General features: G+C 39.9%; 1 long non-coding RNA gene across 1 annotated transcript; it reads left to right on the top strand.

The window, feature by feature from the left end:
• The first annotated feature begins 13,999 nt into the window (after positions 1–13,999).
• Positions 14,000–61,446, top strand: LOC101138336 (uncharacterized). The gene is made up of 5 exons (XR_176717.4): positions 14,000–14,189; positions 27,552–27,727; positions 35,271–35,374; positions 59,128–59,283; positions 60,336–61,446. It is a non-coding gene; the product is annotated as an uncharacterized lncRNA (long non-coding RNA).
• Positions 61,447–72,089: the final 10,643 nt, after the last annotated feature.

Genomic DNA, 72,089 nt, shown 5'->3' with positions numbered 1-72,089 from the left:
AGCATTTGTACCCTTTAAATTTATGCAAATAAAACTAACAAAATAGACTTCTCTTTTCTACCAGTGTCCCCCATCTTTAGAGCAGGCAAATTCACTGGGCACCAGATAGGAGGGAATGTGTTTATTCTTTATGTCATACCTGTGTGTATTTATGTTCTATATTATAAACATATATTCACTTACACTACCATATTTTAAAAACCAAAGTGGAAATCTATTAATGATGATTCTTTTTTCCCCTGGATCTCCACCTACCTTCACTCCCAGCTCCTCTGAGTTCTTCCAGAGGGGCTGTGGGCAGCCGTCAACAGAATCAACTTCAGGCTGAGGTTTCTATGACCAAGAATCAATTATAACCATTTGTCAAGTTCCTATTGTGTGCCGTGCAATGGCTAGGAAATTTGTGCATGAAACATTTGATATTCATTTAAATAATACATATATAGACTTGTTCCTTGTCTTCTGTAATTTCTCCTCAAATGAAATAATCCTTTTCAAACACTTTAGCTGTTTCTTCTGGCATTTCCCCCATTTTTCTAAATATTCTCCTTATACTGTGATTTGTTGACTTTTCAGCTTTATTCATTCGCTTTCATTTAGTTATTTTTTTACAGTGGATAATGAGGGTTTAGCTCTTCCTCCTCCACTCCCTCCACTCCATTCACTCCTCCCTTCACCTATATTCTCCTGGTATAGTAGTTATATCACCATTTCTAGTTGACAGAATAAGCAATGTTTATATTATTTATATGCATATAATATCATCTATACCTGAGCCACATAGCATATAATCATTTTACTTCTTTCTTTTGAAATGTTTTCCCCCTCTGGAGTTAATACTAACATGACTTGGTTTATTTTTCTATAGATTTATCACTAATTCATTTCTAATACAACAGTAAGTCTGCGCCCAATACATTACAGTGCAGAAGACAATATTATCGGTTTCCCTTTTTAAAAACATCAGAAGACATTCCTACCCATTATAGGAGGAAGCCCAACATCCTCCTGTAATCCAGATTGGCCATTCCTACCCTGATGCACAGCTACCAGCTTGAGACATCTTTTACCACCATCCTTCATCTTTCCTTCTGTATTAGAACCACTACGGTTGACCCTTGAACAACATGGGTTTGAACTACATGAGTCCACTTACACATGAATTTTCTTCCACTCCTGCCACCCTTGAGGCAGGAAGACCAGCCCCTTCTCTTCCTACTCCTCAGCTACCCAACATGAAGATGACAAAGATGAAGACTTTATGATCATTCACTTCCACTTAATGAATAGTCAGTATATTTTCTCTTCTTTATGATGTTCTTAACAATGTTTCTTTTCTCTAGCTTACTTTATTGTAAGCATACAGCATATAGTACATATAACATTCAAAATATGTGTTAATCTACTGTTTATATTATTGGCAAAGCTTCCAGTTAATAGTAGGCTATTAGTAGTTAGGTTTTGGGGGAGTCAAAAGTTATATGTGAATTTTTAGCTGTATGAGGGATTCATGCCCCTAACTCTTGCAGTGTTCAAGGGTTAACTGTATTTCCGTCTTCATTTTTCTTTGCTTTCCCTACCATCTGTCTTTTGCTATTGTGGAAAGACATCCAGTGGCTAACTCAGAACAGGTTCATGGGAGTAATTTTTTGAGACCTTGAATGTCTGAAAATATTTTCATTCTACTCCTACACTTGAGTGATAGTTTGAATATGGAATTCTAGATTGAATGTGCCTTTCTCTTAGGCAATTTTGCTGGGGGACTCCTGAATCACTGTCTGTAGATTTTTTTTCCTTTGGCTGAGTTTCCCTGAGAGGAATCCTATAATCACTTTCTGGTGGTAAGAGCCTGGCCATTGAGGGACTGGGGGAGAAGGATTAGCGGAGTGTCACACTACAATACATAGACTTCCATTTATTCCTTCTAGTTTTAGCATGGTGCGGTATTCCCAAACTTGGTTCTTCCTGGTGTTCCAAGCCTAGAACATCATTGGTCAGGCTCTCTAGAGAAGAAACCTCCAGATTTCAGTTAGGGTATTGGAGGGCAGCAGCCTGGTGGCACAGACCGAGGAGGAAATCTTTGGTGATCTTTATAGACGTTCAATAAATCCTCCTTAAAGAAAAATTAAAGCCTCATCCATACTTTTGTCTTCAGAAATTCCAAGTACCTGCAATTTCTGAGCATTTCTGCAGGTCAGTGTAATGGGTCAATTTCTGCGCATTTCTGCAGGCTAGTGTAATGGGTCAGCTTGCTCATTATTGGTTTCCCCTCTTGCAGTCTGAGGTTTCAACCACTTACCTTCATTCCATGGGCTTTCCAACTTTCAAAGATGTTTAACCACTCTTCCCTGTTGTCATCTTTGTCCTTTTGAATTTATCACCTCTCCCATTTAAAAAAAAAAACCTGTTCACTATAATTATAACATTTTAGGAAGAAGTGGACTAAATGTATGTTTCAATATGCCATATTTAGCTGGACTTCGATCATCGTCACTTAACATAAAAGTATTAAAAACTTACATTAGACCGTGCGGCTCAGTATGTGGCCTGGCTAGAATTTCAACCCTCTGGGAAGGAAAGAAAAGAAAGATAAAAAGGAAATGAGGTCTGAGATTGTGCAGGGTGCCTGGTCAGAAAGTGATGAACAATGGAATGATGAGTTTGGTAATGGAAGGCATTTCCGGAAAATATGAAATGGAGTTGGGGGGGGCAGCAGAACATAATGTCCTTGAACAATGATTTCACCTGACTTCTCTCTTCTGTTCTTCTGTTTCTCTTTCCATCTTTTCTTTCTCATTCACTCTCTTCCATCCATAAGCAGGTTTGTAGCGACTTCCATGTTTTAAGCTCAGGGTTAGTCCTGAGAATACAATGGTACATAAGGCGGGTGTGCTCCCTGTCCTAACTTAATAGCATGAAACAGCCCTTCAGTGCAGCATGCTCAGGACATAGAGGAGGGGTAATGGATAATTAACCTAATTTTAGAGCGTCAAAGCAGCTGGCTCTTCCAGCCACTTCCAGAGCTTCTTGTTCTTTGACCCATTTCTCCTTAATGTCAACATCATCTTTATCATCACAATCATCATTATTAATACTATAACTACTTATAGAAATTCGATTTACCTGGTCCCATGGTAGACCTTGTATATAGCTTATTTAATTTAATCCTCATAACAATCCAGTAAGATGGATTTTATCAGCTTGAAAAAATTAAGTAACTCACCCAAAGTCACCAGTGGTTAGCAAAGCTTCCTGACTGCCACCTCCCTTTGACTTTTTAGATGTTCCTTTTCTGTGCCTCCCTACTAATGAATGTAGGTCCTTGTCATTGTGCTTAGCCATCAAGCATTTTTAAATCTTTGTGTGCTCACAGAAACTATTCCTCACTGATCTCCGTATCCCTGATGCCTAACACAGTATCTGGCACAGGATTAAAACTCATTAAATAAATAATTTTTTATGTAAGGCAAAGTCAGGATTTGAACCCAGATTTTTAAATTACAAAGCTCATGCCTTTCCATTGTATAGCATTGTTCTCCAGTTAAGACTTTTTCTCATTGATATTACCTTTCCTCTTGTACACAAGGTTCACCTTTGGCTCGCTCTGCCCCATGCCTGTTGGCCCCTGCTGACACCTGTCTTCCTCTCTCTGGGAAGACTTGTGATTAAACCAACAAGCACAGATACATCTTTTTCAAAAGCAAATAAATGTCTTTTGGAAAAAATCTCTCACTGCCTTCAAGTGCAGTCACAGCACAAATTTAAGCATCAAAACAAACTTTTTGTTGTAAATATTTACTCCATTGTGGACAGAGACTTAGGAGTCCATCTGTTCTATGGGATTTTCATTTTAGTAGAATTTTTTGAAACCAGATCAGCAAATCATTGTTACTATTGGCCACACACAGAAATATGTTGCTTAAACAGAACTCTATGTTCAAATGGCATCTGTTATGAGCCTTGAGCTTGTCTACACAGAGCTACAGAAGGCAGCAAAGATAAGCGGTGGTGGGAACCTGAGTCACTGACTGTCAATCAAGGGACTGCACCTCCTGGAATACTCCCTGCTGGTTCATAAGCTCTGGAAACTCAGGTGAAAACAGCAGATGGAACTGGTGTTGATATTAAGACACTGCTGCTTCCTTCCAATTCTTTGCCAATTTCTTTTTCTTTGCCAAATTTGTAAACGCTCACTTTTAGAGGCAGAATAGCAGAGGAACAAACCTGGTTATATTCTTTCTCGCTTTGCATTTGAAAACTGTGACCTTGGCAAGCTGAAGTGGCTGCATCCTAAATCTCTATTTCCTCACCTGTAAAATAAGCCTAACAGTATTGTTTGAAGACTAAATGAGAGAGCTCAGTGAAACACTAGCACCCTTCAAGGCCGATTGTGGTTGGACAATGACTCTTCATTTCCCTTGAAAGAAGATGAAAGAATCACACATTGAGGTGCCCATAAACCACCCCCAAGTACTCTGATTCAGTGTGAGGCCTGGGCAACTGTACATCTTCAGTGAAACTGAAGTGGAGAACCACTGCCATAAGTGAGGTATGGAACCAGTTTTCTCAATTGAGACAGAAGTTTTTGGCTTCCACTCTGGAATTAAAAATGAAATATCAAGTTCAGGATGTAGTAAGCCATTTCCCTGTCTATTTATAAAGCATTTTACAATGATTATGTTTATTCCTTCTGTATCCTTGAGAACAGGTTTGCCTTTATGAGCCATTCTTTCTCCTTGAGAACACAAAGATAAAAAGATTCATTCAGAATGTCAATGGCAGTAACAGGATTGAAATCCAGACTATTTATCATCTACAATAGCTCAATGCTACAGTCCTTGCTCAAGCAGGATACCTACTGACAATCTGAATAATTGACTGCTGCACTAAAAACTTTGTCAAATCAGGTTCATAAATTAGGCTTTAATAGAATATTATAAGTTGGCTGAGCTAAAAGGCAAATATCAATCTTATGATTTGTATTTAAGAATACACTGAAAATGTCATTCAACCACTTATGGAAATGATAGAGAACTAGTCCTCCAACATAGATTTTTAGCAGGAATAGAGTCAAACTCAGAGTTATGCACAAGGGAAAGAGAACAGTTTGTATTAAACAGAGGTTTCCAGGTACAACATAGAGAAATACTAATGAGAGATCTTGGGAAATTGCCAGAGTTTTTATTTAATAAGAAAGTTTAAGTGTGCTTCTAGGAATGGGTCGAGAAGTTATTCTCCCGAGCTGCTCATTTTAGATTGAATTCATGAGGGTTTTATATTTCATGTCTTGTTTTCACAACTGCTTTATGAAAAAAAAAAAAAACCCAAATTAGAAAAACAACAACAGACCAGTTATCTAGAAACTATCATCTGCTGGAAATTTTGTTTAAATGTAATTTGCTCCCTATTCTTCTGTTAAATAGATGGAAAGCATGGGGACAGTGGACAATATTGTAGAAAAATCATTCGCTAAAGGTTATAAAGAGGCTAACAGAATTCAAATGGTGAAACTATTCCTATAACAATTATCTTTCAAAGTTGTCTTTGAATCATTCTTTCCAATATAAAGGGACAAAGAATATAGTGTTCCTCACTCTAGGTGCTCCAGCTATCATTTCCGCAATAAAATATCATGAACTGTGCCATAATATAAGGCATTTAATTAGAGTCATTTAACATATTGTAACTCACCAATGATTTTTGCATTCAGCACATTTCAAACAGCTGAGTTTTAAAAATGTAGAGATTTGTTCACCACTAAATATCAATGGGCCTCTGCAGCTGCACAGCCCCTTAGATCTGGTTTGCATATGTGGCTTAATGAGTCCTCGGGAACAAGACAGAATCAAGGAAACAGCAGCAAAGAAAAACACCCAACTGGAGAGGAAGTTAACCCAGCCATGGAAGTGGCACTGGTCCACGGACCCTAGGCTGAAAGGCCTCAGAAGAAGTCTGAAGGAAAGCAGGCTGCAAGCCAAATGGAAAGTGACCCTGGGCCTCGGGTGAATGTCATGTGCCCTCTTAACTCTTTGGTCTTGAGATCTTGGAGAATCTCTGTAGGTTGAGGAACTCAATGGGTATTTTCTACAGAATAATACCTGACCAGTTACAAGCACATTACATAGTAAGGCCACAAGAAGGCTCAAATTGCCCAACTCTAATTCTCTTACCTGTCTGCTCCCATGGAAACCCCTCATCTCCTATCTAACATCGAACTCCCAATGTTAAGGTTACTCCCCTAGCATCAATATGACAGGGAAGCCCACTGTCAACAGACGGAAATGTTACCTGTGAGGAAAAGGAGGCTGGAAGGGACAAAATTTCCCTCTGTTTTTTCTTAAATATATTTCCCTCCTTACCACAAGAAACAAATTCTCAACAATTTAGAAACCATTAACTAAAAAGATGAAGATATAAAAACTCACACTAAATCCACAAACTGGATATAAGCACTGTTAACATTGAGAAGTACGTCCTCCCAGTCCTTATTCTGTATCAGAACACCCTTCTACCTATACCTCATCCATATCTATCATGGGTTCTGGCACTACCTCAAATCTTATGCACGTTCTAAGCCTTTTTGATAAATATTATGATATATAACATCAAAAATATTGTCCTCTAAAAAATGAATTATTTTGTATTTGTATCAGAAGAACATAAGAGTGACCATTTACTAACACATTCACTTATTGGGAATATTATATTTAGCTTGCCAATTTGAAAGGTGAAAGTCTTTTCACAGCTGTTTAAATTCACAGTACTTTCACATCCCCTTGAATTTTTAGCTCCCCAGTCATCCCCTGGGGGACTGGCCTTCAGGGGAGACTCACTGAACGCCCACCTTCTCTTTTTCCCTTGTCTTCTATAGCAGAGCTAGGGCAGGCCGACGTTTTCAAAAAGGATGTTACTGCAGAATGAAGTGGAAACAAGAGGAAATAATTATAGAAAATTAAAACAGCATAAAAATATTCATATGTCTGAGACTGAGCCGAGGAATACTTAAGATCAGAAAAGAACTTTCCAAAATTTTGCACCCCATCTTGCCTGGATTTTTTTTTCTTCCCACACTCTCAGGCTCCATGTGTTTCCTTCCCTATAGAAGCAGACCACCCGAGCACCTTCCTTTCACAGACAAATAACTGCTTAAAGCTAAGCCATGCCTCTGGTCTAAATTTCCCAAACTCCTAGAATTCTGTCCTCTCGATGATGTTTCTGTATTTTCCGTGTCTAAACTTTGAATACTTATTCTGATCGGGATTTAAAATGCAGGCCTTCATAGCTGCATTCATTAGTAAAACATTTATATTACACTTGGCTACATATTTAACAAATTGCCTCTGTTTAAGAAGAACAGAATTATATGTAATTTTGAAGAAATTCCAGACGTGTTGAAGGAAGTCCCATAAATTCCATTTCTTGAAGGAAAAGGCCATGAGCCAGTATTTGAATGTATTTCTTGCAAAATAAGAGACAATACCCTTGTAAGGCACAGTCTCTATGGTCAAAGTAAATCACTGATCTTATAAAGAGTTCGGGAAGGGTGGCATCCAAGGACTCGTGGACTTTCATTAACGGAAATGTGTATGAATTGATTGACCTGGCTGACGCTTGTGGAAGAAAGGCTACTGGAGTGAGGCTTTTGCTGATTGGTTGACTTTCGGATATGTGTGGCTGCCACGGATTGGCTGACTTTCATAAGTATTAATACATTCATGTAAATAAATTGTCCTTGATCAACAGGGATGAGCCTGAAGTTGATTCTGGTGAGCTCTTGTTCATGGCTTGGGATTACTGCCAAAGAAAGGTCTTTTTCTTTCTTGAATTTGAAGGACTGGAATATTTCATTCTGACTTGATTGCTGTATCTTTGAGAGACATATTTTTTTCACAAATGATACGCATTTCAGTAAAAATGGGCAAACTTGAGATGTAACTGGATGACATGAGTCTTTAAGGTCTGGTGTTTGAGCTCCAACTACTTCTAGAGCATTTTGAGATAACCTTCAGATTAATTTATTAGAATGGCATCATAGAGTAATGAAATTAGATATTCCTTGAAAACGATTTTTTAAGCCTCATTTTGTGACAGGTAGAAAAACTGAAACCTGAGAGGTGTTTTCACATTCCCTAAAAGATAAATCTTAACCTGGTTTCCTATGCACCTCTCAATACCAAGCTTTTCTGACATTGTTTGATGGGAATCTGGTCAACAAATAAGAGGAAAGACTATATCGATAAATTATTCATTGTGAGTAGTTATGTTATTTGATAAAATATAAAGTATGTTAAATGGAAAATACACTGTTTATATGTTATATATATATTTCTTGATCTTATATATACAAACTATTTTCTGTTTTCTCTTTATTCTCTAAGAGTAGAAAAGGAAAGTGTAGAAGAGAGGAAAAACAACGTGGAAGTGTTCTGATGGGACGGAAGAAGATCGGGCCAAGGAAAGAAGAATGTTGTGAAGATGCAAGCAGCCAATTTGTGCTCCATAAAAAGTAAAATGTTGGTATTATACATAAAGCCATTTGTTTCTTTTTCATGGGAAGGTAGAGAAATTAAAGGTGAAGGCAATGGGGATTGGCATAGGAATAATGGAAAACAAAGTTGATGGTTCACTTCTTCATCTGAGGAGGCTCACTTTGTGGTCCTGCAGCCAGCAATAAGGAAAACAATGGAAGAGCATAGTGGTGATTTACTAGTAAAAACATAGCTCCTGAGTTGGGTGTGGTGACTTACACCTGTAATCTCAGTACTTTGGGAGGCTGTGGAGGGAGAATTGCTTGAGGCCAGGCATTTGAGACTGCCCTGTGCAGCATAATGAGACCCTATATCTACAAAAATTAAAAATAAAAAAATTAGCCAAGAATGGTGGCACACACCTGTAGTCCCAGCTACTCTGGGAGGCTGAGGTGGGAGGATCATTGGAACCCAGGAGGTGGAGGCTACAGTGAGTCATGATCATGCCACTACCCTTTAGCCTGGACAACAGAACGAGACTGCCATCTCAAAAAATAGATAAATAAAAATAAAAATACAGCTCCCATCTGTCCACTACTCTCCATTTCCACCACACTCTTTCTCCTGGTCCATGTCCTTAGTCTCCACGTTGGTCTCCGTTTTGTTGGCTCTTGCCATCTTCCACACAGCAGCCAGTTATCTTTTAAAAATACGGCTCTGTTTCACTTACTCTCCTTCAAAGGCTTCCCATTGCTCTTAGCATAAAATCCAAATCTTTTAAATATCTGATGAGTAATGTGGACACATACTTTGTTATCTCAACAGAGGTACCTTGAGAGAGAAAGGGGGCATCATTGCTGGGACTCTCTGGGGCACATTGGGCTGGTTGGTCCCCCCAGGGCCTCCTGTGACCTTGCCCCATCTACCTTTCCACTTTCTTTTGCTTCTCCCCATACCAGCACCACTCATGATGCTCTGACAACATTGGCCTTCTTTCTGTTCCTCAAATGCCCAATTGTCTCTGACTGTAGAGCATCTGCACATACTGCTCTTCCTGCCTGGAACACTTGTGCTCCTCTCAGGCCAGCTTCTACTCAGCCTCAGGATGTGCTTCTGATCCACAGTGCAAACTTCCTGATAGCCCAATCTAACTTAAGTGTCCTGCTACAATCTCTCATGGAGCCCTTTATTTTCTTCTCTATAGTAGTTTCACAATTAGTAATTTTGCGTTTATTTGTAGTGTTGTCTGCTGAATGTCCATCTTCTCCTCTAGGTGGTGTGCTCCCCAAGGCAGATATTGTATCTTTGTGTTCAAACTTTATTCCTATGTCCTGGCAGTATGGAATGCACGTGGCAAGCACTCAAGACACAAGAAATATTTATTGAATGATGGATTGAATAAATATATACCTGGGTGGGTAAGAAGAGACAATACTTATCAAAATGCATAGGATGAGGGCAATACAAATGCTATAGACTTCTGCTGGACCTGTTCATAGGCTTCAGAATTTCCCCAGCAATAAGTATCTGTTAGCTTAGGCTGAGCAAACTACAGTAACAAACATCCTCAGACTCTCAGCAGCTGACACAATAATGGTTTATTTATTGCTCATGTTACATGCCTATTGTAAGTCAGCTGCATGTCTTCTTCATCTGAGACCCAGGCTGTTGTAAGGGTCCCCATTCCAACATTGCTTGTCTCTTTGCAGAGAGAATAAGAACATGGCCAAGGATGAGAGAGTTCTTGCTCTGCTCAGAAGGAGCACACCTCATTTCTGCTTCTATTTCATTGGTCAAAGCAAGTAACATGATATCAATAGGGCCGAGATGTGTGATCTTCTCACAGGGAGACATCCACGTAAAGATGCCTATGGGAAAGGGATCAATACTTTGAAATATCATAATACATAGGTGTTGCATGCTTTTGGTAGATGAACTAAAGGGAGTTTTCTTGCTTGCGTATTTTGGTAAGGTCTGGGAGTTAAACGGAAAATATGACTCTAATTTTATTCTTGGGAAAACCAGGGCTGTATGAGCTGAGGCAGTACCCTGAGACTAAAAAGCACTGTATCTGAGAGAGTGAGTCTCCAGACTAGTCTGCAGCTGCCCTGCTCCTCTGTGGGCTTTAATTCCCTTTTCACCCATGCCCAGCCCTTGGAGTCATCTTCTGATGTTTCATGATATTCTTCGATATCTTTTATACTTGCACGAATTTTCTTCTTACTAAAGTTAGGCTTTATCTATGTAAGAGAGAGATAAATGCAAATCAGAAGAAAACCCAGCCTTCTGTTTCTAGTGGAGAAGTTCTGTATTTAATGCCTTCTACAAACCATTAACATCCCATTTTTAAAAGAAAAAGGGAGGTTTTACTGGATGGGTTGATCATTCACTCTTCTGATTCCTGCCTTCATCAAGTTCTCCAAAATCAAGACTCTAATAAGAAATTTAACTCAGCCTTTTTTGGCAGGGGTGGGTGGGATAAACCTCATCCTTCCCTCATTTTAAAGTGAAATGGACAGAAAACCTGAAGAACTGAAAGGTAGGTGAGATCACACCACTTATACAATAATTCAGTTAACATCTGCTTTCTTAAAAGCAGATGTTAAAATTATACCTGCAGCTTTGAGGCATAATCGGAACTTCTCTTTGGAAATGGGATGATATTTGAAGAATAGAAGTGTGTGACCAGGAATGGAAGGGAGTGCAGCTGAGACAAAGCTGGGGGCATGTGACAAGGTAAAGAGCCTCTTTTAAAATGCCTGTGGTCAGCAAATGCACAAGAGACTTATTTTTCCTTTTGGAAATGAGGCTCTGATCTTCAATTGAATCCAAGTACCTGCAACCCCATTTGACTTACCTCTATTGTGCCAAAAAAATAAAATTAGAATTAAAACTAGATGAATGTAAGTGCAAAATAGACTGAAAAGGCAGGCATTGTGTAATGACAATTCAGCAAGCAGTGAAACTTCACAGTCATGATCACCAAGTGGAACATCAGAGTCATGAAATCCTGTCAATCTTTTTTTTTTTTTTTTTTTTTTTTTTTTGAGACGGAGTCTTGCTCTGTCACCCAAGCTGGAGTGCAGAGTGGTATGATCTCAGCTCACTGCAACCTCCGCCTCCAGGGTTCAATCAATTCTCCTGCCTCCACCTCCCGAGTAGCTAGGATCACAGGCGTGCACCACCACGCCTGCTAATTTTTGTATTTTTAGTAGAGATGGTGTGACACCATGTTGGCCAGGCTGGTCTCCAACTCCTGACCTCAAGTGATGCGCCCGCCTCAGCCTCCCAAAGTGTTGGGATTACAAGCGTGAGCCACTGTGCTGGGACCCTCTCAATCTTTTGGATAAGCCTGTGCCATGCCACGCACTACCTATGAAAATCTCAGCTATTTCTGAAGCTTTAGAGAAGAAGGGTAAAATATCTCCTTATTTTATTGAACTCTTCGTTTTCAGCTTTATCTCAATGTTGTGTTTACTATCAGAGAAATAAGTTGCATTTTCAAGAAATACCCACAGGTGGGTGGTTGTTTCTGTTTGGGACCAGTCCCACCCACCAGGGAACTGTGGTGCCAGACAGGACAGAATTTCGCGATTGCCATCCGGTTCTTATCATTAGCAAATGACTAAAGAAACGGGAGATCAAAGCGAATATTCATCCAGTGCTAAATGCTTTGAAGAAGACTCTTCCCTTGCTGAACCCCTTGGTATGAATTAGCTAAGTGATGAATAAATACAAAATGTCTACGCGGGAGCAAGAGTTAAAGAAATTGAACAAAGGAGGTGCAGATGGATGTCATGATGACTAACGTGCTTAAGTACTCAGCTTATCTGTGATGTCCCCTGAGGTTTCTTAGAACTCACAATGACTGTTTCATATTTGTACAACACCCTGGAGTCTCAGACAACACATGATCTCTACCTGCCACTTGCCTAATTCTGTTGACAGAAACTGCTTTCAATATGACTGTTGAAATTTAAAGGTGAAATTGGCTATTGAAACTCAAGATATTTAATTACATTTTTACTTTATTTGCATAAAAACATAATATTATAGTTACTTGTAGTAAGCACAGGTTATAAATATTTTATCCCGACTGTCCTTTTTCCCTCCAAATGCTGAATCTAGCTACCTATGTTTAGTCTTTACTTAGGCTGCTCTTGCTTCCACTGTTTAGGAAATTACACCAGCTGTATATCCAGAGAACCTTAAACCTCTCATCCTTTCCCTGCTTCCCACACTCATTCACCACCATTGTGTCCAGGAAAGACACAGTAACATTCTCCCATTTTCTCTATACCTCTTTACATATGTAGTTCTTACTTCGCCTTGCCCTTTAGAAGTCTGGGTATATAATACGTCTGTTTGTCTCCAAAGAGGCACTATGCTGTAATAGCTTATAGTACAGGTTGGAAATCATCTTCTGTAAACACCCAAATTGTAAAGATTTTAGACTTTTCAGGCTCTACTGGTAACTTCTCAATTCTGCAATTGTATTGTAAAATCAGCCATAGACAATATGGAATCAAATAGGCACAGTTGTGTTCCAGTAGAACTTTATTTACATACACAGCAGCTGGCCAGATTTGACCTACAGGTTGTAGTTGTGCTGACTCTTGGTGCAGAGCACGGACTTTGGAGCCACATGGCCTCACTTCCTGGCTTTGTGTATTTGGGCAAGTCACTAACCTCTCTGCCCATTAGTTTTCCCATCATCATGGGAAGAATAACACCTGCTTCACAGGGTTGTTTTGAAGGTGAAATTATCTGACACATGTAAAGTTGGTAAAGATTTCTCTCTGGAATAGTATGAAATCAACATAAATGCTTGCTATTGTTACAAGCAACTTGAGGGGAAAAATAATACGTATTATTTACTTTTCTCTTCCTTTGTGTTCCCACAGTCTCCTCACTCTCCACAGCACATAGTAGAGTCCAAGTTGCAGAGATACTCAATAATTATGTGTTGCATTGAATCATTCTGGCTTGCTTTGGCCTTACTTTTTTTGTTTTTTGTGTGTGGTTTTTTTTTTACAAAGAATAACTACTTAATTTCTCTTCTTTCCCTTCCATCTGATGAATATGTCCTGTATAGTTATTACTTTCTTGCTCTTAGAGAAAAATTATGTTCTAGGGAGTATCTATTCGGGGCAACTTGAATCTATGTTTCCCAGCTTAAATTTTTAAAAAGTATATATTTTGAGCTCCTGCAACCAATATGCTTTTTCCCTTCTTTATGGTTTAGACCTAAACTTTTTTTTTAACTAATCCTTTTCCTTCATGTGTAGACCTAAACTTTTAAAGGGGGTTTTCCTAAAGAGATCAGATATTTTGTCCTTTCTGAATATTTTCCTGGGGGACAGATCTAGGACAGCCCTCTGATTATCCTCCCTTGGTAGTATTCATACTATTGTATGATCCTTTTTCTGTGAGTATAGGTGGGACTTGTAAGTTGCTTCTAAACAGTAAATTATGGCAAAGATGATATGATGTCACTGTCATTATTATGTCACATAAGATTATGACTTCTATCTTGCTAGTAGACCCTCTCCATTAACTCTCTCTCTTTCTGATTGAGTGTAAGCTGCTATATGAAAGGATCCACAAGACGAATAATTAAGGGGGACCTCTGATCAACAGCCAGCAAGGAACTGAATCCCTCAGACCCACAACTCACAAGAAACTGAAGCTGAAGCAGATTCTTCCTCAGTCAAGCTTCAGGTGAGATTCTAGCCCTGCCCAACACCTTGGTTATAGCCATATGACAGACCCTGGAGCAGGCAACACAGCTAAGCTGTACCCAGATTCCTGACTCACAGAAACTGTGAAATAATAAATGTGAATTGTTTTAAGCTGCTAAAATTGTGGCAATACTGTTATGCAAAAATAGATAACTAACACAATATGAAACTACTGGATTATAACAGCAATTATTCAAAATAATTATAATGGTTTCTTATCAATGATTTGGTTTGTCGATCATCAAATGTATTTAAGAATTGATTTTTAATGTCATCATGCTTGGCAACTTGGTTCGCCACCAATACTATGGTAATTAATAATCTATAATAACACTTCCATAATCCAGCCTTCTGGAAAATTCAGTTCCCCAAAAGAATCCTAAATCTGGAAAACAGCGTCAGAGAATAAACAAATTCAAATTTTTGTGAAATAAAAAGCACAACTAAGAAAAACTGAAGATTACAATATTGCAACTGCTCTATTGCAATTGTGATTGGGTAGCTCATAGCTTAGAAGCAAGAAGTTAGTTGTGGTTCTAAAAGAGGAGAAATGGTGGCTGGGCTTGATGGGAGTATGCACCATTGCTCCTATTCCATCTAAACATGGCCTCATACATAACTATGGTCAGTGTTTGGGCAGGGGACATTGGCACAGCAATGATCCTCTGAATTAGTATACTGTGACCTAACAGCTTTAATATATCCTGACATTTTAAGCACTAACTTCCCAGTGTGCAGTGCATTGAACACTGTGGAAAATAGATCCTAGATAACTAAGTAACAATAAGTAATATTTTCTCTTTCCTGTTAATGAAAGTGGACGTGTGAAATCATGACTTGGATGGACAAAATCACTTTCTCATATGCTTGAGAGATGTAAACGGACCTTTCAGATCCAGAGACAGATCTATCAAAGTCATATTTCCGACACCTGCCACTGGTTTCCCTTGCTTTTATAACCCAACAGATAATGGGGCCATGTTTAAAAGGAATGGGGGTGATGGTATAGATTCAGGATCTAGGGGTTATTCGTTATAATATCTGTGTTAACCTGAGTGTTAGGAATGGGTCACCAGGGGAGTTTCTGATATAGCCTGAGAATGATGAAGATGCTGGAAAACTGGCCCCGTCACACACCAATGAAGCACGAATAGCTGTGCCCATCTCTCAGACAACTGACTGATGTCGGCAGCAGGAACTGAACTGAACAAACAGGGAGGAGAGTGACTTTGCTTCTCATCAAAGGTTACAGAATGAAGCCTGCAGCTCAGCTTTCCATGAAGTCATTTTTATGGATTTGGGGTTCTGTGTAACTGATTAGTAGCTTTAAATCCCCACTTGGCTTTGTCTTTGCAAGAAGAAAATACCTAATTGTGTCTCAGATTCACATTAACTTGGTCCATATCTAATTGGAAAAAAATTTTTGTTATTCCACAGAATCATTGACTGTGATAATCCATAGATTCACCGCATCTAGGCTATTAACACCCACTCTACCTAACTCGGACAGCATGACAATTGTAGTTGATTAATACTGTGGTGCCATTCTGAATAAGCTTCCAATCTTGTCCTAGTCAAATTCATTGCTTGCTACATGGCTTTCCCGGTTAATTCTGAATTCAGCAAAGAGCTCCACTGGGCTGATGTTGAGCAGAGGCCAGCGGCTGCCAGAACTGTCATATTTACTACTGTCTCCATGAGCCAGACTGGAAAGGTACACAGAGCTGAGAGCTCAGGTATACCCTGATCCCACTATCAGATCTAACTGGGCTCCCACCATCACCACCCTATTGCAGAAAGAAATCATGAGTGACCACTCAGCTCAAGGCTTCTCTGCTGATGCCATCCAGTGAGTTTCCTGGCAGCCATCTTTTTATGAAAGAATAGAGGTCAGCCTGACTGCACTTCCAGATGATTAGAGGTGAATCCGCAGGAAATTTATGGTAGACAGCTAATGGGAGGTGTTGATTGTGTGTGTGTGAGAACACAGGTTGTAAATTCTGGCTTTTCTTGCCTGCAGTTGGCTGTAACAGTGTAATTACATTAAACCAGTTCCTGGAACCATGGGACTGTGATGTGCCTTCATCTAACACATCTGCTTTATTGCTCTCACAACCAGCCCCACGAAAGAGTTGGGGTTTTGGTATAGCCCCCAACAAGCCACTCTCCTCTCTGCTCAAGTCAGTTACTTCTCTGACTCTGGGGTACCCATGTCACCCCAAAGGCAAATGCCTTTAAGCTCTAGGAAACTTTCTGCTTCTTCATCAGTGGAAAATGACCTTAAGCTACCTGAAAGCTCCCTGTCTCCTCAAATCTCATCTCCCCATTCCCCCACCATCCACTCTCTAGCTCATCTCTCACCTGGAAGTCTGCCTGACTAAACTTTCCACCCCACTAATAACCTGATGAAACAAGTGCAGTTCAAAGGAGCCCCTTTAACTGAGTTCCACAGCCCAGTCAACAGGAGCTCAACATTAAGAATGAGCAAAGCATGCAAGTTCTTTAGGGAAGTTTACCCAAACCTGCTGGGCAGCTCAATTATTCCTATCTCATATCCACTGGGAATTCCAGGGAGCTGGTCCTCAAAACACGCCAGGAGGTACACTAAGGTACACTTTTCTAATTATAATTAGAAAAGGGTTCTATTCACTGTTTGAATTAGGAAAGTAAATGAAAACACCTGCCCCCTGAATTATGTTCAAACAAAACACATTTCCTTTCCCACAGTAATGTAATAAACTTTTTTAACTCTTCCCTTTCTGCAGAGATCTGAGATCAAAAGAAATTCAGTCATGCTACCCTTGATGCTGGGACCTTTTCCCCCTTGGCCATTTCCTAGCTTATTTCCAAGTGCGTTGGACTGAAAGGCCTGAGTTCCAGTCTTAGGTTTATAGACTGAGTTCCAGTCACAGGTTTACATACTGTGATGTCTCACAGTAAGTAACGTGTGTGGATCCCTGGAAACTCCCAAACTGCTATTTTAAGGGGAAAGGCACTGAGGAAGGATGAAAGCTAGAGACTCTTTCCTTCATCCTCCCAATCTCTTATGCTGTAAGAAAGATGTGTTGGGTAAAGCTAGAAGAATATCTTGGGTACAGCCTCTTGTAGTGTTTCCTACCTATAGCATGATACTTTTGAAAGACCCCTTCCTGTCCTGCAGAACATCTTTAGTCCTCACAAGTTCTCCTGCTGCAGGGGACTTGTCTGACCTCTGCAGGCTGGGACTAGTTCCCCTTATATCCCTTAGAGCCTTTTTTTTTTCCTGTGGCTGCACCAGCATCATTGTGTCACCATGCTCTGCTCCTGGGCCTGTCACCTCCCATGGACTGTGAGCTCCTGGAAGCAGTTCATTTTTGTATCCTTGGCACCTGGCATAGAGCCTGGCATGCAGTGGACACTCAACAAATATCTTTGAATGAATTAGTGAGTGGATGACAGTAAAGAATACCAAAAGTAAAATGTTCTTCCAATGAAAGTAGATGTTGAGAATAAAGGTGCTCCTCTGAATCACCCCTGACATGCAAAGACCCTCTGTTTCCTAAGAAGGAAAGTGGATGAATTCCACTCATGGTTGCTCCAGAGCCAAACACAAGCAGACCTTCTGTGCACTTCACCTTGGACAGAGGCAGAAAGCCATTGAGCCTGATGCTGATGCCCGTCCTGGCTCCTACCCTAAAGCAAGCCCATCTTCACTTCCCATCTTGCAGATGGAGTTTCCAGTTTCCTGTGATCCCTGCCTCAATTTTTTGCTTATTCAATGGAGATAATAATACTTACCACTGATGAGTTCTGGGGAAATGAACAATACTACCTACCTTTCACCACTAAGTTTTGGGGAAGTGAATGAGGTTGCAAGGAAAAAATTGCACCTGTAAACTCAGCTATCTTCAATACGTGCCCAAGTTTTTATTTACATTGATGTCCACAATTTGAAGAGTTAAATAGTTCTAAAATACTTATTATTTTAAAAGCAGCTCTCCTCCTTCTCCACCATCTTCCCATACACTCATATCTTTTTACCCCATTCCTCACAATGTGATTCATTTAGTTTTTGATGAAATTCTCAATGTTTATATTTTTAGGAGCATGAAAAGTTACTTATAGTTTTGTATTTACTATGTCACAGTTACAATTCCTTTCTTTTATAACTCCTCTCATCTGGAGTTAATAATTGCCTGCTTGATTTTTTTGCGTGGTGCTCTATGTATCTATCACTATTGCCAAACCTGATGATAGATCTGTAAATCTCTTCTTGACACATTAGAACACGTTAAGAAACATATCCATTCTACCTACCTATCTATCCATCTGTCTTGGAGATATACCTTTGGAAGCCCTCTATTCTCTTCCCTACTTCTTTGCTCTAATTGTTTTCTAGGCCTGATGCACAGGTTTTATCCTGGGATCCTTCCTCACCATTCTCCCATAGGTTAATATTCTTTCTTTTTCTCTTCCTCTGGTGTTGGATCCCTCATTTCTTGAATAGCTTTTCCTTTTCCCTCTTTCTTTGTTTATTCTGATTAAACAAATCCTTCAGAAACTTTTGAGAAGCATTTGAGAGGTAAAATTTCTGATGCATTTTATTTCACACTCGATTGACAGCTTGATTGAGAATAGAATTCAAGGTTAGGAAGCCTTTTGCAAAATATTTCTTGTGTGTATGACAGGGTCCCACTCTCTTGCTCAGGCTGAAGTGCAATGGCACAATCACAGCTCACTGCAGCCTTTGCCTCTTGGCTCAAGTGAACCTCCCACCTCAGCCTGCTGAGTAGCTGGGACTACAGGGGAGCACCATCATACTGGCTAAATTTTGTATTTTTCTTTTCTTGGTAGAGATGGGGTTTCACCATGTTTGCCAGGCTGGTCTCAAACTCCTGGGCTTAAGGGATCTGCCTGCCTCAGCCTCCCAAAGTGCTGGGATTACAGGCATGAGCCACCCTGCCCAGTTAGCATGGAATTTTGAAAACATTGATTCATTGTCATCTATCTCCCAAGTTACTCTTAAGAAGCCTGGTACCATTCTAATTCTTCATATTTTGTACATAATCCATTTTTTCCTCTCAAATCTTTTAAAATATTCACTTGGCCTTCAGTGTTCTAAGTTTTTATGATGCTACTCTTTGTTGTGAGTTCATCTATCATGTTGTCCGATGGCTGGGCCCTTTCAATCTAGAAATACAGGAGCTGTCATTTTGGGAAATATCTTTGAATTATTGCATTGATGATACCCTTCACTACCTTTTCTCTGTTCTCTCTTTCTGGAACTCTTGTTATTTGTGTATCATACTTCCTAGATTTACTCTCTTAACTATTTTATAATTTCCTGTATTTTTCAATCATTTTGATTTTTTTATCTGTGTTCCGGAAAATCAACCTCACTCTTCTTTATATTCTTCCCATTAAGCTTTTACAAATATTTTAATTTAATTTTTAATTTCCAATGGTTTATTTTACTTCTCTGGATGCTTTTTTTTAAAGTACACTGTTCTAGTTTTATGGATGGAATATCTTCTCATTTCTCTGAGGATATTAGTAATAGTGGGTTTGTCGGTTGGTAGGTATTCTAGTAAAGAACTTATTTTGTTTTTCCCCGTGTTTCTCTATCCTGGTTATCGGTCTTGGTCTCTGTATTAGTCTGCTAGGGCTACCATAACAAAGTACCCCAAACTGGGTGGCTTAAAACACAGAAATTTATTGTCTCACAGTTTTGGAAGCTAGACGTCTGAAATCAAGATGTCAGCAGGGTTGGTTCCTTCTGAGGGCTATGAGGAAAAGATCTGTTTCGGGCCTCTCTCTCCTTGACTCATAGAGGCTCATCTCTGCCTCTGTGTGCATTTTCTTCCCTCTATGTGTGTCCCCTTCATATGGCATTCTTTTATTTTTTGAGACAGAGTCTCACTCTGCCGCCCAGGCTGGAATGCAGTGGCATGATCTCAGCTCACTGCAACCTCTGACTCCTGGGTTCAAGCAATTCTCCTGCCTCAGCCACCCTGGTAGCTGGGATTACAGGCATGCACCACCAAGCCTGGCTATTTTTTGTATTTTTAGTAGAGACGGGGTTCACCATGTTGGCTAGGCTTGTCTCAAACTCCTGAGCTCAAGTGATCTGCCTACTCGGCTTCCCAAAGTGCTGGGATTACAGGTGTGACCCACCACACCTGGCCCATATGGCATTCTTTTTTATAAGGACACATGTGTTGGATTAGGGCCCACCTTCCTCTAGTATAAACTTACCTTAACTAATTATATCTGTGACCCCCCCCCCACTTCCAAATAATGTCATATTCTCAGGTACTGGGGGTTAGGACTTCAATATATGAATTTTGTGGGCACACAATTCATGCTGTAACAGTCTCTGGCATCATGTCAGAGCTTTCCTCAAGTGTCTGGCATGTGACAGAGACCATTATCTTATGCGTAAGAGCAGGGCACTGAAAGCTGATATGGAAGCCCCATATGGGTGGGGCTGGATAGGAGCAGGTTTCACTGTGAGGAGTTTCACCTGGCCATTGTATTACCATGTTGGCATCTATAGGTCTTTTCTCTTGGGCTGATTAAAAAATAAATAAATAAAAATAAAAATAAAAAATTTCCATCTGCATGCCTGAGCACCAGCATTCTGGGTGCTAACTATAGGAAGAGGACTGAGGCTGAGGTTATTCCATTCATAAACCATTATTCATTTCCTCATTCCCATCTTTGCACCCTCATCTGTGCCCGTTGTCCTCCAGTGCAGAGATTCCAGTTTTACCTTCTTCAAAGAACAAATGCCATTTTCTGATTGGAGATGGCGAGGGGCAGCTACCTGGCTCTTCAGAGTCAGGGAGGGATTTTGAGGTCCAATTCCTACTTAACAGATTTAAGCCCATCTTTCTGTTTCAGCCCCACCTTTACCCCACTTCCAGAGTTACTTTGTGCCACCAATTCCTATGCCCTTTGGGACTTCCAGGGTGCAGACAAAATTGTATAATAGCTTTTCTTCCCTTTATCTGTCTATAGAAGGATTTCTGTTTCCTTAGGTCTGTCTTGTGAGTTAGATACCAGTAAACCTTTCTTTCCAGCTTCTTAATGTTTTTTGATCTTATCTCTTTTCCCATTTTTATTGTCTTGTGTGTTTCTGCCATTAAAAAGGTTCCTTACTGTCTTACTGCACATCTAGTGGAGTTTCAGTAGGGGTCACAGGTAAGCACTTTATTCAATTCACCCTGTGTTGCCAGAAACCCCTCCATCTCCTGTGCCTAGAACAGCCCAAATTGGATTCTGGTGGCAGTAAAAAGAATCCTGCCTGGTAGAAGAGGACAGATGGAGATGAGGAAGCAGGGATGGGAGCTAAAGCCACCACTGCCTGCCCACCATACACTTCAGCCAAGCTTTAGCCAAACCAGCTCCTGATGCCTACAGAGGTCAGGCTTTCTTTCCTCTGCACCTTTGTTTATACTTTCCTCTTTGTCTGGATAATCCCTTCTCCCACTGACTGCCTAGAAAACCGTCACCTTTCAAGAGTCAGTTCAAGGCTTACTGACCCCATTCTAATCCTTTTCCGAAGAATTGGCTCCTCTATCCCCCACTCTTCCTCCTCCCGCATAGTAGATTTTATTGTACTTGTCTGTTTACAAGTCTGTCCTCCTCTTGATTCTGTACTCTTTCAGGTAGAGATTGTGTTTTGTCTTTGTACCTCCATGCTTGACATATAGCAGATTTTTAATAATTTTCTGTTGTTCATATCCTAGATAGGTTCTTGTATGATTTCAGGATTTCATATTGGGAATATCACATGTGTGGCATGTTTCTATGCAATGCTACAGTTCCTGGGCACATATGGAATTCCATTTCCTTTTTAGCTCAAATTTTCCTTTGAAAGATGTTAAACTGCCTCAATTTCCCCAAATTGACCTCTCGCCAGAAGGTTAAGAGGAGAATGGCCAAAGAAGCACATCGTCTGCTGCTGATTTCTCTGTGGCTATGCAGATACACATTAACTGATCTGACTCAACTGGAAGAGCTTTGCGCTGTTGGGGAGCATATGATAGCACACGTTTTGCAACACTTTTGGAAGAGAAAATAGTGGTCATTTCATTTCTAGGGTTTCTGAATACTGATAAATTTTATTGGGCCAATTTCATTTCTTTTTGGGGGTCCTGGATCTTTCAAGGTCAGGGCCGCCATACTTCTCATAGACACATCCTGGATGAATGCTGTGGTACTGCAGAGAAGATGCTTGTGCACACAGGTTACCTCCATATATCAAAAACTTATGACAATGATGATGAGTTCACTAGCTAGTTCCAGCAGTGACCAATTCAGAGTGCCATCATATGTCATTAATTCACCCAAAATGTACCAAGCCCCCTGATAGTCATGATGCAAGCTGTTAAACACTGAGAAGATAAAATCATTAAAATTCCCAATAATTAGTAAGTGCTCACTGTGTACCAAGCTCTGCACTAAATGCTTTATGTGATACTTACCATTCGGGGGCAGGAAATAGAGGAGGAAGTAGAGATTTCCAGCAGTTAAGTAACTCAGCCCAAGTTATACAGGTGGGGAGAAGTCTACATTTCTGAATTTGAGGGCTTGGCCACCTGCTTAACCCTCTGCTGCATGCGCCGGGAGTGGGACATTGTCCTCAGCCACTGGAAACTGTTTCTCAGCTTTTCCTGAGTCACAGTTATACCCTGGCTGTCTCCTCCTCCCAGTAAGATTAGATTGAGAGAAGAAAATGATTCTCTTGAGACCAGAGAATTAAAAACAAGAGCTCAAGAGAAGCTCAGTCATTAAAGTATTAAGTTTCACATTGATCCATGGCTATTCTAATACAGCTATTTAGGACTCTTGGTAAACCCTGGTCTCAGCACCGCCCTCCTCTTGTTCGGAGGTCTCACCATACCCAGTGGAAATGTCATCCAGTTTTCCACCAGTTTCCATTTGAAAAATAGTCTAAGAGATATTTTTAAAATCCCTGACACTGAGAGATTTGTTGGTGTATTTTCGCTTTCAAGGCTAGCAACGGGGGATTCTCGGGATTATTTTTTTCACTTTCACAAATGGAAATGTATGCCTTGAGAATTGATTTGTCACTGTCTGGTTTTAAATTTCTGACTGGAAAATAACGATAATCATGTTACTCTCTTGATTTCAGCCACATCAGGAAGCAGTAAGTGGCAGGGCCATCTCAAGGAAGAACCACCAGTCTCCAGGGAGTTTAGGTCTTAGATGTGAAGCCTCAAGTAATTTGCAGAGATTGTCTTGCCTGTATAACACACCCTGTTGTTGCTTTTATACAGCCAAACTGACAGGGGTTTGTGAATCAGAATGATGGCTTTGCATTTTAGCTTAGGAAAGGTAAGGAATAAACAATTTTAATGGCTTTGGGATAAAATACAATCTGGGTACTTTAAAAAATGGAGTTTCAAATTTTTCTGTTATAAAATTGTGCAGGTGTGCAAAGTATTTTTACTTCTCTTACAAAAGGAAGGACTATATTACTCTGCAGTTTAAATGCACTGGTAAAGAAAGGAAACATAAATGGAAATAAAGGTGTAAAATGGCACCCAAGCTACTCTTAGCATAGTTCTTAAACAATTAACCACCTCCATAAGCACCTAACTGAACAAAATAAGAATAACAATGATAAAAAATGACATTTTCTGTGGAAGTCAAATGATATCAGTATGCTAGAAACCATTTAAAACACAAAGGTCTTCATCTCGGAAGTCTAGAAGCAATTCTTGAGTTCGGTTTAGGTATAAGAAAGATTAGGCTTTTGCAAAACTCTCTAACCTAGATTCAGGGATTCATGACACCCAATCCAGAATATACATTTGCTCCTACTCACACCTAGAGGGAGAATCATGGAACAAGTATCAGGAAAGAAATGTTGGTGTCATGTGGTCAAATATCAGTATTTAGACCTGTGTTTGTTTGTTTTTTAAGTCTCATTTGCTTTACACTCTCCGAAAGTGGATTTAAAATGGCTAACATTTTTATGTGGCTTTGTATTTTTAAAGATTTAACCAATGAGTAAAATGCAGTTCAGAGCATTCCAAAGCTACACAGCTGGTTACTAGCTGAGCCAGGACTACTCTCCCCCTTCCCAGCCTATATAGATTTTTGCAAATTAAGGCAACTCTTTTATTTCAAATGCTGTTTTCTTCAAAGATTGTTGCCATCCTTCCCATTGTTTTGAACAACATCACCACCTAACCTTTTCTGGAAGCCTTAAAACTGCAGCATGTTTAAACATGCAAACATTTTGTCATTTAACTTTTTAAAAAATCACTGGTAAATTACCAGGTATCCTTTCTGCTTGGCTTTGTCCCATATGTGGAGAGAAGCCGCTCCCTCCTGTTTTCTCCGGTAAGATCTAGGCAGCCTGGGATGTGCCTAGCAAGTCTGACTGCTCTCTGCAAGTGGAAAGAGAAAGCTCCGCATTGATTGGGCAGTCACTGGCAGCCCCTTGCCGGCTCCTTATCCATCTGCAATTCTCACAGCAATCCCACAGATAGATAATATTTTTAATGGCCAAGGAAATTGAGGTTCAGAGAGAGATTAAGTTACCTGCTCAACCATGTAGCTAAGAAATGTCAGATCTTGAATATGAACACAGGTTGGCCAGCCAGACACCAAAGTAGGTATACTTTGCACTGCACACTCCCCCTCCTTCAGAATATAGGTTATATGTTAAAGCGAGGCATAGATCTTTCAGGAGATTACAGTCCAAGAGGGATAAATGATGACAATAATAATGTATTATATCTGTATAAATTTTCCATCTCTGTGCAAGAGAGTGAGCCCAGCATAGTGTCTTAGCATGCTGTAGGGGCTCAGTAAACCTTCAGTAATTACAAAAAGGAAGGAAGGAAGAAATGCAATATGAAGGTGAACAGGGCATTGTTCATACCCTGGCAAGTCTTACAGTCTTGCCACGGAGACAGACGTGCCTCTAATTAACTCTACTCAAATTACAGCAATAGTTCTCAACCTTTGTTTTACATCAGAGTCCCTGAAGAGGGAGGAAGAGGGCAGTGGCAAAAGCTTTCTAAAAATGCCAATGCCAAGTGCCCATCCCAGGCCAGTTAAAGGAGAATCTCTGGGTGGGACTAGGTGGGTATTTTCAAAAGCACACCCTCCCCAGTGGTGCTAATGTTCTCCCAAGCCTGGAAACCACCAATGTGTACAGCATTGAGTCTGTTAAGAGGGACAGAGAGTGGAGGTGTCAGTGCAGCTGTGAGCACAGTGGGTCTTTCTTCAGGGATGTAGTGTATAGCAGGCTCTGTAAAGATGAGTCCAGTTCAACATGGTGACCATGACAAGAGATGGACTTTCACAGAGAAACCACAGAGGAGCTGGGGGTCACCTGGAGTCATTGGCTGGAAACACGAACTGAGATCCGAAGGCCAGGCTTGGGACCTCCAGAAGCCACTGTGATCCGGGGATGGCGGGTGTAGCAGGAACAGAATGCAGAGTCAGTCTGACTCTGCAGCTTGAAATGTCGATGACAGCTCCTGTAGGCAGCTAGGACTGGTCACTGGGAGTCTAACATAGACCGAGCACCTTTTTACAGGGAGGTGAAAAGAAAGCCGTACTCTGTTTGGGAGGTCTGGCTCCAGCCTTCTGGAATTCAAAGAGTGTCTCTGTAAAATAACGGGGTTGCCCCAGAAGAGCAGTTTTTAAATTATGCCCTTGGAGCAATGGGCAGTGATTCTGAAATTTTATGAATATGAGACTCAGTGGAGGATCTTGGTAAAATGAGGATTCCCAGGCTCCCACCTGAGAGTTTCATTCGGTGGGTTGCAGGCAGGGGCATGGGATGCAGAAGCTATGTCTGCTAACAAGAATGTGGGATGGAGAGCCTGACACCAGCCTACTTTGAGAAGCCCCGTTTAGGGTGTCACTGGGTTCCTTAGGGACTCTGTGTGGGTGTGGGAAAGGGCAACAGGCAGGGCGTGGGCCCTGACCCCCATTTCAAACACAGAAGCATTGTCTTTGGTTTATATATTGGACTCTACAGGACCTGCTTTGCAGAAAGGATCTCATTGAGAATAGTAAAAGGAAGTTGGGAACCATTACAGTAAGTGATCTCAATATCCCTTCTAAATTCCAACAGCCTATGAGCCTCTGTGCAGGAGATTACCAAGGAACAGGGAGCAGAGGGAGAGTGCAGAGAAGGAAAGATTAAATCGGAGACAATGCTTTTATTTAACGAGTGGGCAGAGGGGAACATTGTCAAGGGAAAACACATAAAAATTTTGAAAGCTTCAGTTTTCAAATACTTTTGGAACCCATATATCCTAGAGATAAACCAGAGAAACAGCAAACATCTGGCAAGGCAGCATTTTGCCTTATGTAAAGGAAGCCAGTGGGTAGCTGGTGGGAAATGAGAAATTGTCCCCCAGGATGGGGAAATAGCTCAGAGGAGCCATAACTGGAGAAGTTCTTCTCAAACTTACATCCGGCAAGGACTATAAAACCCTCCCTACTGAGTCACAGAGGTATTCCCAGGATGCATTTTGAAGGAGGCATTTGCAGAGAACATCCACAGAGTATTTTGCATTGGGAGAGAATTGAACCGCAGTTTCAGTGGCTCTGGGTTCCAGCATATACTTGTGAAATAGCAAACAGAGGAAGAAATTGAGAGGACAATAGAAATAGTATTAACATGTGGATTTTGAATCATTTCAGAAAAGTCAGCTGATCACTCTTTTCATAATGTATTATGATGATACAGAGAAACGGCCAGGCTGACCTGCACCCACGCGACCTGTGCATGCTCACAGTTCCACCAGCCTGCATGTCTCTGCATAATGTAATTGCCTTTCTCCCTAGATAGACTGTAAGCTCCCTTCAAGAAAACTGGGCTGCCTTCACTGTGGTATCCCAGTACTTAGCAAAGTGCCTACCAGATAATGGGCATATAATAAATATTGCTTGATTTTAATTCTCATGGACCTAATAGAATGCAGAAAAGAACTCACTATATATGACTTACCAGAAAAAGGATTTCAATGGAACCCACACTAGGATATTCTCTGATCACCCATGGCTAAGACTGTTCATACCAGAACCACATTGGTACTTAAAATACTATATTTACACATTATTTCTATCTTTACTTACAATTCTGATTAAGTAATGCGTGATTCAGTAAGACCCATTTCTTCACTCTTCACTGGGAGTTCAAGTTCAAGTGCAAGTTCTTTATTATCTATTTTAAGGCCATTATTATCTATTTTAAGGCCTTTATTATCTATTTTAAGTCCCAAGTCCAGGGATCCCTTCAGTTCTTGTATGTAAGAATTCCTGAATCGGGTTGATTCAACTAAAATTTGGGATTTCTCTCCAGGTGCCCAGCTGGATTGGTAGAGGAGACCAACCACACCCTCCGCAGCACAGCACCTGGAGAGGAACTGCTGCCATGACCATAGAGGACACCCTCTGGATACAATGCCAGACTTGATGTGGGACTGACCAACCTATGGACCCCAGGCACCACCACCCAGACCTGCTCAGCACCTGAAAGTAAGTCCTACCCTTCTGATGGAAACTCTAGGGTGGCAGCGTGAACTTCTCTGCCTCAGAGGACAATAGAGAAAATGATGTCCCCCAGGAAGCACAGAGCAGTACTGGGATGAGAGAACAGAGACGATCTACAAGGATGAGATCAGGTATGGTCAGCATCCCTCACCTCCCAAATCCTCTTCCAATTCATTCCTCTTGCACCCTTGTGTGAAAACCCTTCCTCCTTTGAGAGGCTATCAATCTGGCTCCATCACAGTGTCAGTCAAAATTCCCTTGGATGTAAACAACAGAAACTGGCTGGCTGATGTAGGCTGAAAATGAATGTATTCAAAAAATGCTCGAGAGCCACAGAATCATGGGGATGGTGCAATGGGATGGGGTGAGAGGCATGACTGAAGAACCAGGTTCCCAGGCTATGAAACCAGGAACAATGCCCAAACCAATCTGCAGATGTTGTCTGCTGAAAACCCACAGCCCACTTGGCACCAGGCACTCCTGGAGGCTGCTGTCTATGCCAGTGCCTCTGCAGGTGGTAATTGTGCATGCAGATTTGGCAGCGGTCCCTTTCCAGAGTGGCTCCTGCACAATGGGTACAAAGTTGAGCTTCCTGCTGCAAGTTAAGGGAGGCATGTCTGATTGGCAGAGCCTAGTCACATATCTGTATGCACCTGCCAGGGAGTCTGAGAATACGATCCCAATTTCATAATGAAAGGAAGTCTCCACCTCCTAAGATGGAGGATTCACCAGACAGATTCTGTCCTACCAGTCAGTTGCTACAATCACCCGCTACCTTTCTTTGTTACTTCTGTCTCCCAGTCTCCAGGTTACTCCTTCTCCTGTTTGTTAGGCGCTCCCCGACAGACTTTTCCTGTACCTTGTTCTGCTAGCATCACCAAGGATTTCTGTATCCTCATAAATGGTCCATCAGACATCTTCACCTCACAGTTCCTTGAGCGCCTCAAATCTAGAGACTTCTACCTCTATGTTACTCTTGTCACATATGCCCAGACTTCCACCGAGGAACCTACCATTGCCAAGAACTGCTCTAATTTAGAACACTTCACCTCTAATTTCCCATTCTCACGGCCTCATCACCACAACACCTGCTCTTCTGGAGACAGGTTGCTAGTGCTGCTGCTCTCCTGTTGGTCTCCATGAGGCCTCCCTTTCCTTCTAACACAATGTGGAGCTGAGCATGGCTTATGAGCATGCATAACTCCTTGGTTCATCTCTGTCCCAATACTTTCTGGAGGATGTCTTCTTTTGCATCTGTCCAACAAACCTATAATAAGGCATCCATTCCATAAATTATCTACTACCAGGCTGCTAGCCCTACTGGAGAAGGTTTCTCAACCTGCTGGTTGGCATCACTAAAGGTTCTTGATCTCCTGCCTTGGCTGGACCTTGAGTGCACAGAAACAATTTCCTTCTGTTTTGTCAGCTACCATTTTAATATTTTTCCACTTTCCTCAAGCATCCCTCACCCCCTTCAGTGTTCTCACCCTTAGCAAACTGCATGACTCCTATCTTATCGGGAAAATGAAAGCAATAGGGCATGAAGAATTTCAACTACACATCTATTGTTATTGCGACCCAAGCTTCATTCCTTTCTTTCATTTTCAGACAAAAGGCTGTCTTCTTTTCAGTTCAAGGTCAACCTCTCTTCCCAAACTTTGTTCTCCACTGCCTTCTCCAATAGTTTACTTCATCTGCTTTGTATTTTCAGCTTTTCTATCTCCTCTTCACTCTTAATGTAGACATATCTTCAAGTCATCTTCTCCAGGTGACACGAGCCTTAAGAGCATCTTTGTACCCATCAGGAATGAGTACACAGTGAGTGATATGCATTTGTTGAGTTGGATCTTTTATATTTCCACACACATTATCAACATACCTGAAATTTATATTCTAAAACTTACATCATTATCTATATTCTAAAAATGTGTATCTTAAAACTCATCTGTGGTGGGGTGGGGGGAGGGGGGAGGGATAGCATTGGGAGATATACCTAATGCTAGATGACGAGTCAGTGGGTGCAGCGCACCAGCATGGCACATGTATACGTATGTAACTAACCTGCACAATGTGCACATGTACTGTAAAACTTAAAGTATAATAAAAAAAAAAGAAGCAGTAATTAAAAAACAAAAACAAAAACAAAAACAAAAAAAACTCATCTTTAGTTAAGGACCCATTACCAGGGAAAGGCTTTTAGCAAATTTATTAATTAGGGTCAATCTATTGTTATTTATTTAGCTTCTTAGCTTAGTTGAAGTCTATCATTATTACTTTTAAGTAAAAGAGAAAGAGCTTGAATTTCATAGGTATATATCAACTGCATGTTAAATAATAATTGTTACTATTAAATTCTACCCATGGCTTTTATTCCTAGAACAGTCCCATGCTAACTAAGCTTTTTTTCATAAAGTAGTCATACTGTAAAAATTGCTAAGGGTAACTCCTGGTAAGAATCCCTTTCCACATGCATCATCAATGCACGTGATGGTGGGTGTGTTAAGGAGGAGGAGAGAATGAAAGGCCGAGCTTACAGTGTCTACTTGGACAGTACAAAAGTTTGTCAGAATTTTTTTTTTAAAAAGCTACTTCAAAGAGGTGAGTTTTGAATTGCAATTCAAAATGAGGGTGGCCAGGCACAGTGGCTCAAGCCTGTAATCCCAGTGCTTTGGGAGGTCAGGGCAGGAGGATCACTTGAAACCAAGAGTTCAAGACCAGCCTGGGCAACATAGCAAGCCCCTGTCTCTATAAAAAATTTAAAAACTAGCCCGGCATAGTAGTGCGTGCCTGTAGTCCCAGCTACTTAGAAGGCTAAGGTTGGGGGATCAATTGAGCCAGAAGTTTGAGGCTGCAGTGAGCCATGATCACGCCACTGCACTCCAACCTAATGACAGAGTGAGACTCTGCCATTTATTTAGGCATTTATTTATTTATTATAAATAAATAAATAATCAAATGAGGGTGACACTCAGAGCCACAAGAGCAAACCCCAGGTAAGAAGAGAAGGTGAGCATTCGAGTCTAAGAATAGTTAGTATATGCCATGCTCTCTAGGAAGGCCCCAGAACCCTTTACAAGATACGCTGGGGATGAAGAGAGATGAAGTTACAACAAACTATATCTGCTTCAAGGTCCTTTCTTACAGCTCTCTATATATGACCTTCAAGAAAAAGAAAGCCTGCTTTCTTTGATGCAGGGATTGTGTTGTGAAAACTCTAGTGCTATGGCTGCCGGTTTTTTCCCCTTTCATCCACAATAGTAATTTCTCCTCCAGCTGATGAGCTCAAAGTGTTATGGTTCCAAGAAGAAATGCTACTTGCAAACAAAAAAATCAGAGGAGTGTTTTTAAATCCAAATCCTTTTATCTTCTGGTTTGCATGTGAGGAAAGCCTATTTTTTAATATATGCAATGTCACGAGTGGCTCATTATTCCCAAGCGTGAATAGAAGGAGAAGGCTGAAGTTTGGGTAAGATATAAAAACAGATTATCTTTCATCAGCACCCAATAGTGGGAGACCATTTTTAAGTAGGTAATAAACAGACTTCTTTGCTAAGGATGTGCTCTTGACAAGAAGTGTTTCTTAAACTGAAGGTCGAAGTCTTTGCCGTGGGCCTCCAGTTGGGATGCAAATCTGCAGGTCTTCCACAGGTTTCTGAAATCTTACGTCTGGATTTCTGGGGTTACCTTCCATGTCTCCAAATGTTAACACATATGCGGGAAATGCAGGCTTGTAATGGTGGATGTCCCTACAATGGGCTTTTTTTTTGTGCTCTTGAGATTTCTGATCATGTTTTTATGTGATTCTTCGGTCCTTGCACCTACATTCCATACTTTGGAAAGCTGAATGACTGTTCTTGATCTCAGCTGGTTCTTCTCAATTTCAGTAATGATCTCAGGACATTCATTTACATAAAAAAAATCTGATTAACAGTGTGATGCTCATAGGCAGACCCAATTTTCTTACCTTTTAATAAATTCATTAGCGGATAAAAGTGGGCCTCAAAGAATAGTACAGAGAGATGTTTACCCTCAGTGGAACAAGTGTGCTCTTCTTCATAACTGACTGTAAATAAAACTAATATCTAATTAAGAGGTTGACTTGGCTTAAAATATACCTCCTAGGCTGGGCCTGGTGGCTTCTGCCTGAAATCAGCACTTTGGGACACTGAGATAGGAAAATCACTTGAGGGAAGAAGTTTGAGACCAGCCTGGGCCACATAGCAAGACCTCATCTCTACAAAAAAAATATAGAATAAAAGTTCAAAAAATAGACCTCATTGCTTAGGAATTGAATGCATTGAATCCTAGCAGAGCTCTGATTGGACACATTCCCATGTTCTGACCCAACCAATCAATGGTAGGATGTACTTTCCCTGTAATGGCTGAGACCTAGCAGTTCAGGATGGAAAGAAGTTGGGATGGACAAGTGGAAAACATTAAGAGAGTCTGGAAGCAAGTTATGGGCAGTGGCAGGGGGCTGGGGCTTCAGTGCCTAAGAGAACAGGTAGGGAGAAGAGGTAAGAAGACAGGTAGGAAAAAACCTCCACATGTTTCACAAAATATGATGAATACTATTGCTGGATAAACAAAAGCTTAGTCATATTGAAGGAAAGGGGAAAAAAATAAACACCTGGTTTTAGGAACTACAGAAGAAGGTCAAGGGCATAGTGGGCAGCACGTCCTCCACCACCACACCCAGCACAGAAGACACACTTGTCCAATCCGTGATCAAGCTGAGGGCACCTCCCACATCACATACCTTTAATCTGCCCATTTCTAACCCACCCTATGACCACAGCCCCAGTTCAAGCCACCCACACCCTTCACCTATATTACTAGAACACAGCCTCCTGATTCTCCCTCTAATTCGAGCCCCCCTCCAATCTATTCTCCTCGAGGCAGCCTGAGTGAGCTTTGAAAAGAGCAAACCTTACCAGTCAGTGTCCTGCTTCAGACCTTTCAATACCTCCCCATTGCCCTGAGCTACAAATGCAGCTCCTTGACCATACCTCTGGGTCCTGGGAACCCCTCTCTGCTCTCCCTTGGTATCTTCTTAAGTCAGAGGAAACTCTCACAAGCTAGCAAGCTTTGTGCTTTCATTTTTGCTCATAGGACTTTGCACACAGATATCATGACTTGGTGTGGACCGTCTTTTCCACTCACGACATTGGCATGAGGAAAGCTGGTGGAGACCAGCTTTCAACATAGCCTTCCTTTCCCCCCAGGGAGCCTTATCCGATTTCTCCATTCTGCAGTGGATTCTCCGGCTGTATCACCTTAGATCATCCTACAAACTCCCAGCCTTAGGACTATCATATCCTATTGTCATCCTCTGTTAACAGTTTCTTCCATCCAGCCTTATGGCCTTGCCACTCAAAGTGTGGTCCAGGGGCCAGCAGCACTGCCATCACCTGTTAGGACTGCAGCACCTCAGGCTCCAGCCCAGAGCTACTGAATCAGAATCTGCTTTTACCAGAATCCCTGGGTGATTCACACACACATTAAAGTCTGAAGAGCACAGTCCTCACTATAAACTCTATGAAGATAAGCGCTTTTCTTTCTTGTTCACTGTGGTCTTCCCAGGGCTAGATGATGGCCATGCAGTATGTCTTTCTTTCTTGAAGAGATCAAGAACATGGGTACCATGGAGAGGCATGAAGCTCAATTTCGCATGCATATGTTTCTCCTTTCATAAATATTCATGACTCCTCCTATAGCTCATTGAATATCTGTAGTTGGCCACCTCATTCAGCATAAATCCCCATCTTAGTCTTTCCACTGTCAAAGTGCCTGTTTCTGGCTTCTGGCAGGAGGCTGTGCAACCCTGGAGGCTGCAACCTTTTATGAAAAATAAGCTCTCCATTCCAAATTTACAAACCTCATCATTCTTCAGTTGACAACACTGAGGCTGCTACCTCCCCTGTGGCTGGGAGCAAGATGAGCCCCAGATGTGTTTCCAAGTGAGTCTGATTGGGACAGGAGCTGACGTGGGACTTGGAGGCTGGAGATGGGAGCAGGCATGCAGTGGACTCACTGGCATGGGGCAGGCAGTGGGCTGGGTCCTGGGTTCTATCTGTTCCCATGAGCTGAGCAACACTGGACAAATTCCTTCACCTCTCTAGGCCTTATTTATTGACCTATAAATTGGGCAGATAAAAATATCTATCTTTCCTTTTTTATTGGAATCTTAGTAAGATTAACTGATTCAACGCATGCAGAGATGCTTTGTTAAAAGTAATCAATTATATATGAGAGAGAGAAGAACCCTTATTTGATCCTGCTCTTTGATCTGCTCAGAGCCATGCACCCACCCTGCAGTGAGTGGGCCAGGCTCAGTGGTCGAGCAGTTGCAGACCCTCTGTGAGAGGGCAGCCTTCCAGGTCACTGCCAAGGCCCACGCTTCCCAGGAGCACTGCACCAGGTGCAGGAGCACTGCACCAGGTGCAGGAGCACTGCACCAGGTGCAGGAGCACTCGGGGCCCCACCCTGACCTGCCTCGCTCAGTGTTGAATGTATTCCAACCATTCAATAGGGATAATGAGCAGCAAGAAATCCATCAGTCCCCTATCAGCCCTGTAATCCTGACCCTGTTTAACAAATCTGATGATACTTAGCATATCAGCATGTTTGCTTTCTTTCCAGCAAACAGTCAAACATGATTAAGTCTTTCCTCATTTCCATATTAATAGGACACCCGTGTGAGAAGAATTTAGGAAAGCACATTTCTGGAAATCTCATTTTTGATTTAAAATTTTTCAATGTTGCAATGAACAGAGACACACTGGCACGCAAAAATGTCCTCTCCTGCCAGGAGCTCCCTTTCCAGCAGCTTCCAGTGGTCAACAGCTGCATCACAAAATGCTCTCTTCTCCGTCAGTTTCTTAAGACTGCAACTTGAGGGCATTTCTTGCTGTTCTCTCCTTACTGGGAAGAGAGGAGAGGGCTTCCTAGGGAGCTGGGGAAGTTATCTTCTCATACCTAAAGATGACAGTGACATCCTTCTGTCCCCTTCCAGATCTCAATCCTTTCCTATTCTAGTTGGATGTCCCATTTCTTCTTACTTTTCTGTAGGTTTGGGGCTGGGACATTGTGTGGCTGAGGAATGGAGAGAAATGGTGAATACAGTTCCCACTGTCCCCCAAATCCATCTTGCAGGCTGACAGCCTGTCATGCTCTCTTCTTCATGAAGGTTTGGGGTTGGGGGTACAGCCCCATCCTCTCCTGCACAGGCACTTTCCTACTGAAGAGACACTGGGGACAAGCTCAGGCTCTGGAGGCAGCATCACAGCTTCCTCAGGGACCTACGGTGTCATTTGGAGCAAATAGCTCCCCAACACTGCTTCTTTACCTGTAAAAATTGGAATAATGTTAGTATCCACCTCATAAGATTGTTAGGAGGCATCTGAAATAAATGATGCATTTGGAACACTTAGTGCACAGAATACAGCAAATGCCCAATGGAAGTTGGCTATTGTTATTTTGTTTTTATTGCTCTAAATAATGCATCAGTATTGGCTGTTCCTTCCAGCATTCACAGCCATGGAGAGAGAACTGTTCACTGCTACCATCCACACTTCTGGGCCCCTTCAGCAGCAGGGTGACAAGGAAGAGGGAAATCGACTTGGAAAAGAGGTGGGCTTCTGTCGCCCCTACTCTGCTACTGTGCTCCCATTCATTGTTGCCATAGAAAGAGCACTGCTCTGTGATGAGGAGATGTGTGGGTTAGCCCCACCTTTGCCTCTCATCACTTAGGGGAATGCTCAGTTTCTTTAAGTTCTAAAACTTGGGGATTTCTCTGAACTTGCTTCCACTTTCTTGTATTCCTGAGTTGCGTGCAGTAAAGATGATTTATCTGTAGAAGACTCACCAGAGCCCTGTGAGGCAGATTTTACAGGGGAAGAAAATGAGATCCAAACTAAGGTTAAGTGACTTACTTAGGACTGGAACACAGGTCTTCTGGGTACAGACAAATTGTTTTTCCACATGGCCCTACTGACTCTCAGAAGACCAAGGAAGCCTGCGAGCTGAGAGACGCTGTGCTCCTACTGTGGCAGATTCACAGTTGACTTCTGTCCAGCAGGGCACTCCCTTTTCTCTCTAGATGCTTTCCTGCCCAGACTTTGGAGTGCAGCCTCAGGCTAGCTTTTTAGTCACTGCATTCCCGTCTCCAGGTGTCTGACCCTGTTTCTGGAGTTACTGAGCTTCCTTCCATTTCTGAATCCTGCCATCTGCACACCCTCAAGATACTAGCATTCTGGGTGTGCTTCAGATGACATGTGACTCTTGCTCTGTGAACCTTTCAAAATAATTTGGGGGTTTTCATACAAAACACAAAGCAATGAAAATGATCCTTTTTGTTTTGAGACTTAGGGTAAAGAGGATGAGGGGGGAAAGGGGAGGAGTGGTCCCTTCCCTTCCCTTCCCTCTGATTTCATCCCCTTTGAGTTCTAGATCAGTTACCTTATATGCACCTGGGTTTTGGAAAAACTCTCAAATTTGTTTTTTCTCTGCTCTCACACCACCACAACACTAATCATCCATACAGAAGACTTGTGTGGCCAAATGCTGGGGGGATTTCCCACACATCAAGCAGCGGACACCAGCAGGGTGTCCTCCAATTCCATTCTGACACTTTCTACCCAGAGAAAGCGTCAGATCCCACAGATTGAGGGCTCAGTCCCCAAGACTGCTCCCTGCCAGACACCAGTCAGAAATCTGGACCTCCAAAACTTCTAACCAACTGGCTTCAAGTTGGGGTTCCCATGACCCCCTCTTTGTGTTTGACTAATTTGGGAAATACTTGCATTTGCTATTTGTTATAAAGAATATTGCAAAGGATACAGACGAAGAGATGTGTAGGGTGAGGTATGGGGGAAGGGCACAGAGCTTTCATGCTGTCCCTGGATGCCACCCTCCAGGAAACTCCATGTGTTCAACTATTCAGCAGTGCTCCAAACCCAGTCCTCCTGGGTTTTTACGGAAGCTTCATGACACCAGCATTCCTTCCCCCCAGGTATAGGGCTGGATCCTCTCTGGGGAGGGTCTCAACCCACAGTCAGAAAGGCAGGGAAGATTAGAGTCCTGCCTTTGTGCAGGTGAAAGGAGGGTAGGAGGAGGTCAGAGAGATTCTGTTTCCTGAGGCCCCACACACCCAAAATTATAACACAAATCTGTAACGGGGCTGTGGGGGTTATGAGCCAGGAACTGTGGATGAAAACATATGTATATATCATAACAGTGCAACCTGCCTGAGTCTGCCTGTCCTAGGGAGGCCACATGTGGTCTTACTTCCCAGTAGATTACAGAGAGCTGCTCTGTACTTCCCAGTAGATTACAGAGAGCTGCTCTGTTCTGGCCTCCCAGTTTCAACCTCGCCACGGGCTTCTAGATCCCTGTGTCTTTGAATGTTTGCCTGGGAAACACCATATGTGTGAACTAAGTTTATAAAGCAGCATGTTTAAGAATAAATTTCAAGATGCTATTTTTCAGCAGCCTATGAATCACTTAAACTCATTTGCAAAATAAACCATTTGCCAGGGGAAATTCATTTTTGATGACCGTAGAGGGAATGGAAGTCGTAATGCATGGGGCTTCTCCCTCCTGGTCGTCGTGAGCTATTTTCCCAGGAGGGATAAGCACGACCAGCCACATAACTTTTAAAGGCAAGTTCTTGAGAAATAAAAATATATATAACATATCCTGTTGACTCAGACTATAGTTTTCAGAGCTGCATGCCATTTTGTCAAACAACTTGGGGCTTTATTTTGGTCTTTCACCAGAAGTAGAAAGATGAATATTATAATAAAGATTTTATAGAGATGTTATATGCCTTGATTTACCAAGGAGCCATTTATTTCACCACCTAGCAATAAAAAAAAAGTATCTGAAAGATACTTCCCCAGAAGGAATGTTAAGCAAGAGATGGGTTCTCAGACGAAATGTGGCTGGTGTGTCTCTGATGGGTGGAGGGGACGCAGGCAACGATGATCAAGATTTGCCATCCACATTGCCAGGTTTCAAATGTGTTGCTTTCATTTTATCACTTTGTGCTGCCTTTTTTGTGTCTGTGATGCTTGGCTGAATTGTGCCTCTTCAGCTTTCTCTGCTCAGTGTGTTGTTTTTAATATCCTTATCTGGAGAAGGGGAGCTGGGGCCTAGTAATGATGAAAGATACGTGCAGAAAGCAATCAGCACCACTTCATCAGGAGCAAAGCCAGTATGTAGGTCACTTACGTGGATCAGAGCCCCTTGCATCAATCTCACTTTCTTCAGAGAGTGTCCACGGCTGTGCCAGGGAATCATCTAGTGAGAGGAGGCACGTCACAGGGATTTGCACTGGGAATTGCTGACCATTTCCAGATGGAGTGCAGCAGGATCAAGGAATTGCAGGAATGCTCTTGTTTACTTGTCATGATAATTGTACAAATAGTGCTGGCTTCCTTTTTCTAGCATATTTTCTTTTAGCAATTCCAGACATGGCTACGTTTCTAAAATCAATCGTGACTGGGCCTTCAGAGATCAAACCAATCACACCGACTTTACCGAGTGATCGGTATATAAACCTTGCATGGTGGTTGAATGTTGAAAGAATGCCGTGAAACGGGGCTTCTATGCTGACACAGAAGCAAGTCCCAGGTCTGTGCTGAATAGAATTCAGTTGCTTCTGGCTTTCGTGGTGACCACGGAGTAAGAAAATCTTGGCTCGTTCTAATCTGGTTCCATACAGCCTAGTGAGTAGAAAGCAAATTGGGTTTTTGCTTAGACTTAACAACAGCACGCATGCATGCCTGCCTGGTGTGCAGTGTGAAACTATTTTTCTTAATGTAAACATTGGGACAGCAGGAGCCAAGTCCTATGTCTGATGTTCAAGGAACAATCAGACATTATTTCATTGCTTTTTAATATTTTTTTTAACTCTCTGAGCTTTCAGCCTTCCTGCATGGCAGGCCCTAAGTACAGTGGACCTAGGCAGGAGAGGGCAGGGACGGGGGAGCTTCCTAGGCTGCAGTTTCCTGTGAGTTTGGAGGTTGGGGGTTGGAAATTGGGTTAGGCTCCAATCAGTCACTGCTCAACGTTGTTGAATGCATTATCCTTGTCTACACAACGGTGCTTCAGGACTCTGTATGTATGTGCATGTATGTGCTGTCCTATCCCTGAGCACAGGGGCTGTCCTTCATTCATCTGTTTATATCCCGTGGCTAACACAGTGCTTGTCCTCAAAGAGTCTGGGAGACAATACCATCTTTTAAGGAAGAAGCCCAGAGTTATAGCCCTGAATTAACTTTATGCCAAAATACACCCCCCATCCCCGAACATACACACAACAAATTAGCAACTAAAGGGATACTATAACAAGAAAAGCTTTATGAGTTGGCCAGCATGAGCCCTAATAACAGTAGATGCCACTTCATATGATATAATATGAAGTCCATGACATATTCTTTCTTTTTTTTTTTTCTTTTTTTTGAGAAGGAGTCTCACTGCCACCGAGGCAGGAGTGCAGTGGTACCATTTCAGCTCACTGCAAACTCTGTCTCCTGGGTTCAAGCAATTCTCCTGGCACAGCCTCCCGAGTAGCTGGGATTACAGGCACCCACCACCACACCCGACTAGTTTTTATTTTAGCAGAGACGGGGTTTCACCGTGTTGACCAGGCTGGTCTTGAACTCCTGACCTCAGGTGATCCACCCACCTCGGCCTGCCAAAGTGCTGGGATTACAAGCATAAGCCATGGCACCCAGCCTCTTTCTAAAAAAAGTTATATTTAATTAACATTTAGATCTAACTTCTACTCTACAGAAAGTTCAGAGACTAGAGAAACAAGTTAAAGAATACCCAAAGGAAACAATCATACAAATTTAGACTCTGGGACACTCTGTAACACAACTGGCCCAATCTCTTAAATATGAAACTTAATATAAGAGACTTAAATATTATTCTCAAAAACCAGAGAAGGTGATGGGGAAAATGGTCTTGATTGTGAAAAAGACTTAAGAGATATAACAATCAAATGTAGTGTGTGTTTCTCCGTGTGAGAGCCTGGTTTGGAAAAAAAGAAAAGCTGTAAAGGATTCTTGGGGCTAACTGGTCAAAGTGAAGCCTGAACTGTGCATTAGATGACACTAGAGAGTTACATATGAAAAAGGAATTGTTGGATCTAGGTAGTGGGTCTTCATTGTACCAGTCTTTGTATTCTTCTGCATGCTCAAAAAATTTTATCAAAAAAAATTTTATTAAAGAAAATAAAATAGCAATTTGACAAGAAGGGGAAGGACATTCTAATGCAAGGCATCACATGAGCTCTTAGGCATGGAGGTAAGAATCAGTGTGGTAGGCTCCGGGACCTACAGGGTGCTTGACATTGCTAGACTGTCAGATTCACATGAGCGAAGCTGACAGTGGAGTGGAAAAGCAGGACCCCCCCATGCTGTCATGGAGCTTGGACTTGGGAACCACTGGAGGCTTCTTTTTAAATAACAGCTTTACTGAGATACGATTTATATACCATAAAGTGCACACTTTTAAAGTGTGTGATTCACATGGACACATGGGGGGAACAACACACACTGGGCCCTGTTGGTCAGGGGTTGTGGGAGGGAGAACAGCTAATGGATGCTGGGCTTAGTACCTAGGTAATGGGTTGATCTGTGCAGCAAACCACCATGGCACACGTTTACCTATGTAACAAATCTGCACCTCCTGCACATATACCCCGGAACTTAAAATACAAGTCGAAAAAAAAAGATAAAGTGTGTGATTCAGTGGTTTGGGGTATATTCCAAGAGCTCTGCATCCATCACCACTATCTAATTCTAGACGATTTAAATCACACCAATTTGAAACCCTATACCCATCAGCAGTCACTCCCCACTCCCCTCACTGCCCCAGCACCTGGCAAACACAAATTTGCATTTCTGTCTCTATTTATTTGCCTATTCTGGACATTTCATATAGACAGAATCCTAGAATATATGACATTTTCTGTCTGGCTTCTTTCACTTAGCATGTTTTCAATGATTATTCATGTTGTAACATATGTCAAAACTACTCTCTTTTTTATGTTCAAATAATATTTTATTGTATGGATATACCACATTTTGTTTCTTGGTTGATGGACATATGTATTAGTTCCATTTTTGGCCATTATGATTACTGCTGCTATAAACATTCATGTACAAGTTTTTGTGTGGACATTTGATTTGAATTCTCCTGATGATATACATAGCAGTTTAACATTTTAAGAGCTGTCAAATTGTTTTTCAAGACCATTGAACCATTTACATTCCCACCAGCAATGTATGGGGGTTCAAATCTCTCCACTACTCACCAAGACTTAAAATTGTCTTTTAAATCATAACCATGCTAATGGGGATTGATATCTCATTGTGGTTTTGATTTGCATTTTTCTAGTGAATAATGAGGTTGAGCATATTTCATGTGTTTTTTGGCCATTTATATACATTATTTGAAGAAATATCTATTCAAATCCTTTGCCCATTTTCAAATTATTTTACCTCTCATTTTATTGTTCAGTTATAAGGGTTTTTTAGATAGTCTAGACACACGACCCTTACTGGGTATATGATTTGCAAACATTATTTTCTCCCACTGTGTGTATTGTCTTTTCACATTTTTATGTGGTCCTTTGAAGGACAAAATTTTTAAATTTCATGAAATTCAATTTATCTTTTTTTTTCCTTTTGTCACTCATACTTTTCGTGTTATATCTAATAAGTCATTGTCTAATCTGAGGTCACAAAGATTTACTCTCATGGTTTTCCCCTCATCCCCAAAAAGTTTTATACTTTTAGCTCTTACATTTATGTCCCATCCATTTTGAGCTAACTTTTCTACATGGTGTGAAGTAGGGGCTCAACTTTATTCATTAGCCTGTGGATATCTTATTTTCCTAGCATCACTTGTTGAGAAGACTATTCTTTTTCCCATAGAATGGCCTTGGCACTCTTGTTGAAAATCAATTGACCATAAATGTACAGGTTTATTTCTGGGCTGTCAATTCTATTCCATTGATATATCTGTGTAAGCCAGTGCAACACGGCTTACTGTAGTAGTGAGTTTTGAAACTCGGAAATGGGAGTTCTGTAATTTTGTTCTTTATTTTCAAGGCTATGTTGGTTATTCTGGGCCCCTTGTATTTCTAAGCAGTAGGTTAAAAAAGAAAGAAAGAAAGAAAAGCTCCAGAAAGAAGAAAAGCCAGCTGGGAGCTTCATAAAAATGCATTGTATCTGCAGATCAATTTAGGGAATATTACCATTTAACAATATTAAGTTTTGTAATCCATGAACATGAGTTGTCTTTCCATTTATTTATATCTTCTTTCTTTCAATTATATTTTATAGTTTTCAGAGTATAGGTTTTGTAGTTCTTTCTTTTAAATTTATTCCTAAGTATTTATTATATTTGTTGATACTGTGAATTGAATTGTTTTCTTGTTTTTATTTTTGGATTGTTCATTTTTAGTGTGTAGAAATATAGTTGATTTTTGTATATTGAGCCTGTAAACTTACTGAACTTGCTTATTAGTTCTAATAGTACTCTAATGGATTTCTTAAAATTATCTTTATGCAAGATTATATCATCTCTGAATAGAGATGGTTTTATTGCTTCATTTCCTATCTATATACCTTTTCTTTTTCCTGGCTGATTGCCCTGGCTAGAACCTCCAGTACAATGTTAATAGAGGTGGCAAGAGTAAATGTCCTCATCATGTTTCTGATCTTAGGGAGAAAGCATCATTTCTTCATCTGATGTTAGCTATGGGTTTTTTACAGTCTTTATCATATTGAGGAGTTCCCTTTCTTTGCTAGTTTGCTGAACGTTTGTTTGTTTTTATCCTGAAGGGGGTGTTGGATTTTGTCAAATGCTTTTTCTCCATCTGTTGAGATGATCAAGTGCTTTTCCCCCTTTATTCTACTAATGAATCTATTACATTGATTGATTTTTGTTGAACCACTCTTATGTTTTTGTGATAAATCCCACTTGGCCATGATGCATAATCCTTTTAATATGCTGCTGGATTCGGTTTGGTAATATTTTGACGATTTTTATGTTACATTCATCAGGAGTATCGGTATATAGTTTTCTTATAATGTCTTAATCTGCCCTTGATATTAGGGTAATACTGATCTCAAAGAATGAGTTGGGGAAGTGGTAGCTCGTCTTTTATTTTATAAAAGAGTTTGTAAAGGATTGGTGGTAATTTTGTCTTAATGTTTTACCCATGGTAAAATTCATCAATGAAGCCCTGGGGCTTGGCTTTTTTTATGGGAAGTTTTATGAATGCTAATTCAATTTTTTTACTTGTCATAGGTCTATTCAGTTTTTATATCTCTTTGTGAGTCAGTTTCAGTAACTTGCATCTAAGAAATTGTCCATTTTATGTAGGATATCTAATTTGTTGGCATACATTTGTTCATAGTATTCTCTTATAATCCAGTAGTGATATTTTCTCTCTCATTTCTGATTTTACTAATTGGAGGTTTTGTTTTTTATTTCTTGGCCACTCTGGCTAAACATTTGTTAATTTCATTGATCTTTCAAAGACACAACATTTGATTTCATTAATTTTTTCTACTGCTTTTCTATTCTCTATTTCAATTATTTCTGCTCTAGTCTTTATCATTTCCTTCCTTCTGCATATTTTGGTTTAATTTGCTTTACTTTCTACAGTTTCTTAAGGTAGAAAGTTAGATTATTGATTTGAGATCATTTTTCTTTTTAATACTGGCTCATATAAATTCTGAGCTATAGCTAAGCACGGGAGGGAGGGCTATCAGCAGACATGTCAGACATGCAGCCCTGCCTTATGCCCAGTTCCATAGTTGTTCACTCACAAGGATTCCTGTGGCAATCCATGACAAAATTTTTATGCTAGAATGAACCTCAGTGATTTTCTAATCTCCTTCCACTCCACTTTCCAGGAACCTGAGGCCCAGAGAGATTAAGTGACCTTCCACAAGGTCACACAATCAAGGGCAGTAGTAGTAGTATCTGTGTACATCAGTCTAAGCTTTGCCAACTTTCCTTAAATGGGAATAGCCAGACCATGTCTACTGTATCTTAGTAATATAACTTCTTAATCACAAGGAAACCTTACAATGTTAGCTATAGAGAACAGGTGCCTCAAAGTAATTTCATAAGAATTTTCTGTCAGTAGTCTAAAGAGGGACACACCCAGGGTTCTACTTGAGCCACAAATGGGCTGTTCTCCCCTAAAGACCTTCAGTCGGAATCTCATAGATATGAAAATCGATATTCCTAGATATGGGCTACCACATGGATGATTAGGGTGTTTTGTGTTAGGCAGGAAAGCTTGCTTGTAGAGAGATCTACCTTGAAAAGGGTACTTATGTATTCCCTGATGGGAATCAGAATTGGTCCTGGTGAAAAAGAAAAAGAATCTCTGGCAATAACAAATGCTGGAGAAGATATAGAGAAAAGGGAACTCTTGTACACTGTTGGTAGGAATGTAAATTAGTACAACCACTATGGAGAACAGTTTGGAGGTTCATCAAAAAACTAAAAATAGAGCCACCATATAATCCAGTAATCTCCCTGATAGGCATACACCCAAAAGAAAGGAAATCAGGATGTTGAACTGATATCTCCACACCTGCATTTATTGCAGCACTCTTCCTAACAGCCAACATTTGAAAGCAACCTAAGTGCTCATCAACAGAATAATAGATAAAGAAAATATGGTACATACACATAATGGAGTACTATTCAGCCATAAAAATAATGAGATCCTGTCATTTACAGCAACATGGATGGAACTGGAGGTCATTATTGTTAAATGAAACAAGCCAGATACAGAAAGAAAAACATCACGTATTCTCACTTATTTGTGGAATCTAAAAATCAAAATACTGAACTCATGGAGATAGAGAGTAGAAGGACGATTACTGAGGGCTGGGAGGGATAGTGGCAGAGTGAAAGGAAGTGGGGATGATTAATGGGTACAAAGAATAATTAGAATGAATGAATAAGACCTAGTAATTGATAGTACGACGGGGTGACTATATATGTATATATATACACATATATGACTATATATATGACTATATATGACTATATATATGACTATATATGACTATATATGACTATATATGACTATATATGACTATATATATGACTATATGACTATATATATGACTATATATGACTATATATATATGACTATATATATAGAGAGAGAGAATCAATAATAATTTAATTGTACATTTAAAAATAACTAAAAGGGTACAATTGGATTGTTTAAACACAAAGGATAAATGCTTGAGGGGATGGGTACCCTATTTACCATGATGTGATTATTATGCATCCCTTTATCAAAACATTTCATGTACCTCATAAATATACACACCTCCTTTAATTTTTATGTAGCCACAAAAATTAAAAATAAATTTCTTAAAAAACAAGAATTGGTCCTGGAGTTTCAGACAGGGCTGAGTCCCAAGAAGGGTTAAGTTGGCACAGCCTTCTTGGTTAAGGGCTTTGGAAGCAGGGGCATGCAGGTCTCACAGTGATGCCAGGTGTCAGGGCAGCAATAAAATAAGGAGGCTAATAAAGTTCTTTGTTCTGAGATAATGCAAGGAGGCAGAATGGAGAGGCCAAGAGAGAAGCCTAGAAGCAAGGGCCAGGAAGAGTGGGGAGAAGATAGATACTAGTGAGGGGTGGGAAGAGGGGTGGGAGGCTCTGGGGGCCAAACTGGGAGGGCCAAACATGCTGTGGAAAATGACCTTTCCCTCCAGGGGCCAAAAGGAGGCTTAAGGACATAATTTGGCCTTGGTGGAAGAGGAGAGGGCCAGCCAGAAGCAGGTCCAGAGTCAGGGTAAGAACTGTGTTCATTCTCCCTGGAAGCTCAATGCCTGCCCCAGCATGAGAGCTGGTCATTCTCCTCCACATGCTCCCCCCACATCAGGAGCCCTGCTCCTCAGCAGCCTTCCACTCTGAGCTCTGGAAGAACCTCAATCACAGAGTCCCCTTCTCCTTGTGCTCACCACTCAGAATTAGCAACTGCTTTCCCCACATGGCAATATGCACCCCAGAGAAATAGATCTGAATCTTACCTTCCTCTTCCCTAGCCCAGAGGAAGGACTTTGGGATCAAAGAAGGGCAAGGGAAGACACATAACAGGAGCTGGAGAGGCTGGTGCTAGGGACCTGGGTCGATCTATGTCCCGAGGACCTGCCCCACATGTGTTCATCCCCAGGAATGTGCTTCTTTCTCTCAGGCAGCTTTGTTGGCAGGGTCGTGGCTCATGTGTCAATGTCTCAGGTCCTGTTTGGTGGCGGTGAGGATGCAGGCAGGAAAACATGTGATGGATTTTGGGCAGAAGATCTGGATTTCTGGGTCACAGTAGAGAAGCCCCCAAAATGGAGACCCTGAATTTCTCTTCAATCAAAATTTTGTGTGGATTCAGCCTCCACCTCAAAGTTTTGCCCCCAGGCGACACTGATAAAAAACGAGTTCTCCTATAAGAGGTGGAAACACACTTCCGAGGTTCAGTTGAAGCTCAGCTTGCTTTTGCATCATGTGGGAGGATGACTTCTCCAACGACACCTGCTTCAATGTGCCCATAGAGAGTCCATTGATAGTAGCACTGCTTATACAGAAATATCCTTCTTCGATTTTTCTTTAACCTACATTGGAAGAGCAGTTATGAACACACTGGAGTAACTGCCAAGATATTAGCAGGAATTCATTTACCATATTATCTGTAAGTGTCCAACCATGAGTACTTTGGGGCACTAAGGAAATGCCACCTTCCATTATAATTGAGGCAAGAACAGAGGTGGGGTTGGGTTGGGCAAGAGGATGACCATTTGTGCCCTGAGAGAAGGCAGAGCATCTCTAAGTTAGGACTCTGACGACAGAGATTAAAAGTTGTCATTTTACTGAGTGTTCCCCAACCCAAGAGAATATTTAAATCCATGATATTTCTGCCTCAAGATGCATTTAATTTCTGGCTAATTGAGTTAGATTACAAATCACATCTGTTTACTGTAAACAGAAACCCAGTTAGACTTCACTATTCCCATCTGAGTCACTCAGCTAATTAAATTCCTGATTTATCATTATCTATCTATCTATCTATCTATCTATCTATCTATCTATCTATCTATCTATCTATATCATCTCTATCTCTCTATTTCTCTCTTCCTCAAGTCACATTGCCTGTGGTAAGTCCACCCCATGATTTCTCAAGACGAAAACCAGCCCTATGGATGTACAGCCCCCATGACATCAGACAACCTTAGATGCTCCAGTTTAGGGGATCAGCACCTCAAAGGTCACAATTTACTCTCCTAATTCAATCTGCCTCCTAGTCAATACAGCAACCCACAATGAGGAACACTTCCTTGACAAATGATAGACTCCACACCATTTTTTTGGAATGCAAGTTAATTTTTGTAATATCCTTTCCAATGTACAAAGCATCTTCGTCTATCATCTCATTGATCCTTACATTAAAATATCCAGTGAGTTAGGTAAAACCCGTGGTATCATTATAACTGAAGTTCAGGGAGGTTAAAGGGACTTGTTTAATGTCACAGAAGAAGTGTAGGAGCCAAGGATGAGCTTTCCCTTTAGCTCTCTGAAGTTTTACTGAAAAATCAACTCATAAAAGGCAGATTAACTGGAGAAAAGGCATAGATATTTATTTAATGTGTACACACTGGAGCCTTCAGAATGAAGACCCAAAGATACAGGGGAAATTGTCCGTTTCTACGCTTAAGTTTGTCAAAGTATAAAGAGTCATATCGAAATACAACTGTACAGAAAAGATATGATCTAATGCTAGTAGATTAATTGGAGAAATCCAGCAAGATCTGTCCATCTAGATTCTTCTTGGGCTCTCTGAGCTTGCATTCCTTCCTCTAAGTGTAAGGTAGGACCCCCTACAGTAAAACAAAGTAGATTAGATCATTTCCTTATGGCCAGTTTTTACACAGAAGGATGGAGGGAAAGTTAGAGTAATATGATATTGTTACATCTGATGGCTGGCTTTGGGGAAAAGGGAGTCTGGTTTCTACCACTTGCTTTGTGGAAAGGGATTCCAGTTTCTATGGCTAGCCTTAGAGAAGAATGGGACTGAGAGATAAGAGGGCAGGAGAAGGCCAGAGAAAAACTTCTGCTTCTGTGGCTGTTTCTGAGGCCTTCATTTTGGGGTATTATTTTCTGAGCCCCAGCATTCCCCAAAATGAAACTTCCTAAAGAAGTTTCAGAGTGCCAATATCAGATTTGTGAATTGTCTCATAAGTCATCAAACCAATCTCTCAGTCCTGAGAATAGGCCAATCCAATTAAACAGTTAACAGTTGTGTCTCATTTCAGGCAAGTGTGCTACAGATGGGCTTTGACCAGAGTCAAGCCTTTTTATGATCTGAGAAATTAGATATTTAGTAAGAGTCATTTCAATGGAAATGAATGCAAAACAAAGGTGAATGGTTAGAACAAACTACAAACTCAAATTTTAAATCCAGAGAGCAGGCAGCCAGTGAAGATTTTTATATGTTGGGCTCAGCATCTTCAGATGAAGTGAGAGCAGATAGTGGCCCTCTGACACATTTTTCCTGGTTTGTAGTTTGCACCAGGTGTTCCAGTGAACTTTCTGAGTAGACTATATATCAACAGGCACAATCATATGTTAAATTGTTCATATATTAAACTATTCATATATTAAGTGCTGTAATGATTTTTCAAAATTTCTATCTAGTTGTCTAGCCTCATCTTGCAGCGCTTTAGGGAAAAGCAGTTTTAATTTCAGAGATTTCAAATAAAAAAATGGGCAAATAATTGGAAACATTAGTTTGGAGACACGTAGCCAGGAAATAACTCAAGATTCAGTCGAAGTTGTAGGCTTAAAAAAAAAAAGCGGACTAGACTCTAATAACAGGTGTACTATAGTTTTCTTTTAAGACATAATTTTTCTCTTTCCAGTCCCCAATTCCTACCAAAGACAAATCATAGTAGGATCAATTTATTTGAAAACTGAGTTTTCCTCTTACTACATTGGGCCTGATTATTTGCATAAGGTGTCACAAGAATAGTGATTGGTCATATAGACTTTTATAAAGTTGGTTTTGCTGGAACTGTTTTTAATGGAATTTTCAGATTAGCCTTTTTAAAGCCTCTGTAAGCCAAGGATTTGTCATTAAACTGTGCCTGCAATTCTTGTTCAAATTGGGGACATTTCTCTTTTCTCAAATTACCAAAATAACTTGAGGTTTCTGTCGCAGTTAGAAAGTGACAAATTCTTTTCTTACCACAAGTCAGGAACCTTGTAAAGGAATGATGTAGACAAGACAACAGGTCAGTCTTTACAGGGGCTTTTTATCAGCTTTATTAAGTCAACCTCAACTGCTCAAAATAGCCTGGATGTACCTGAAAATATGCCATTCCAGTCAAAGCTTTGGTAGAACAATCAGTGTCTCCAGTTATGCCCTTTTACAAAAGAAAACAGATTCTTATTGAATTTATAAAAAAAAGATATTGCCATAAATTAAGAATATGCATAAATAGTTTCCAGTTTCTGAAGAAATCAGCTAGAGATAAAGAAAATGCTTGAAATTTGTGTTTACAAAAATATACTTTAACCAATTTATTGTAAACTATAAATAGCCCAAAAGAGAAAGAAGTCTTTTTAGGTATAGTCCAATGGTACAATCTCTGAAGTTATCAGAAACCTGTATTCAAGAGTACTTGCCAGCCTTTTCCATGAATATCCTTAAAGAGGCAAATTTTGGACTATAGCAATTATAAACTGCTTTTTGAGAAGAATCAAAGTAAAACAATAATTTTCTGTGGATGACAAAAGACAGAATAGCCATGGTTAAAGACACAATTGATGAGGAAATTTTGTTATTTCTGTGGCATATAACATTTGACATAACAATCACAATTAATATTAACATGTACCGAGATGTCAGAATTTCAGGAATGTTATACAATTTTGGAACACAAATTAATAACACATCCATACAAATATTAAATAATCCAAAGAAAGTTAAACATGATTTCTTTTGCTTTTTATTTTTATTTTAAAATTTATTTTATTTTTTATTCTAAGTTCTAGGGTACATGTGTAGGATATTTTAATTTTTTAGATACAGGGTCTCACTCTGTCACCCAGGCTAGAGTACAGTAGCAAGATCATAGCTCACTGCAGCCTTGAACTCTGGAGCTGAAGTAATCCTACTACCTCAGCCTCCCAAATAGGTAAGGCTACAGGCACATGCCAGCATACATGACTAAATTTTTTATTTTTCATTTTTGTAGAGACAGGCTCTCACTACGTGGCCCAGGTTGGTCTCAAACTCCTGGCCTCCAGTGATCCTCCCACCTTGGCCGTCCAAAGTGCTGTAATTACAGGTATGAGCCATCACACCTGGCCATACAATTTATTAATTGACAATGCTTCCTGTACGATCTTAGCATACCAAATAAGGCTAATATGTCTTTCTTGGACTTCCAGGGGTTCTAATATCCAAAAAGCTAGTTTGAGGTCAAAAAGACTGAATATAGAATTTGACATTCTGATTTTGGAAAGTTTGTCAACTATAAGTGTTTTAAGCACTTGCTCAAAATTGAATCACAGGTCAGTGGAAAATAAGTCACTCATTTAGCCAATGAGGTAATTCAAAGATTTTTAAAAGTGAAAACCTTTACTCTTTGATAGACAGAACACTCAGTTTCCCAAACAATCATAAGACCTGATAAAGGCAAAATGAGGCAAACTGAGTCTGTCTCTTTCTCTCTTCCCTCTTTGTTTTTCCTTTATGTAGTTTACTTAAAACGTAAAAAAAAGAAAAGAAAAGAAAAAAAGCTGTTACTATCTCATATCAACATTACATGAAAATCTTGTTCAAAAGATAAAATAAAAATTTACTTTTGTATTAGTATATTATTAATGTTAAAGTTAATTTTGATAAAACCTTATAAATAAGCTAATCTAATCTTTTTGACCATATAAAATAAGATTTTTATAAACCTTTAATAACCTCTTATAGTTTTTTCCATTTTTTATTTTCCCAACTTTTTATATCCATTCAGTTTTATTTATCATTTTCCCCTTTAATTTAAAGCAACTTTTAAAATCCTCTGAACTAGACAAAATTAATTTTCCTTTAACAAAAAAGAAATACCGTATTTTATGGGTTTTTTTACATAATTTTTTAAACCAAAAAGTCATCTTACTTTTCTTATACTCTTTGTAAATAGAATTGCTTCTCTTATATGTGGTAGGTTTTAATTACATGTATTAGTTACAATGTTAGTTCTTAGTAATCCTTATTTTCAGTGAAAAATCCAGGAAATAAGCAATTTTAATTATATATCTGATACAGAGCCTAGGACAAAGGACAATGCCTGGAGGATTGAATCCCTCCCAGTGTGGCTAAAAGGCACAAATGGGCTAGGAAGGAGGAGTTCCTGCATCCTTGGGCCTCATCATGGCCTAAAGGTGCAAATCAGAGATAGAAGCTCACATATTATAAAATCATAGAAGCAACTATTTTATGACCTTAAAATACCTATCAGTATAAACCTGTCTGATCAATAGACACAGGTAAAAAATATCTAAATTAAATTCTGAAGATGTTTCTATTTTATTTTACCAATAATATTAAAACTACATTTATTTATCAAAGATTATTGAAGTCACATGAACTTGAAAAGCATTTGGGCTAGCTATTTGTGAGTACTCATTTATCTTTAAGTTAATTTGGTACCATATGTAGACAGTATATAAACATCTGTATAGACATACACATACATGTAGACACAACATATAACATATATATGTGTGTATCTGAAAGCCAAATTGATCAAGGAGTTTAATGCAGAAGATAGTAAAGCTTTAGATTTAAGAGGAATTTGTCCACTTGACAACTATTGGGGTTTTACGAGGAAAAACAGACATTTTTCCCCAAAAGAGAAGTCTGTGGTGCCTTTGGTGCTTTCCTTAGAGATTTCAGGGTGTTAGAAATTGTCTTAGGTGTCCCCATGTGCCATGAAGGGTGGAGAGGCAGGAGGCACAGACAGAAGTAAATGGAGAAACACACCAAAGGAGCATGTATGGTTAGCAGGGGTTCAGGAAGAGGGAAATTCAGTGGACAGAGACTTTTTAGAGAGAGAGAACAGAGGCATTAAACCTATATGTATATGTGTACATATATGGCCTAAATATCAGTTTTAACATAGTTGACTTTTGACTATATAGCTCCTAAAAAAATCTTTTGAATCTCTTATTATTAGATTTTAGCAGGGACAAATGGCCAATATTTCTAGTTTTTGAACCTTTTTTTTCTTAAGCCAAAGATTCCTTTTAAGCTGAACACTAACCATGGTTATAATATAAGCAAGGATGCAAGAGGTGTCTCCAAAGAGAGGAAAGCACTCCTCACAAGATCCAGAACCACCTCAAAGACAGCTTAAAAAACGAAAACGTTTGCTGGCCACAAACGAGGTCAAGTTCACATTTCTGTCTAGCCATATTCTTTCAGAGTCTCAGTTTCTCAGCTGATGGTCTACACCAAAGGCCCCCAAACCTTGCGTGCCCCCACAGAGAGAAAAAGACAGGGGCCGGGTTCGGTGGCTCACGCCTATAATCCCAGCATTTTGGGAGGCTGAGGCAGGTGGATCACTTGAGGTCAGAAGTTTGAGACCAGCGTGGCCAACATGATGAAACCCCATCTGTACTAAAAATACAAAAATTAGCTGGGCGTAGTGGTGGGCGCCTATAATCCCAGCTACTTGGGAGGCTGAGACACAAGAATCGCTTGAACCTGAGAGGCGGAGCTTGCAGCGAGCTGAGATTGCACCACTGCACTCCAGCCTGGTTGACAGAGCGAGACTCCCGTCTCAAAAAAAAAAGGAAAAACACAGGAAATCAAAATGATCAATAACAAATGGGTACCCCCAAAAGTCAAAAGTCACACAAATATCAAAAGTGGAAAGACCGTTCTCTGGTCAGGAATTGAACCCAGGCAACAGCTATGAAAGCCAGGAATTTTAACTACTAGGCCACAGGGAGTGGCCTCTATTATCATTCTCGCAGGGATCTAAAGCAGGCAGTTTGTACAAATATTTTAGCTTTGTTTTAGGTCCAATTTTTGCTTTTTATAGGGAGAATTTCTAAGGCTAGGCATGATATTTTTAAATGTCTTTCTTTTAATTTGGCCTTCCGATCAATTGTTTAGAATAAGAGATCTCTTTTTTTTTTTTAATCTAGGAGTTTAATTTAAAGCATCCATCTTTTGGCCATTGACAATTAGAATTTCCCATGGTGTATTTATAGCACGTCAATAGCAACCCAATTCAACGGCCACTTCAGAGAAGAAGCAATTCCAAAGACTCCCTCCAGAAAATTCACTCCTAGGAATAGGCTAAGACAGCAAAAGATTCTTGTTGCCACTGACAGTTAATGATAGTGTTTGCATTCAGTAACCCACAAATTTATGGGGTGCCACCAGTCACAGACCTGTTAATCTGTGATACTAGGCAGGCCCTCTTGGGACTGGACTTTTCTAGCACTACACAGGCAACAAGGGTTGAGATAACAAAAGTTCCTTATGGACAGGACTTCTTTTTTTTATTATTATTATACTTTAAGTTTTAGGGTACATGTGCACAACGTGCAGGTCTGTTACATATGTATACATGTGCCATGTTGGTGTGCTGTACCCATTAACTCGTCATTTAGCATTAGGTATATCTCCTAATGCTATCCCTCCCCCTCCCCCCACCCCACAACAAGACTTCTTATTAAGACAAACTTTCCTGAGAGCTTGACATATTCTGAACAAAAGTTTCAGGTTGCTAGCCATTTTCAGACTGACCACCTGACATGACCTGAAAATCATGCCCAGCAGGTGGCAGAGACCGACAGAGTGCTCCTGCTTGGTCACAGGTCACACTCTCAGATAAATCAAACAAGATAAGAGGAAACTTTATCCAGTACCTCTTGTTACAAACAACATAGAAACACAAAGGAAAAGACTATTTCCGGGAGGAAAGGGGTCAAATAACATGACTATTCATACCACAAAGAATCCAAAAGTACACCAGAGTTGCTACAGCAAAGCTAGTCACACACAAATCTTTTGGTCCTATTAATCAAAATTTTGCAGAGAAACAGTGATTTTTACCATCCACTCAACTGGATTGCACAGAGAAAGAGGCTGGAAGCCTGGATGGCTAGAAATTCTTACCCTTTTGCAGCTAATCAGGTTCCCGGATTCCCTTAACTGAGGCTTCCAGAAGGGTGGGACTTTGATCATCTTGTTTGTGACAGCAAACTATAGAAACTATAGGAACTAAGGAGAATCTTCCCCTTGGCTCTCTGAAGTTTTGCTGAAAAATCTACTCATAAAAGGCAGATTAGTTGGAGAAAAGGCATGCAAATATATTTAAAGTGTATACGTGGGAGCCTTTAGAATGAAGACCCAATGATACAGGGAAACTGACTTTTTTTTTTTTTTTTTTAAAGACAGAGTCTCGCTCTGTTGCCCAGGCTGTGCTGGAGTGCAGTGGCACGATCTCGGCTCACTGCAACCTCCACTGCCTGGGTTCAAGTGACTCTCCTGCCTCAGCCTCCCAAGGAGCTGGGATTACAGGCATGCACCCACCATGCCTGGCTAATTTTTTGTATTTTTAGTAGAGACGGGGTTTCACCAGGTAAACCAAGCTGGTTTTGAACTCCTGACCTCAAGTGATCTGCCTGCCTCAGCCTCCCAAAGTGCTAGGATTACAGGTGTGAGCCACTGCACCCAGCCGGAAATTGACATTTTTTATGCTTAGGTTTAACAAAGCATGGACAGCCCTGTAGAACTGTGATTGGACAAAAAAGGTACAATCTAATGCTAATAGACTGAGTGAGGAAACCCAGCAAGGGCCTGTCTGTCTAGATTCTTCTTGGCCTCCCTGGAGACGCATTTCTTCCTTCAAAGTATGGGGCAGGACCCTCTCTGGAATGGGGGTATTAGGACCTACAGTCAAATAAGGTAAGTCAGACTATTTCTTAACAGCCATTTTTCACACAGAAAGGTGGAGGGGAAGTCAGAGTAGTGTTTTAAGGTTTTATGGCTGGCTTTGGGGGGAGGAGATTCTGGTTTCTATGACCCGCTGTGGGGAAGAGGGATTCTAGTTTCTATATAGCCTTAAAGGAAAATGGGACTGAGATACAGGAGGGCAGGAGAAGATCAGAGAATAACTTTTGCTTCTGAGACTTTCATTGCGGGGTATTGTTTTCTGAGCCCCAACACTAGCAAGTTGTAATGCTACAGATACAGATACAATGGTCTTCTCTCTTAAGATGCCACATTTTTTATTTCTTTTTAACTACATCACAAAGATGATCAAATGCTACTGACCCCAATCCTACATCTTAAGAGGATTGGATGAAGAGAGCATCTGACAGGCTGGGGAGATATCTTCAGTTTTAAAGCATTCTGTTGATTCTCTCTCAATGTACACAATGTGCATAAGACCAAGGAAGGGAATATGTTAGAGTTCATTCTTGGATCTGTAGGCCCTCGTCAACTGGCTTGAGATGCTTGGCTTTTGGTGTGTTCCTTGGTTGGACTCGCACTCACATGTGTAGACCACAAAGTACCAATGCCCATAATGCACATTGCCGTCAGCAGAATAATCTTTCTACAGCACATCTCAATACATGTGTTTCAATGGTTCTCCTGCTGTCTACCCAACATAATACAACCCCCTCACCTAGAAGTCATGAACTCTCCTTTAGAACTTATTTCCCACTACTCCATTTTGCATGAAATTTTAGGCCTTATGTGTTCTGCCCTCCCTAACAATTATCTGTTTGCCCTCTTCTTGCATTTTGTGGTCCTTACAACTACATTATTTTTCTTGAAGCCTCAAATACTACTTCGGGTGGAAGGCTGCCATTTGCCCAGACACAGAAGAAATTTCTCCCTCTTCTGAACATCACATGGCTTTCCATCTGTGTTGATCTTGCTGCATATCTTTTCAATCTGCTACTAATACATATATCTCATCTTCCTAAATCATAAGATTTTTGGGATAGACTTTAATCTGACAGGTTTTGCATTGCTAACAGCAAGCACCACAGCCGTGCTTGTGGTGAGCTGAATAATGGCCCCCAAATATGTCCATGTCCTAATCCCCTGTGAATATTGCCTTATATTACATGACAACAGGGTTTTTGCAAGTGTGACTAAACTGAGGGTCTTGAGATGAGATTATCCTAGATTATCTGAATGGATCTGATGTAATCACACAATCCTTGTAAGAGGGAGCCAGGAGGAATTGGGGTGAGAGAAGGCAATGTGACAATGGAAGCAGAGAATGAAATCACATGCTTTGAAGATGGAGGAAGTGGCCACAAGCCAAGGAATGGAGAGGGCCGCTGGAAACAGAAAAAGGCAAGGAAATAGATTCTCCCTATTTCCTCCAGAAGGAACCTGCCCTGTGGACACTTTCACCTTAGCCCAGTTAAACTGAATTTGAACTTCTGACCTCCAGAGTGTAAGAAAATTAGTTCTGTGTTGTCTTGAACTACTGAGTTTGTGGTAATTTGTTACAGCAACAATAGGCAACTAATACAGTGGGAAAATGTTTGTTGACTTAAAAAAAGAAATAAATGACTATGAATAAATCAATACATGAATGAATACATTCAAAAGGTTTTGCTTTATAATGTTTCCTTGCTTCCAGTGTCTAACCACTGTGGGAAGTCTTGCCATAGAGAAAGGCATTTTTTAAAATGTCCCTGAATGTTTTTTTGGAGGTCCAATCAAAGTGCCAGTGGTTCAGCTGGGGCTCCGGATCAGTAGGGCATCAACCTCCTTACTCCTATGGACTCCCCCATTGTTCTAGAGAGCACAAGACCTGAGGGAATAGGAGGGGAGACAGGACTCCGTGGGGATGGAGGATCTGAGAGCCTAGGGCACAGGTTGTGTCTAAGGCAGGAGCGGGAAGTTCTTGACTAGTTCAAGAGCTGCCCAGTGCCATACCCTGACTTGAACCAAGTAACTGGGAAGTGAGGCATGCCCAGCTAATTTTTGTATTTTTAGTAGAGACAGGGTTTTGTCATGTTGACCAGGCTGGTCTCGAACTCCTGGCCTCAAGTGATCTGCCCGCCTCCGCTTCCCAAAGTGCTCGGATTACAGGCGTGAGCCACCATGCCCAGCCCTCCTATTTCTTTCTAAGGACAACTTCTTATCATTTTCAGAGACAAAAGTTTGGAATAAAATTATTTTTTGTTCAGTGTATTTCTTACTTTTCAGTGACTGACTGATAATCCCTCTTTTAACTTTAATTAGAAACCAAACTGAAGAAAATACTTGGCTTGACATACCACAATGATTTAAAAGGGTTTTCAACTCCAGTACCAAAAAACATGAAACAGTAATTCAAAGGGCTGTTAACATGGAGCCCCCACCACCCCTTGTGCATAGGGAAGGGCTAAATTAACCAAAATGATAACCGTGCCACAAATTAATTGCTATTTAAGGTTACTCCCACTAAACTTGACCATAAATCTCTTCATATTCCCTAAACTACAATCTTAACTATCGTCTTTTTGCAAAAAAATAAGCCATCTCTTTTATAAAAGCTCACACACACACACACACACGTATGTGCACACACACACACAAGCGCATCTTTTCATGGACTATTAACGTAGAGCTGATCATTTCCCTCATTTTCTCAAATAGCATATATCATTCACACAGAGCGAGAGCATAATTTGAACAAAATCGAATGAGATTTTCCTGAGCTTCACATGAATTGAAGTGGGAGATAATAATCCTTTCTATTTTTTTCCTGTCCAACAAGATCAGCTCTTAGAAGTCTCCCCAGTGCTTCAGATTTAAATACATGATATTTAATGCAGTTTCTAAATTTTAACACTTCTAATTCTTCTAACTGTGCAGAAAAGCACACTGAGATTTTGAGATCGTGCAATCATTCTGAAGTCAGGCCCACAAGCATGAGCAAGAGCAGAATGTTGACTGGCCTGCTTAGCAGAATCCCAGCTCCAGGTCTCCAATTTGGAAATGCATCTTTCAGTCAAACTAAAAAACTTACAAAATTAAAATTTCAAGCAAACAAAATGACTTTAATAAAACATCTTATTAAAGTTGTTTTTATACAAATGTATTTAAAGTTATATAAGTTTATTTAAAGTTGTATAAACATTATTAAAGAGAGGTAGACTGTATAAAGAAAACGTGGTACATATATACCGTGGAATACTATGCAGCCATAAAAAAGAACAACATCATGTCTTTTGCAGAAACGTGGATGGAGCTGGGTCATTATCCTTAGCAAACTAAAGCAGGAACAGAAAACCAGATACTAAATGCTCTCACTTATAAGTAGGAGCTAAATAATGAGAACACATGGACACAAAGAGGAAAACAACAGGCACTGAGGCCTATCAGAGGATGAAGAGTGGGAGGAGGGAGACGAGCAGAAAAAGTAACTATTGGGCACTAAGCTTAGTACCTGCGTGATGAAATAATCTGTACAACAGACACCCATGACACGAGTTTACCAATATAAAAAGCTGGCACCCGTGAAACTAAAACAAAGAAAAAAAGAGAGAGAAGGAAAAAGAATTATTGGCTACTAGTTCCAAGTAAATCATTCTTTACGCTTAAGTATAATTTTCCACTGGACTGGAATAGTGTTTTACTGACTACTATAATTTATTTTTACCAGCATTCAGAGAAATCAAATGCTTTTAGGAAGAATAAACAAGAACATGTTAAATTAAGCTGCATAAATAATTTTCACACTTTCTACTTGAGTGTCTGTGTGTGTTTTTGTCTTCCATATTATCTGTGACAGTGCAACCATTTTATATCCTATGGCTATTCAGATACTGCTCTATGCTTTAAAATTGTAGCTACTGTTTTCTTAACTCAGTAATGTTTTATTCTATGCCTCTTGGATTTCATTACCTCACAGATTTTGCTCAGTTCCTTGACTCTTGTCATTGCCCATAAGTCCGTAACTATTGGCGTATTCGTTGGGGAAGTTATGTATGTTTTATCTGTAGTAATGAAATTATGGGAGGTCTGTTTACAGCCTGGTATTTCTTTAGACTGCAGATTTGTCTAGCAATAAAGTTACACATACACCTTAAGCAAATGGAAATGATCCTCTCTTGATAAGATCACAGGTTCGATGTAGTCATGAGAGCAGAAGAATGCCAATATTCTTAGAACAATCTATTTTACTAGAAGTTTTCAAATTATGTATTTTAAGTAAAAATAATATGACACTAGGCAGAAGGTTTCAGCTCTGACTAAGCCCAGAGGAAAAATTCCATTATCTCTTATCCTCTCTTGAATCCTTCTACAGGGGACCTCTGACCCAAGAGTTTGGTCAATGCATATGTTGGCAGCCAACTGCACATAGCACCAAATACGAACTTCAGATAGAAGAAAGCCACATTTGGAAGAAAGCTCATGCACAGACTGTAAATATTTCAGAGCAGATTGTGTCTCTGTAGATTAAGTAAGTTGTGAAAGTCTGAACCTCTGCCAAAATTTTAAGACCTTGACCTTTACATCTCTGAGTTTCTATCTGTCATTTTTCCTTTCTATCTGTCATTTTACCTTTCATATTTATAAAATGGAATTCATAATCTTCTCAGCCTACCAAGTGTTAGTGTTCTAGGGATTCAGATAAAATATGTATGAAATTACTTCGAATTACCTAAAACATGACATTTATTCATTCAACAAGTATTTGTTGAACATATACGTCCTTCCTGGTGCTGTGTCTGGTGCTGGTGCATATAGCTGTGGTCATGGCAGACTTTACCTCTGCTTTCAGAACTATAACATGAAAGTGTTGCTACCACAGTCATGTTATTAGAACGACTACTTTAACATCGACTACTAATATAAAATTTGTAGATGTTTAAATGAAATCATTATTTGTGTAACCATTAATATCCTTTGTAATGTTATAATATTTGGGGCATCTTTATAATTGTTAAATGATTTATTTCATTCCCAGGTGAGTTTGTAGAAAATAATACAATCACTCTCAATTCCATTAGCATTTTTACTTTCAGTTTGATTCACATTGCTCATCCCAGTCTGACGTAAGTCATCACCTACAAGAACCAGACAAGGAAAAAATAGAACAAACTTGAAAGAAATCAGCTATCATATCTCTATAAATGTATTCTACCTCTATTTTTCATTTTCTTTTAGTAAAGTATTTTATAAGAAAAACAATGAAGGGCAGGGAGTTAGAATCTACTCAAGCATCTGCTGTATTCTAGACATTTTACGTCCATCGTCTCCTTCACACACCTTGGCACTCCACAATGCAGAGGTTACTATCCCCAATTTGTAGATGGAGGATGAGAGGCATTGAGAGATGAAGTGACTTTTCAGACTCAGTCAGTTGCTCTCTAAAGCCAATGCTCTTTCCACTGTACCTAACAATTTTGTTCTATCAATCTGTTTAACTACAACATGATATTATTTAATGTGGCTCAGTTCATATGCTATTGATGAGTAGGGAATTGATGTGTATTTTGTTGGTCTTGTCAGCAAACAGGTCATTTTTCCAGTATGACAATGTTGTGACTAGATCAGAAGCCAGCTTTCTCACCATTAAATCAAAGTCTTATCAATATATGGAGACTTTTATGGAAGGACACCTGAAATTACGCAGAAATGCCTTCCGCAAGAAGTGGCTAGTATGGTGGCTTCAAGAACAGTGACATTTTCCAGTATGTCCGTTGTTCTAAGACGTTAGGTACATCACAATTACCTAGAAAACTTGTTAAAACACAGAAGTCTGGGCTCCCCCTCTTGGCCAACCCCCATTCCCAGAGGGTTTCTGTTTCCATGGGTCTGAAATACCACCTAATGATTTGCATTTCTAACAAATTTCTGCATGAAGCTGCTGGTCTGAGGACCACACTTTGACAACCAGTGCACTACGTTAAGCTATCTGGAGAAGCTGCAAATGCAGATGAAGAAGCTACAAATTTTTCTATGTCAACAAAAATTGACTGATGAGGGTGACCTTCGGATCATGTTTTTAATGTTTATGAAACTGGTCTCATTATCAGAAGTAAATGGCTTCAAGAACTTCAGCCTGAGGAAGAAAACATGAGTCCTAGGCATATCAGGCTACAACCATGTTTGGAATGAATCTAGGTGCAAATCTCAGTGGAGAATTAACTGTACCAATATTTTAATTAGGATTACTAATGTTTTGTTACTTCCTGATTACAAGGTTCTATAGGTTTTGAATGATCCACTGTAACCCTGTTTCTTTTCCATAAGTCGTGTAGTTTTTAGCATGTAATTATGCAGACCATAAGGTTTTTCAGGAATATTAATATGGCATTAGATTAGAAATGCTATATTAAAAATTCTTATTAAATCTACTGATAGTAACCAAAAAATAGAAGATTCAGAAGAACTAGCAAATGTGGAGAGAATGGATGAAATGGAAGCAGTGTGAACCTAGTGAATACTTGCCAAGCTGTATCTCCCCTGAATTTGTCAAAACATCATCTCCAGCATCTGAGCTAGACCAACCCTCAGTGCTAACATTGATGTGATTAAAAAGAGTCTGAACTAGGAGCAGAATTCCTTCAGGTATTTTGTTAATAAAATAAAGCCCTCCATCTCTCCTTAAATTAAACAAGCCTGCTCTCCTGGATCATGTTTTGAACATAGTTCATTTTACGAAAGGCTTCCCTTTGGGGCCCTTTATTTTAATTCTGGTTGTGCAAATCAGCCCATGTTCTGTTCATGAGGGACACCTGTTCATTCCCCGTGAAAACAAATTCGTTGGATGCACCCTGGGAGGCTACAAGGAGGGAAGTGAGAACGTGCAGAGCAGGTAGAAAGAGAAGTGAGAGGCTGGGCGCGGTGGCTCACGCCTGTAATCCCAGCACTTTGGGAGGCTGAGGCGGGCTGGATCACGAGGTCAGGAGATCGAGACCATCCTGGCTAACACGGTGAAACCCCGTCTCTACTAAAAATTACAAAAAAATTAGCTGGGCGTGGTGGCGGGCACCTGTAGTCCCAGCTACTCGGGAGGCTGAGGCAGGAGAATGGCGTGAACCCGGGAGGCGGCGCTTGCAGCGAGCGGAGGTCACGCCACTGCACTCCAGCCTGGGCGACAGAGTGAGACTCCGTCTCGGGGAGAAAAAAAAAGAGAAGTAAGAGCTTGCAGGAGAGGGTACCTGAAGCACCTGAGATTTGGGGGTCTTGTCCCCTGCGTCCTGCCAAAAGTCTTGCCATGCACCTCCTTCGCCAAATAAATGAAGAGCCAAAATGCCACCCACTAAAATTAACATGAAAGGGGATAAAAGATGTGATGTTTGCTCCTAACCTGTGTAGATTGAAACAAGGTTCCCTGTGTTCTCTAGCCTCATGCCATGAGTTGGTGGGGGGTGGGATGGGAGGGCAAAGTTTACAGGAAATCATCCCCGGTGTTTCAATAGTGCTTCAGTAGCTGGTATTGTCACCTTAATTTAGCTAGATAGAGAGTTTATCCCTGGACCACCATGTAAGAGAATACTAATGTTTTAATCCCATATAAGCTTCTAGTGACTGGTTTGGCTGAATTAGACAATATGGAAATTGAGTGAAAACTTGCTGAAAATGTGTTTCTCAAATGAGCCTGAGTAGGTAAATTAAAGGCAGAAATCTCCTGGTGAGCCAGTGTCTGCAAAGCCTTCAGGGGAAAACAACTTACTAGTTAAATAACGAAATCAGGATCTTAAATGACGTAGCAAGGCGTTCCCCCCACCCCTTTTAAACAATGACCTTTATTAAAAAGACAACAGTTCTGTGCTGATGGGGAGGTTACTGTAGGTTTGGAGAAAAGGACTAGATGGTGTTCTGAGTTAATTAAAATGTTCACTTTGGGTAAATATTCCAGTTCCTGTGGTGATGACAGCCAACAGTTCATGAGCTCAATGTAACTGTTGGACAAGTATCTGAATGAACAGCTTACCTTGAGAAACCCAATGTTGTGTGATAAGTTACAAATGCAGTAAGTTCTCCATCTGCTACAGTCTTAATCAAATCTCCCTGAGTAAAGGCATTTTTCAAGCAAGTAGAATGCAAGACAGTGTCCCTGCATACTAAACCTGTGTGGCATGTAATTTAGAATCTTTGTTTCGGGAAATAGTTTATATCTTGATATGCACTGAAGTTATTAGATAGATATGCAGTTACCAGGGTATATGTAGAAGTAGCTATTAAACATCAGTGTGCACTAGAATCATTTGGAGGGTTTATGAAACCCTGGATTGCTAGGCCCCACCCCCAAGAGTTTCTGATTCAGCAGACCAAGGTTGGGGTTTGCATTTCTAACATTTGTATTTCTGTTAGAACATTCCAGGTGATGTTGGAGCTGCTGATTCAGAGACCACACTTTGAGAACCATAGAAAAGATATTGGTGATAGAGTAGTGAGAGCTTCCACTAGGAATTGTGGCACCCGGAATCTCTTCTAATTAATCATCAATATGACCAAAGTCAAGCCACTTGGTTTTATTGAGGTTGACTTGATGGCTTCCTACAACTCCACGTTGGAATTATTGGGTGAAATTACTGATGAGTAGAGAATTCTGCTAAGATTGTTAATTGACCGTCGTTTATCAATTATCCTTGAAACTGTTACCCGATAGTGAATATTTTCCAACTTGAAGAAAATGCTTGAAGAAAAAGACACCTAAGCTGCCATTATCAATCAGTTATTACATAATCAAAGAACATTCAACTTCCGAATCAATAGACTGTGCTTTGGAAATGTTCTTTGATTGTCCAATTAGGGCCAACTCCTGGGCCATGCTCCATCACTCAAACCCTCCCAGATTCTCAGATGCCTACATAGTTTTTCTCTGATCTTTTCATCTGATTTAGCTTGAGCTGCTTTGATTCAAGACTATTTGGCCTAGGGATTTTAAGGAACTGGGAAAGCTCATTGATTATTTTCTTTTAGATTAAGCTACATATGTTACAAGTCACTAAGCAATCATGTCTGAAAAATCTCATTTGCCACAGTGAAGGAAAACAGCAACATTTGGATCTTGTGTTTCAGGCCAGGAATAGAAAAGCAGCATGCAACTGGGTCAACTCTAGAGACCACTATTTGCTGTGTTGTTATATTAATCACTTAAATATGCTTCCAAATGTAAGTCAAGTCCTCTTCCTGGCCATGTTTGAGTAATGTAATCATAGGTTAGTGACTGACATAAGATACTTGAATGTTGTTTTATTCAGCATTGTTAAGCATGGGTTCATGGTGCAGCAACATAAAAACAGAATAATTTTAAAGTCATTCTCAAACTTCTTATCTATAAGCATCATTTAATATTACTAATCATAACATGTATCTCATGGAATATCCTACCCTTGCCTCAGACTCTAAGTCCCACAACTAATGACTTGTCTTACCTGGAGAATAAAGACACAGGTTTCCATATATGGAGCCATCTGGGCATCCTTCTAGAAGACCAATTTGGAGCATTGTTTATCTTTTTCATTTTCAATTGATCATGGACAAAGAGGAGAATGGCCACCAGCTTCCTTTACAATTGCTAATATTAGAGAATTATTTGAAAGTGCATACTGGGCCATTTCTGTGCTAACTTTTCCCCATTTCGTCTTTGGATATTATTTTCTAGAACAGATAAACACTTATTTATGTTTAAAATTTGTTACAAAGCCAAAATTTTTTAGAAAAAAAGCCATTAAATTTGCAGATAAGAAAAATATTTTTTCTATATTTATAAATTAACATTCCAATCCTATGTAAAAGTTCTCTGTTATTTCTGCAAAATTATTTTATCTCACATTTGAAAAACAATAAATATTATATAATGTGCTACATTTAGAAGATGATGACATGAGCAAAGTGTAACAAACTAGAACACATTTATGAAGACTATCAAACCGGAAGCCAAATACACCTTTCCCTGGAATTATCTTTCTGCTCAGAAAGGAAACCATTAGGCTAATATTAAGAATATAGATTTTCAATAAAATAGAACCAAATATCTTTCAATTTTAAATAACAAATTCTGTGTAAGATGATGATTGCTTATAACAGTAACACGAAGAAATTCTCTCTCACCTAATGGTCTTGATATATTTTATGATTTTAATGATTTCCTTGAACATCAAGAAAAATTTATTTCTGAGGGCTATAATGACATTGCATAACTAGCCTTTTAAATGTCATGTAACTCAAGAAAAAAGAAATGATATTAGCTTCCATTTGGACAGTACCTGACAGATTCTCATAAACAGCCTTATTGAGATATAATTTACTCAAAGTGTGCAATTCAACTGTTTTTGGTATATTTGCAGATATATGCAACCACCATCACAGTTAATTTTAGAACATTTTTATCACCTCAGAAAGAAACTCCACACATTTTAGCTATCACCCCTCTACCTCCATCCCAACTTCCTCAGCTCTAATCAACAACTAATCTATGTCTATAGATTTTCCTATTTCGAACTTTCGTATGAACAGAATTATATCACATGTGATCTTTTGTGACTGACTATTCACTTAATATGTTTTCAAAGTTCATCCACATGTTAGAATGTATCAGTATGATTCTCTTTTATAGCCAAATAATATTCCATTGTTTGGGTATATCACATTTCGTTTACCCATTTGTCTGTGGATTAACATTTGGGATCGGGTACACTAATGTTTACAGCATCATTATCTATAATATCTAAGTGTTTATGTGGAAATGTTTTCATTTCTCTTGGGTGTATCCCCAAGGATGGAAATGCTGGATCATATGGTAATTCTATGTTTAATTGTTTGAGGAATTCCAGACTGTTTTCCAAAATGGCTACACCATTTTACATTCCTACCGGCAGTGAATGCATGTTTTGATTTCTTCACATTCTCACCAAACTTATTTATGTCTTTTTTATTCTAGCCATCCTGATGTGTGTGAAATGGTATCTCGTTGTGGTTTTAATTTGCACTTCTGTCCTGGCTAATAATGTCAAGTATCTTTTCATATGCTTATTGGTCATTTGTATTATCTTTCTTGGAGAAATGCATGTTCTGATCTTCTGCCCATTTTTAAATTGGGTTATTTGTCTTTTTATTGAGTTGTAAGAGTTCTTTATATATTCTAGATACAAGTCCCTTATTAGATATATGGCAAATATTTTATTTCATTCTGTAAATATTTCACTTTCTTGATGGTGTCTGCTGAAGCACAAGAGTTTTTAATTTTAATAAAATTCAATTTATTTTTTCTTTCATTGCACATGCTTTTGGTGCCATAGCTAAGAATCCTTTGCCAAATCTGAGGTCATAAAGATTTATGCCTATAATTTTTCTATACATTTTTTAGTTTTAGCTCTTATCTTTGGGGCTCTGATCCATTTTGAGTTGATTTTTGCATATAGTATGAGGTAAAGTGCTAATCCTATTCTTTTGCATATGGCTCTCCATTTGTCCAGCAGCATTTATTGAGAAGTCTATTCTTTACTCATGAATGTTCTTGGTACCCTTGTCAAAAAATCAGCTGGAGCTGAGCGCAGTGGATCATGCATGTAATTCCAGAACTTTGGGAGGCTGAGGTGGACGAATCACTTGAGCTCAGGAGTTTGAGACCAGCCTGGGCAACATGGTGAAACCCCATCTCTACAAAAAATACACCCAGGCAGGGGTGGTACATGCCTGTAGTCCCAGCTATGTGGAGGGTTGAGTCAGGAGGGTCACTTGAGCCAGGAAGTTGAGGCTGCAGTGAGCTGCGTTTGCGCCACTCTACTCCACCCTGTCTCACTGGTCATACAGGTATGGGTTTATTTCTTGGTATTCCCTCAATTTTATTTCACTGACTTATATGTCTGTCCTTGTGCCAGAACCACTGTCTTGATTACTGTTGCTTATGGTGAGTTTTTAAATTGGGAAGTTAAAGTCCTCCTCCTTTGTCCTTTTTCAAAATTGTTTTAGATATTATGGGTCCGTTGCAATTCCATATGAATGTTACAATCATCTTGTCAGTTTCTACAGGTAAGTCAGCTGAAATTCTAATAGAAATTTTGTTGAATCTGTAGATCAGTTTAGGGAGTATTGCCATCTTAACAATGTTAAGTCTTCTGATCCATGAGTGTGGAATATTTTTCCATCTATTTAGACCTTTAACTTCTTTAAATTACATTTTGTAGTTTTCACACCATAGGTTTTACACTTCTTTTGTTAAATTTATTACTATGTATTCTTTTTGATGCTATTGTGAAAAAAATTACTTTTTAATTTAATTTTCAGATTGCTCATTGTAAGTCTACAGAACTACAGTTGATTTTTTTGTATATTGTTCTTACATCTATAACCTTGCTGTACTCATTTATTGGCTCTAATCACTTTTTAGCAGATTTCTTACAATTTTTTATATATAAGATTATGTTATCTGAGAATAGAGATAATTTTACTTCTTCCTTTCCAATTGGATTGATCTTTTATTTCTTTTTCTTGCCTAATTTGCCTGGCTAAAACCTCTAATAAAATGTAAAATAGAAGTAGTGAGAAAGAACATTTTTTTCTTATTACTGATTTCAGGAGGAAAAGCACCCATTCTTTCACTGTTCAGTATGACACTAGCTGTGAATTTTTTGTAGACGGACTTTATCAAGTTGATAATATTTTCTTCTTTTTTTAGTGTTCCTATTATTAAAGGATGTCAGATTTTGTGAAATGCATTTTCTGTGTTTTTTTGAGACGATAAAGTGAGTTTTAAAAAAATTGTAGTGTGATACTGTATTAGATTAATTGATTTTTGAATTTTGAACCAACCTTACATTCCTGGGATAAATCCCATTTGGTCACGGTCATGGTTCTTTTTATAATCATGTGGTCAGTTTGTTTGTGTTTTGTTGAGTATTTTTACATCCATATTTATAAGATATATTGGTCTATTTTTTGTGTGATGTATTTATCTGGTTTGTATATCAGGATAATACTGGCCTCATAAAATGAGTTATGAAGTGATGTGATTTGACTCTGTGTCCCCATCCAAATCTCATGTTGAATTGTAATTCAATGTTGGGGGAGGGACCTGGTGGGAGGTGATTGGATCATGGGGGCAGATTTCCCTCATGCTGTTCTTGTGACAATCAGTGAGTTCCCATGAGATTTGATGTTTTCAAAGTATGTGGCACTTCCCCCTTTGCTCTTTCTCTCTCTCTCTCCTGCTGCCATGTGAAGAAGGTACTTGCTTCCCCTTCACCTTCTGCCATAATTATAAGTTTCCTGAGGTCTCCTAGTCATGCTCCTGTTAGACCTGAGGAACTATGAGTCAATTAAACCTCTTTTCTTCACAAATTACCCACTCTTGGGTAGTTCTTTATAGCAGTGTGAGAATGCACTAATACAGAAAACTGATACTAGAAGTAGGGTATTTCTATAAAGATACCCATAAATGTGGAAGCAACTTTGGAACTGTGTAATGAGCAGAGGACGGATCAGTTTGGAGGACTCAGAGGAAGATAGGAACATGTGGGAAAGTTTGGAAACTTCATAGAGACTTGTTGGATGGTTGTAATGAAAACACTGATAGTGATATGGACAATGAAGTCCAGGATGAGGTGGTCTCAGATGGAAGGGAGGAGCTTATTGGGAACTAGAGCAAAGATCACTCTTATTATACTTTAGCAAAAAAAACAAGGCATTGTGCCCCTGCTCTAGGGATCTGTAGATCTTTGAACTTAAGAGAGATGATTTAGTGTATCTGGCAGAAGAAATTTCTAAGCAGCAAAGCATTCGAGATGTGGCCCAGCTGCTCCTAAAAGCCTACACTCATTTGCATAAGCAAAGAGAACTTATATTTAAAAGGGAAGCAGAGTGTAAAAGTTTGGAGAATTTGCAGCCTGACCATGTGGTAGAAAATAAAAACTCATTTTTCAAGCTGGCTGCAGAAATTTGCATAAGTAAGGCGGAGCTGAATGTTAATAGCCAAGACAATGGGGAAAACATCCCCAGGGCATTTCAGAGGTCTTCACAGCAATCCCTCCCGTCATAGGTCCAGAGGCCTAGGAGGGAAAAATGGTTTCATGGGTCAGGCTCAGGGCGCAGCTGCACTGTGCAGCCTCAGGACGTGGCACCTTGTGTCCCAGTTGCTCCAGCTCCAGCCATGGCTAAAAGCTGCCAAGGTACAGTTCAGGCCATAGATTCAGAGAGTGAAAGCCCTGCCAAGCCGTGGCAGCTTCCACATGGTGTTGGGCCTACACAGAAGGTAAGAACTGAGATTTGGGGACCTCTGCCTAGATTTCAGATTCCAGAAAATGTATGGAAATGCTTGAATGTCCAGGCAGAAGTCTGCTGCAAAAGTGGAGCCCTCGTGGAGGACATCTACTAGGGTAGTGCAGAGGGGAAATGTGGGGTTGGAGCCCCCACACAGAATCCCCACTGAGACATTGCCTTGTGGAGCTATGAGAAGACAGCCACCATACTCCAGATCCTAGAATGGTAGATCCAACAACAGCTTGCACTGAGCTGCAGACACTCAGTGCTAGCCTGTGAAAGTAGCCAAGGGGGCTGTACACTGCAGGGGCAGAACTGCCCAAGGCTTCGGGAACCCACTCCTTGCATCAGCATGCCCTGAATGTGAGACATGGAGTCAAAGGAAATTATTTTGGAGCTTTAAGATTTAATGACTATCTTGCAGGGTTTCAGACTTGCATGGGGCCTGTAGTCCCTTTGTTTTGGCCAATTTCTCCCATTTGGAACAGGAGCATTTACCCAATACCTGTACCTTCATTGTATCTTGGAAGTAACTGACATGATTTTTATTCTACGGGCTCATAGGCAGAAGGAACTTGCCTTGTCTCAGATCACACTTTGGTCTTGGACTTTTGATTTAATGCTGAAATGAATTAAGACTTTGGGGGACGATTGAGAAGGCATGATTATGTTTTCAAACATGAGAACATGAAATTTGGGGGTGGCCAGGGGTGTAATGGTATGGTTTGGCTCTGTGTTCCCACCCAAATCTCATGTTGAATTGTAATTCCCAATGTTGTGGGAGGGATCTGGTGGGAGGTAATTGGATCATGGGGATGGATTTCCCCCATGCTGTTCTCATGATAGTGAGTGAGTTCTTACAAGATCTGACAGTTTAAAAGTGTATGGAAGTTTTCTCCTTGCCCTCTCTCCCTCTCTTTCTCCTGCCTCCATGTGAAGAAGATGCGTGCTTCTCCTGCTTCTGAGGCCTCCCGGTCATGGTTCCTGTTAAGCCTGTGGAACTGTGAGTTAACTAAACCTCTTTTCTTCATAAATTACCCAGTCTCGGGTAGTTCTTCATACCAGTGTGAGAACAAATTAATACAGGAATTATTTAATCCTTTTCTGCTTTTTTGGAAGAGTTTATGAAAAGTCAGTATTAAGGGTTCCTAAAATGTTTTGCAAACTTCACCCATGAAGGCTTCTGGACCTGGGCTTTCCTTTGTGGGTAGTTTTTGGGTCACTAATTCAGTCTCTTCATTTGTTAAAAGTCTATTCAGATTGTCTATTTCTGCTGAAATCAGTCACAGTAATTTGTGTCTTTCTAGGAATGTATCTATTTCATTTAAGTAATCTAATTTGTTGTCATACAACTAATATGATTTGGATATTTATCCTCTCCAAATCTCATGTTAAAATGTGACCCTCATGTTGGAGATGGGGCCTACTGAGATGTGTTTGTGTCATGGAAGTGGGTCCCTTGTGGATGTCTTGGTGCTCTTCTGTAATAATCTTTATTAGAACTCATTTCTATTCATGTGAGAGCTGGATGTTCAAAAGATCATAGCACTTTCTCCCTCTTTCCTCCTGTCTTGCCATGTCACATGCTGCTGAGTATCCTTCCACTTTCATCATAACTGGAGCTCTCTGAAGCCCTTACTAGAAGCAGATGCTGACACCATGCTTCTTATACAATCTGCAGAACTGTGAGCCAAATAAACCTCTTTTTTTAAAAAAATTAGCCTGAGATATTTCTTTATAGCCACATGAAATGGACTAATAAAACAAATATTCATAGGATTCATTTATGAACCTTTGTATTTCCATAAGGTCAGAACAAAAAATCTCTTTTTTAGTTCTAATTTTAGTAACTTGAGTCTTGTTTTTTGGTCAATCTAGCTACAGTTTTGTGATTTTTTGATATTTTTAACCAGTTTTTGGTTTCATTGAATTCCTCTGTATTTCCATTATCTATATCATTAATCTTCAACTTAATCTTTATAATGCTCTGCCTTCCTGCTTGCTTTATATTTAGTTTGCTCTTCTTTTTTTCACTGTTTTAGGGAAAAGTTTAGATTACAAAATTTGAGATCTTTCTCATTATAATATAGAAATTTAAAACTATAAATTTCCCCTAAACATTGTTTTAGCCGCATCCCAAAAGTTTGGGTATGTCGTGTTTTCATTTTAATTCATCTCAAAATATTTTCTGATTTCTCTTTTGATATCTTCCTTGATCCATTGGTTATTTAGAAATATGTTGTTTAACATCTACATATTTGGGTGTATCCCAAAATTTCTCTGCTATTATTTCCTAATTGTATTCCATTGTAATTATTTCCTTAGACAATTGTATCTCTGAAAAACTCTATTTTTTTATTTGATTATTGAATCCATTCACATTTTATGTTATTAATATAATTGGATTTGTATCCATCATTTTCCTGTTTGTTTTCTAAACGTCTCATGTATGTTTGTTCCTTTATTTCTCTCTTAATAATTTCTTCTGCTTAAGTGAATATTTTCTTCAGGAACATTTTAATTTCTTTAGTAATTTTTTTACTTTTTTTTAAGCTATTAAAAATGGTTCCTGTAGGGTTTACCATATACATCTTAACTTATCAGAATCTGCTTCAGAGTTTTACTAGCTTAATTCTAGGGATATATGGAAATCTTACTCATGTATAGCTCTATTTCTTTTTCATATTTGTGTGGTTTATTATTTCACATATTACATCCACTATGTCACAAACACAGCAGTACCTTGTTATAATTATTATTTTGCCATCTGAGTGATTTCCTTAGCCCAATACAGCTTTGCTCCTACAAACCTACTTTGTACTGTTATTAGCAACTATATTATACATATGTTTTATTCTTGTGTTATAGGCCCAATATTACATTACATACACATTATCTTATACAATTGCTTTTCAAATCACTTAAGAGAATAAAGAAGGAAAAGTATGCATTTACATTGTCTTTCATAATTACATAATTACCGTTACCATTGCTCTTTGTTTTGTTATGTGAGTTTGAATTACTGTCGAGGATCACTTGCTTTCAAGCTCA

The sequence above is a fragment of the Gorilla gorilla genome, chromosome 17 (assembly GCF_029281585.2).
Source record: "Gorilla gorilla gorilla isolate KB3781 chromosome 17, NHGRI_mGorGor1-v2.1_pri, whole genome shotgun sequence".
In the NCBI taxonomy this organism is placed as follows: domain Eukaryota; kingdom Metazoa; phylum Chordata; class Mammalia; order Primates; family Hominidae; genus Gorilla; species Gorilla gorilla.
This window is presented reverse-complemented; position numbering and strand designations above follow the sequence as displayed.